The sequence below is a fragment of the Sphaerodactylus townsendi genome, linkage group LG06 (assembly GCF_021028975.2).
Source record: "Sphaerodactylus townsendi isolate TG3544 linkage group LG06, MPM_Stown_v2.3, whole genome shotgun sequence".
Classification (NCBI taxonomy): domain Eukaryota; kingdom Metazoa; phylum Chordata; class Lepidosauria; order Squamata; family Sphaerodactylidae; genus Sphaerodactylus; species Sphaerodactylus townsendi.
Genome location: NC_059430.1, coordinates 120,160,750 through 120,232,501, shown reverse-complemented (window position 1 = coordinate 120,232,501; position 71,752 = coordinate 120,160,750). Strand labels below are relative to the sequence as shown.

Sequence of the window (71,752 nt, the reverse complement as noted above, 5' to 3'; positions counted from 1 at the left end):
ACACTCCGGCCTTGCATCAAGAGAAGAGTTTCCCTTCTCACGGAAACAGCCGCAGAGCCCCCAAACATCTGGTGATCCATGAGATCTGCTACAGAGGAGATCTCATGGATCACCAGATGTGGGGGTGGGTTTCTGTGGCTGTTTCTACAGAGGAGATCTCTTGCGGTTTCGCCTGCTGATCAGCTCTGTTTACTCGCCCAGCTTGGCGGCTTTTTAATCACAACCAGATCCGACCTGCCCGATCGCACATCCTGCGTAGACCTGGTTCCGGTTTGCGTCGATGCCCACCCCCACCCCTCCACCTCTCTTGTGAACTAAACAACCCTGCAATCTGAGTGCAACTTTTTCTTAGCTTTGCCCAGACAAAAGCGCTTTCGCTGACTCCGTTTTCCGTCTCCCATCCGCTCTGTGTAATTTTCCAAGCAACGGCAGAAGTTCTGCTGTAACCAGAGCAACTGAGCTTGCCCTTGAGAATTTCAATTATAGAGATAGGGGTGGGGGTGGGAAGGTGGCAGCGGTGGGTGGTGGGGCTGCGTGGGAGAAGGTGGCATTGCCAGCCCCGAGGAGCACAGGATGTCGCCATGGAAAAGGACCTTGGTGCCCAGAATTTCCAAATCACGCCCGCTGCTGTCTTGACCAATATTTTGCTACATGTTGGCCTCACACCTCAACAGAGTGCTGAATCTCCATTATGGCTATAGTTCCTTCCACAGGAGGGAATGATGCTCTAAAAGGAAAGACTTTGGAGGGGGGGGGGTTGAAAAATGGAGTTGGGGGGCTACCCAGCCCCTGTGAGCTCCCAGAAGTCCCCCACAGCAAACAATAATATAAAGAAGAGTTTGGATTTCTACCCCACCTTTATCTCCCGAAAGGAGTCTCAAAGTGGCTAACAATCTCCTTTCCTTCCTCCCCCCTCAACAGAAGCCTTGTGAGGTAGGTGGGGCTGGGAGAGTTCAGCGAGAACTGTGACTAACTCAGAGTCACCCAGCTGGAATGTAGGAGTAGGGAAACAAATCAGATTCATCAGATGAGAGTCTGTCGCTCATGAGGAGTGGGGAATCAAACCTGGTTTTCTAGAATAGAGGTTGCTGCTCTTAACTACTATACCAAACTGGCTCTCTTTCTCTGCCTTAAGAAGTCTCAAAGCAGCTTACAAATTCCTTCCCTTCCTCTCCCCACAACAGACATCTTGTGAGGTAGATGAGGCTGAGAGAGTTCTGAGAGAACTGTGACTAGCCCCAAGTTACACAGCAGGCATTTATGTGTAGGAGTGGGGAAACAAATCCGGTTCACCGGATAAGAGTCTGCCGCTCATGTGTAGAAGTGGGGTACCTCAAACTCCAGATTAGAGTCCGCCTGCTTTTAACCACTTCACCACTTCAGTAGGGCTGCGACCCTGCTGAAGAAATGTTAGTCCTACAAATGAGGGTTAGTGTGCTGTTAAAGGCTTTCACAGCTAGAGTCTGTTGTGGGTTTTCTGGGCTGTGTGGTATGCCTCTGAAGATACCAGCCATCGATGCAGAGGAAACGTTACGAGCAAAAACCCACCAGCCTGGAAAAAACACAACAGCCAGAATGCGATTTACTCGTTTGATTAAATCTGCACAGGCTTGCCAAATGAAGTAGCTCTCTTCGCAGATCACGCGCAGCTGCACGGTAACGACATCACCTTGGAAGACATTTTTCAACCTTTTCTTTTGCCCACCGGAGAAATACCTCCTCCAAGGTCTGAAGTTAATTAAATCTGCACAATTACCTAATAAAGGACCTCTGCAGATCATGCAAAGATGTGCGCCAAACGGTATCTTTGAAGAGGCTTGCTACCTTTCCCTTTTGTATAAGGAGAGTGTGCTTTTCCTAAGATCTGAAACTGACAAGCATCAGCACTGATACATATGCTAAAGAAGGTGTAATGGTACGTGGTGGACTCTGATCTGAAGATCTGGGTTTGATTTCCCCACTCCTTCGCATGAAGCCTGCTGGGTGGTCATGGGCTAGCCACAGCTCTCTCTGAACTCTCTCGGCCTACATGGAGGCAAGAAATGGCAAACCACCTCCCACTGTCTCTTGCCTAGGGAGGTCGCTGTAAGTTACCTGTGACTTGACGGCCCTTTCCCACCATCACCACCCAAGTCCAGGTGACCAGTAGGTGGGAGGACATTTGGTGGAGGGGCCGAAAACGTTTTAAAACAAATGTAACCCGTTAAGAATGTAAGGCCGAAAACAAAAAGAGGATGAGAAAGTGGGTTGCCCCCACTGATCTGGTAATTCCGTGATTCCGTGATTCAAGGTTTTCCAGAAAGTTGTAAACATGTTGTTCATTGATTCTTTCAAATACGTAGTCTATATGAAAAGATAAACAGAGGGAAGGCCAAAAAAAAAGAAATACAGTAGTATTTGACTGTACAAGGTATGAGGTTAAAAAAAAGTACAATATTCTCATTAGAATCAACAATTACAGAACAAGAGAAAAAAACTTGCTAAGGATGCTTTGACATGTCACAGGGAGTACCACGTGGCTATGAGTCCCACCTACCAGTCACAGGTGTCAAACTCATGGCCCTCCAGATGTAATGGACTACAGCCCCCATCATCCCCTGCCAGCCTCATGCTGGCAGGGGTAGATTTTATTTATTTATTTATTATTAATTTTATATACTGCCCTCCCCCTGAGGGCTCAGGGCGGTTCACAACAAGGTTAAAACATACATTAAAATATAATTTAAATATTAATTACATAAAAACAGAACTCATTAAAAATGTGGATGGCGTCTGGCTACCCCCCTCCCCCCCTTGTGCCCACGGGAGGCCAGATGACATGGTAGATGTATTTTTAACCAGGCTGGCCAAATGCCTGGCGGAACAGGTCCGTCTTGCAGGCCCTGCGGAAATTCTGTAAGTCCTGCAGGGCCCTGATCTCCCTAGGGAGCCTGTTCCACCAGGTAGGGGCCAGGGCTGAAAAGGCCCTGCCCCTCGTCGAGGCCAGCCTGATCATTTTTGGGCCAGGGAGCACGAGTAGGTCCTCCTCCGAGGATGGGAGCTGTAGTCCATAACATCTGGAGGGCTGCGAGTTTGACGGTTATAACTCAAAGAAGCCACCAGACTAGACAAACTAGGGCCACTGTGGACCTACAGTGGCCCGAAAGATCAAAAAGGTAGCTGGACAAAGATCGGCTCTCTTTGGGTAGCCAGCTTGGTTTCACTGCTTCAATTTATCTGCTCGCCTGATCTAATGAGATTGCTGCATTTTTAAAAATTCTCTTTATCATCCCAATGACTGTTTTTTAAAAAAGGAAAACTAGCTCTCCATTCCTGAAAACCAGCATGAACTCGTTCCAAATGGAGAAAAAAAAACACCTTATTTAAATAATTTTAAGAAAAGAATGCAAGAGCTGGTCTGTTGTAATCCAGCTTTCTCTTTCACATGGTGGCCAACCAGTTTCTCTGGAAGGCCAATAGAGGCCAAGGCCCCATGTTGCCTCCTAGTACTGCTTTTTAGACAGTGGTGGGATCCAAAATTTTTAATAACAGGTTCCCATGGTGGTGGGATTCAAACAGTGGCGTAGCACCAATGGGGCTGGCCGAGGCACGACGGGGGCGTGGCCGGGCATTCTGGGGGCGGGGCATTAATAATTTCTCTGTTGCTGTAGAAAACTCTCCCTGTAAAAAAAAAGTTCCTAATTTCCAGCTGGTATCTTTCTGTCCATAATTTAAACTCATTATAGCAAGTCCTATCGTCTACTGCCAACAGAATCAACTACTTCTCCCCTAATTAACTGCCTGTCAAATACTTAATACTTTCAAAGACTTAATTTTGTTTTTAGAAATCAAAAGAAGGATACTTTCCTTAAACGAGGCCCTTTACCATATTTCTAAAACATGTTTTTAAAACAGCCCAACAGGGAGAATTATCCCGTTTTCTACCTTCGCTAACCAGCCACATAGGAAACAACAGGACTTTATGATTTTTGGGCCGAATGGAATTTCTAACGGAAAAGCAGACCCAATTAGTAACCCCCTCTCGGCACCCACAAATAATTAGTAACCCACTCTCGGGAACTGGTGAGAACCTGCTGGATCCCACCTCTGGTTTTAGAGATTTACTGCCTCTGAGTGAAGAGGTTTGGTTAGAGCCACCTCGGACCCCCTGCTCCATCAATCTGCCTACTGCCCTTTTAAAGCCATTCATTCTAGTCCATTACAGTTTCCACCTTAGTGAATCCTGCAATTTATCGTTGAGTGCGGTAGTCTTCCTTTCTGTCTGCCAGTCACTTAAAGGTTGAGTGGTTAGATAACGGTAGGATTTTCAGCTTTCATGGGGACTGAACCTCCAGCTGGGGTCCCGCAGTGCGTGACAGTAGTATGGCAGCAATTTATAACCTAGGCCTACTCAGAAAACTCCCTTGACGTCCCTCAGGCTGAGGAAGAGACAGGAGAGTAGGTCTGACTGGGCCTCAGCTAAAGTCTACGAAGCTTGTTCCTCCTGTCGGACATATTTGTTGTTATTCATACCAGTTGTGAAGTCCTGAAGCAGAAAGCGGTATTACCTCACACTTCAGGTCCTTTGATTCCCTGTTCCTCAACATGAAGCCTGCTGGGACTAGTCATAGCTCTTTGGTACTCTCTCAGCCTCACCTACCTCACAAGGGGTCTGTTATGGGGAGAGGAAGGGAAAATGAGTTTTTAAGTCACTTTGTTCTTAAGAAAAGCAAGGTAGAAATCCAAACTCTTTTTCTAACGCTGAGCCACAGCTCTGTCCCCTTCTGCTGTCCCAAGAATATTGGCCTACTTTGCAGGGCTGTTGTAAGGGTTTTTGCAGGGCAAGCCCGCGTCATGGTTCATAGATTGCAGATAGCTTGCTGACTGTCACTGAGTGAATTTGTAGCCAGCTAGATTTGAACTGAACCTTTCTCCACTTGCATTGTTAAGACACTGTACCACAAGGGGGTTCAAAAGCCAGAAATTCTAAATCAGGAGAGTGTAGGGTTGCCAAGCTCCAGCCAGTGGCTGGAGATCTCCTGCTCTTTTAACTGATCTCTGGGCAACATTTTCTCACCAGGAGAAAATGGCTACTGCTGAAGGTGAACTGTATGACATTATCTTCAACTGATGTCCCTCCCTTCTCTAAACCTTGCCTTTCTCAGGGTCCACCCCAAAAATCTTTAGGTATTTCCCAACCTGGAGCTGGCAACACTAGAAGAGTGTGACCCAAGATGCCATTCATTGTTCCCTTCTCAAAACCCAGTAACGAATTTGAGACAAGAGAGGAAAAAACATATATGGAGCTGGAAACAAAAATAGAACCACAATGATGGGTCGACATATGCGTTCCCATAAAAAAGTTTCCAAACATCTGAAAATAAGTCCAAATGTGTATGTCATCTATATGCCATGCATTCAAATACTGAAACATTTCTAAGGTCCTTGATCCATTGATTTGCAGGAGGTGGCCATTTATCTCTCCAATGCTGCAAGACCAATATTTTAGCTGTAGTAAGTAACGGCACGTCCATTTTTGTTGACTGTTGGTTAGACTCTAAAGCAAGGGTGGCCAACCTATGGCACTCCAGCTGTTCATGGACTACAATTCCCATCATCCCCTGCCAGCATGGCCAATTGGGCCATTCTGGCAGGGGCTGATGGGAATTGTAGTCCATGAATATCTGAAGCTCCATAGGTTGGCCATCCCTGCAAAAGGATGGGTAGTTAATTAAAAAGTACATAAGCATCCTCCAAAAACAGTGGACATGCATAATTTATTTATTTATTTATTTATTCTTTAGACTTTTATATCGCCCTATCCCCGAGGGGCTCCGGGCAGTGCACAACATATAAACATAATACAATCATAAGATAGCTAAAAACATTTAAAAGCAGCGATAGAAATAGTAAAAACTAAATATACTAGATGTAATAAATACAAGTATAAATATAAGTGGCATCCGACAGCATCCATTTTCAAAGTCCTCTCCCCAAGAGGGAGGGACGGCGAGTCCCATTAGGTGACAAACGGCCCAGATGTAAGGGGCCAAAGGGGGGGGGGGACACCATCAGCGGCCGGTTCCTCCAAAGGCCCGGCGGAACAGCTTCATCTTACAGGCCCTGCGGAACTCACCAAGGTCCCGCAGGGCCCGGACAGCTGGAGGGAGAGCGTTCTACCAGGCTGGGGCCAGAGCCGTAAAGGCCCTGGCCCGCGTGGAAGCCAGCCGCATCATCGAGGGGCCAGGGACCACCAGTAGATTGGCCTCAATTGATCGAAGAGGCCGTACAAGGACATACGGGGTGATGCGGTCTCGAAGATACAATGGTCTCAGGCCGCGTAAGGCCTTAAAGGTCAACACCAACACCTTGAAGATGATTCGGAACTCTACTGGGAGCCAGTTTGAAATGAGCAATACAGAATTGAAATGAGTAATACATTTCCTCCCAGAAAGAACAGAATGACTAGATATGCCCAAAGCATATGTTTAAGGAACATGCCCTGTAAGTTACTTGGTCAACAATTAAGGCACAGGGGAATCATTCCCTTCCAGAGGCGTACCAGGGGAAAATGGTCCCCGGGGCAGCACCTGCTTGACTTGGAGGTGTTTGGGAGGGTGTATGGACTCAGGAGGGAAGGAGGAGGGGGTGGGGTGATTTTGCGCCCCCATGTGACAAAATGGCCGGCGCCTGGGTCATTTGACCCTCTATGTTCCCATGGGTGTTACACCCGTGTTCCCTTCTCAACATATCTCTCTTTCTCTCAATTTCTTTTTAGCAGGGAGATGCCAACAATCCCAGCAGCCAACGATTCCTCTCCCCCAGTGCTCCTGGAGGATCCTGCAGTGCGCCACGCAGTAAAGGTCACCACTGGGGTAGCCTTTGGCTTCATCTTCCTGACAGGAGTGACCGGGAATGGGGTGGTGTTGTGGGTCACCGGCTGGAAACTCCGCTGGACGTCCAACACCGTCTGGTTTTTCAACCTTGCCTTGGCCGACCTGGCGTCCACCTCCCTGATCCTCATCACTGTGTTGAATTTGGCCCTCGACCTGGATTGGCCGTTTGGCTCTGTGGCCTGCAAGGTGGCCAATTGCCTCTTTGGACTCAGCCTTTGCAGTGGGGTGCTGCTGCTCAGCTCCATCAGCGTGGACCGCTGTGTGCTTGTGGTGGCCCCCGTCTGGTGCCAGAACTACCGTACCCCGCGGCTCACCTGGGCAGCTTGTGGGGCTCTCTGGCTGCTCTCCTTAGCTTTTTTTGTCCCCAGCTCTTACTTCTTCACCGAGACCTCGGTAGAAAAGAACCGAACCTCCTGCAGCAACCTGGATGTCTTCCAGGACTGGCAGGAAGCTGAAGTCCTCACCATCTGCATCTTTCTCTACCAGTTCCTCATGCCTTTGCTAGTCATCTCCATCTCCTACACCGTCCTGGTGGTGACCATGCGCAAGAAGAAGTTCAACAAGTCCAGCAAGCCCCTGGTGGTGGTCACCAGGGTCATCTTCTGCTTCTTTCTCTGCTGGCTGCCCTACCATGCTCTGGCGCTGGCCAGGATCTCCATGGCTGTCGTTCCAGACGTCGTGCGCATGGTGGCCATCCCTCTATCCAAGTGCCTAGCCATGTTCAACAGCTGCATCAACCCTTTGCTCTATGTCTTTGTGGGACAGGAGTTCCAGGATGCAGTGAGGAGGTCCCTGCTGCAGGTCTTCAAGACAGCTTTCGAGGAGGCACCGATAGCAGCCAATGTGTGAGAGCAGCAAGGAAAGTGTTGGGAGGATCACGTTCGGGGGGTAGCATTATGGTGCACCACGTTAGTCTCAATGGTTGCCCTCTCTTGCTAGGTGGAAGAAAAGAATAGATTAGGTTGGTCTGGTACCTTATGGACTTTCAGTGCAAATTCCGTGCCAAATTCTGCAATCCATTTCAATTCTGCAAGTTGGAAGTTCTGCCTCTTACACCCGTTGTTCTACTTCATCTCCCGCATCCCAAACCACTGAACACATGAAGCTGCCTTATACCAAGTGAGACCATGGGTCTGTGAAGCTTCGTATTGTCCAATCTGACAGGCGCTGATCTCTATAATCCCCAACAGAGGTTGCACACATTTCTAACTAACTTTTGGGGAATGACACTGGAATCTCCTGCAAACAAAGCAGATGTTTTGCCACTGAGTTATGGAACTCTACTCCACATAACAGAATCCATCCAAGTGCTTTCTGCCAAACCAGACCATTGGTCAGTGAAGATCTGTGTGGTCTTCTCTGTCTGGTAATGGCTATCCAAAGCCTTAGGTCTTTCTCATCACTTCAACAAACAATCTTTTCCGGGAGAGTTGGCAGAGACTCAAGAGGAAACCTTCTACAGACCAGGCGGGTGTTCTACCACTGAGCCACCTGATCCCTTGAAACTCTCATTTAGAGTCCTCTTGGATATCCTGTGATGCAGGATCTCCAAGTTATGCATCCTTAGTTATGCAGTTGGAAGGACTAAAACTTCAGAGCAGATTATGAGATGGCTGTAGAACTGAAGAAGAAGAGTTGGTTTTTTATATCCTGCTTTTTTCTACCGTTAAGGAGTCTCAAAGCTGCTTACAAACTCCTTCCCTTCCCCTCCGTACAACAGACAATTTGCAAGGTAGGTGGACTGAGAGATTTCTGAGATAACTGTGACTGGTCCAAGGTCATCCTGCAGGCTTCATCTGGAGGAGCAGGGAATCAAACCTAGTTCACCAGATGAGAATCCACTGCTCATGTGGAGGAACAGGGAATCAAACCTGGTTCTTCAGATCAGAGTTTGCCACTCATCTGGAGGAGCAGGGAATCAAACCCGGTTCTCCAGATCAGAGTGTGCTGCTTATTTGGAGGAGCAGGCAGTGGCATCGCGCCCACAGGGCAGAGGGTGTGTGCGACGCTTCGGGCAGAGCGACGTTGGCATTGTGGCTGGGCCGCCAAGAGGGCATGGCATGCCGGGGGTGTGGTGGGGTGGATAATGCTGCGGCAGGGGCGCAGAGCGCTCATGCCCTGGGCGCAGTTTCCCCTCGCTCCACCTCTGGGGAATCAAACCTGGTTCACCAGATCAGAACCAACTGCTCGTGTAGAGGAGCAGAGAATCAAACTTGGTTCTCCAGGTTAGCATCCACTACTCTTAACCACTACACCACAGCCACTACACACAACCCTTTGCAATGTTGGCCTCTCTGTTCCCACATCATTGACTTGTGGTGCATCGTGCAACCGGCCCAGGGCTAGCTAGGTGCATCAGTTGAACACAGTTGTTAATGACCAGCACAACTTGCTGTTAACAGCTGTCCCACTTTGGAAACTGTTGACAGGGGAAGCTCAAGTCATTTTTAGGCCTGTACCAAAAAATCTGAAAAGGCAGTCCCCCATTCCCTTGCATTAAAAAAGAATAACCAAATAGCTGGCTCACGGCCCGCCAGTAATGGAGCCTCTGGCGCTAAGACCCCGCTCAGCCAATGCAAGATGGAATATTGAGATAACCCCTTCCTTGACCCCTAATTAATCTGGAAAAATTCCTCTGGGAAGATTTCCACTCTTTCCCCTTGAACGATGGCCGGAAATGTGATGTTAACAACTAGGAGAAGGATATTAACTGGATGCTCTGAGACTGTAACAAGTGAGAGCATGCCACAGGACTCCTCAACATGGTGCCCATGGGCAGGGGCGGAGCGAGGGGGAGCTGCGCCCCTGCCACGCCCCATCTGCACCGCCCTGGAACACCACGCCATGCCCTCGCCATGCCCCCGACGCATCACACACCTCGCCCCCTGGGTGCTACAGTACTGCCCATGGGCATTACGGCACCTGCTAACACATTTTCTTGTTCCCAAGTGTTCTTTTAAATGGGTGGAGTCAGATGAGGCTTTTACCCAGCAGGGATTCTGATTGGCTACGCAGATTTTATATATATATATATATATTGCTTTGGAAGCACCTGCCACCACATCTTCATGGTGTGACTGAAGGTAAACAGCAGCAGCAGCCATTTTGTAACTGGGCCTGCCTCTTACAGCAACATTTTTGTGGCTGCAACCACTGTGCGGTGTCCCATTTCTAAAGGTGCCCATGGGCTCAAAAAGGTTAGGGACTTGTCTGCTCCTCACACCATCCTGTTTGCCCTCCAGATGTAGATTCCTCCTCCTCCGAGCCACCAATTTAGCCTCTGTGTGCGGTCCCTGTCAGCATCCTTCACCCTTTAAGCTCAGAGCTGGGTTCAGCGAAGCCGTCGCTGAATGACTTGGAACGTGCCCGGTCAGTTTTTCAGCCTGGGGCTTAAAATATAGAAGCTGGAGCCATGAAAAACTCTGTTGCTGGATAGAGGAGACAGCCCAGCAGCCCTTTTGCTTTGTATTGAAGCAAGCCATGTTGCCTCCTCACTGGCAAGACAGAAACAAGCGTTGGGGCCTCAGAGCTTGCCGATCGCCTGTCCAGTTACGGCTCTCGTTTCCGGCTGCTCCTGCACCTTCCTGCCTCCCTAGGACACCAGCATCACCCACCGAAGGCCTTGCCTGAAACAGTCTTTCCCTTTCTGAGTGCAGTTCTCAGCAGAAGCAAGTCAAGGCCAAGCACGGTGATTTTTAAAGACCAAAACATCTGCCTTGCCTCAGCTATCCTGCAGTGGTAAGGAGAACCAGATGTTCTTGAGACCAGGACATGGACGGAGGAAAGCTCACAGCCTTCAGTTGTACCGCGGTCCACTTTCTACACATCTCCCCGCATCAAAACACCAGCATTTTCCCCCTCAGCTGCTGCTGCTAAACTCAATCCATAGCCTCTGAAGAACTGATTGTGTACAATTTTCACGTCTGTATACCACTATGCTTTGGGACCTGACTGCTTGAATGACAGCAAAGAATTCTGTCTCGGACATTTTTATTCAAATCGACTCTCCTTGCTTTCTCCAAAAAGCTCAGGGTGGCGTATCTGGTTTTCTTTTCCCTATTTTATCCTCACAACCCCCCTGCGGGGTAGGTTAGCCTGAGGCACCACAGCTGGCTTAAGGTCGCCCACAAGTTTAGCGGGATTTGAAACCAAGGCTCTTAGTCCAGCCCTCTGTCCAGTACTCCACACTGGAGTCACAATTCCTTGCTTCAAATCTGACTTGTGGTTAGACAGTAATTAAAAATGGCAATGTCTTGATGGGGATGATAGCTTAATCCTTAGATATATGTTAAGGTTTGAAACAATCCCAGCCTGAGTGACTTTGGGGTAGGGTTCACAGCTCTGGAGATTTTGGGGGTGCAGTCTGAAGGAGAAGAGTTGGATTTATATCCCACTTTCTCTCCTGTAGGAGACTCATACAAACTCCTTTCCCTTCCTCCTTCACAACAAACACGCCATGAGGTAGGTGGGACTGAGAGAGCTCCATAGAGCTGTGACTAGCTCAAGTTCACCCAGCTGGCCTGTGCTGGAGTGTACAGGCTAACCTGAATTCCCCAGATAAACCTCCACAGCTCAGGTGGCAGAGCGGGGAGTCAAACTCGGTTCCTCCAGATTAGAGTATGCCTGCTGCAATGCCACTACTAGGTTTGGTGAGGGCGAGGTATGGTGAGGGGAGGAACTCAAATGGGGTATATTGCCCTAGACTCCACCTTCCATAGCAGCCATTTTCTCCAGAGAAACCTACCTCTGGTCCTTTCCTCACGGGCCAATAACAGCGCTCTAGGGACGGCAAAAACGCCGTCCCTAGGGAGCTGTTCGCATGGGGGGGCGCAGCTGCATCGCAGCCACGCCGCCCTCACTCCCCCCCCCCAGCGGCGCGAAGCCGCTGTTTCCAAACCTCACTCCCTGAGCGAGGTTTTTGGGAAACAGCGGCTTCCAACCGCTGCCGTGCGAACGGCATCAGCTGGAAGGCACCATTCCTCCCCCCTTTCCCAAATGCCTTACCATGTCCTCCGGCCTCCGGCGCGTCACACAGGCCAGGGGACACCCCCCCCTGCCCTGCGACTTCTGAACTGTCACGCAGGGCAGGGGGGACGTGTCCCCTGGCCTGTGCGACGCGCCGGAGGCCGGAGGACATGGTAAGGTGTTTGGTAAGGTGTTCCCACCACAACTGGGACCGTTCATGCAAACAATCCCGGGGGGTGGGGGTGGGTCAGCATCATGTACGCCGACCCAACCCCCAGCGTGGCCATGCGGAAACGGCCTCTGATGCCTGGAGACCAGCTGAAATTCCAGATCTCCAGGCACAGCCTGGAGGTTGCAACCCTACATAAGCCTATCACAAACCCCAGTGCACTTTGCAGGACTGTCATGAGAATAAGGTGGAGTGATCCCAGTGAGTGGATCCAACCATTCCCCAAGGAACCCTCTCCCTAGTGGCTTTTTCTCAGACAGAAGAACAAATTAAATTAAAGGAAGGTTCCTTAGGTTTGAAGAAGGCTATAAATTTTGTTCATTGGAGCAACAGAAGAATTTATTGGAGCAACAGAAGAGTTTATTGGAGCAACAAAATTGAATTTATACCCCATTTTATGTCCTATAAGGTGCTTCAAAGAATAGGGAGTCACAAACTCCTTTCTCTTTGCCTTCCCCACAACAGATACAACAGATACGTGAGGTCATTGGGGCTGATAGAGTTCTGAGAGAACTGTGACTGCCCCAAGGACACCCCGCAGGCTTTTATGTGTAGGAATGGGGAAACAAATCCAGCTCAGCAGATAAGAGTCTGCTGCTCATGTGAAGGAGGGGGGAATCAAACCCAGTTCTCCAGATTAGAGTCCACCAGTCTTAATCATTAAAGATTTAGCTTGAAATTACAATTACAACTGATCTCCAGACAACAGAAATCAGTTTCCTTAGAGAAAAGGGCTGCTTTGCAGGGCAGAATCTAGGGCTATACCCTACTGAGGTCCCTCACCTCAGGCCCCACCCCCAAACTTCCACAAATTTCCCAACCCAGGAACAATCAACCCTACAGATCCACCTCCATATCAACATTCCAAAATGGGAACTGCATATACCACTCTGAGCTCTTGGATAAGGAAGGGTGGAGGGAAAAAGAAAAGAATTTTATAAGTGTGGTCAGTGATATAGCAACTCAGGTTCCGACCCCCTGCGATGACCCAGCCATTGCGAGCTCTCTCGCTGATTACTGTGAATGGGTCAATCAGTATGGCCTTATTTAGAGCAAGGAATCGGACAGCAGGAACGGAAGGCTGTTCGCGAGTCCTAATGAATGGGCACTTCACTTGGGTGTGGGTGTGGGGACTGATACCTTGCAGGGCCTGTAGATAGCAGAAAGAGATACATTGATTTTGCACTTGGAATGCCACAGGCTAGCTGAAGGGGAAGCCCCTGCGGGCACCATCGCTCTCAGTGAAGATCTGATGCCTTGGCATTATGCACGCTTGTCTCTGTGCGCTCTGCTTACATGCTGGCAAATAAAGCAACTTCCCCAATAGCCTCTTGAGCTTCTTCACCGCTAGGGAACTCAGTTGCGCTGCACCGCTGGGAGGGGGAAGCAAAGAATCACAGACTGTCTTTTTTGGGGGGGAAGGGTTGGGGAGGAGAGAACAGGAACAGGAGGGCAGGGTCAAAAAATGCCAACGTATGCACCAAAGTTCGGCTTTAGTCGTCCAGCATTGAAAGCAAGAGGCTGAGGCAGTGGTGGGATCCAAAAAATTTAGTAACAGGTTCCCATGGTGGTGGGATTCAAACTGTGGCATAGCACCAGTGGGGCTGGGTGGGGCATGACGGGGCTGTGGCAAGGACGCAGCCGCTGTGCTGGTCCTTGGGCGGGAAACTAATGCACGCAGGCACAGGCTGCCACGCACGCCGGTGCACCTCCTGCTAGATTGCTTCAAGTTCTGCGCGCTACTGCTGAGGAGTGGAGGAGGGGCGTAACTAAGGCAAAAATCACGTGGCAAAATCACCAATTAGTAACCCCCTCTCGGCACGCACAAATAATTAGTAACCTACTCTCGGGAACCTGTGAGAACCTGCTGGATCCCACCTCTGAACAGATGGCATGCCGAGAGTACCCTGAAAGGCACCCTGATAGGTCTGTGCAGGGGCATACCTTTATCTTTTGATAAAGCTCTCTCCTTTTTTTTTTGCCCCGGGGGACATATGGGGTCAAATGTCTCCGAGCAGTGCCCATTTAGTCACACGGGGGGGAAGGGGAGAAAATCACCCCCACACCTCTCCTCCTTCCCCCCACACTCCAAGCCACCAGCCAGCCCCACTTGAAGCCGGGCGGGAGCAGCAGTCGGGCCGGCTGCCAGCTGCAGCAGGAGGGGAATGTGGCCGGGCCAGCTCCCTCAGTGAAGGGAGGTGCCTTCTGCTCCCTCCATCTGAAGCCCAGGACTTGGGTACCTTTGGGAGGGAGGAGGGCCTGGCAGGCAGGAAGGGCATGCCACCTGCCCACACACACAGAGCGCCTGGCCAGTGGGCAATTGGAAGGGAGCTGCTGAAGGGCCTGCTGGGAACTGGAAACATGCCCCCCCCCCCAACATTGCAAGTGGCCTCCCCATCACCCAGCCAGGAGAAGCCTGGCTGAGCCCCTCCCGCTTCTGTGAGAAGGTGGGGGAGGGCGGCCACCCATGGGAAAGGGGCGGAAAACTCAGTTTTGCTCCCGGGCTCCATTTTCTGGTGATCTGCCTCTGCATTGGAGGTGCCACAGCCCGTGAGCAAAACCTCTTTCCCACAATCCGAGCCAGATCAGAACCCGAAGACCTTCCACTTCTCAGGAGGAGAAGGAAGCTGTGGGGAAGGTCTCTTTCTAGCCAGAACGATGCACCCACATTAGAACAAGCTATGCAAATTAGCTAATTGGGGTTAATCCAGGAATAACTCAAGAATTCATGAGCATGCGGATGTGGCGATGGGCATTAATGTAAGGCATTAACTTAATGCCATTAAGGAAGAGAGCGTAGACTCGGGAGAGCTGGAGGTAGAACTTTTTTTCTTTAAAAGCAGTGTGTGTGGGGAGGGGGGGGGTTAACCCTCTTCCCACCCTCATTTTCCAGCAAAAAAAACCTCTCATCGTTTCATGCCATTGTAGCAGACAGACTTAAACATAACCAGGGGGTTAAATATTTTAAACTGTGTTTTCTGATCTGAAATTTCCCCTTATAACGTTTCAAAGGATCATGGGTATTTGGGACATTGACTTCCAAACCAAGACCGCCTGAGCTCCTGCCCCATGGCTTTATAAACCCCTGAATGCTCTTCTCTGCAGTGGATTAAATTCCCCCTATTATAGCATGCGGGTGCTGCTCTCCGTAGCAGCACTGAAGGAAACTGATCACAATGGCTTCCCTTCCAGAGGCAAAAAGCTGTTTGGTTTGATTGCAGAGTGGGTCTGGCACCTTGATTTGATTGCGGTGTAGATCTGGCTATATTAGAAGAGCTACAAATCAAAATATGGGGTCGCGAGCAGCTGAATGGAAACAGTTGTACATCCACAGGCATGTGCTGATGTGCTTCTTAACACCGTAGATCAAGTCTAAATTGATTCTCTATTCACTTACTTTAGAGATACGTCAAGCGAAGGGCTGAGACTCAAGGCATTTTATTGCATGGACCTCTTAAAAACAGGATCCCTCACTTAAGAACATCAGAAGAACCCTGGTGGATCAGGGCTGTGGTCCATCCAATACCGCGTCCCATCTCTTGCAGTGGCCAACCAATTTCTCTGGAGTGCCAACAACAGAGCATAGAGGTCTAGGCCTTCCCCTGATGTTGCCTCTGAGCTGGTGGTGCCCTCTCTCCTTCTCTGCAAGAGGCCAAACAAAGGGCCAGGCTTTGTCAGTGTGGGATAAGTGCTCCTGGTAGTTGGAGATTATCCCTATTCGTAGTTAGCAGAGCGGCACGGGTGGCTAGAACACAGCAGAAGCCTTACCTCGTGTGCGTGCGTGCGCGTGTGATGGATCCCAATGTGCAGCAAGCTTACACAAAAGAAAGTCGGAGTTAGTTGCAGTTTCTAATCTAATAAAAAGAGTATTTATTAGTGAACTCCATTCTGGATAGAAAGTTATGTAGATAGAGTCACTATGCTATCCTAATCTAGCTGGATGGAGATGGATGCGCGGAGCATCCATCCTCTCTCTAGGCATAGTAGGAATAAGAATGGAGAAGGGGTCGAGGAAGAAGCCAGAAGGAAGGAAGTCCCTGAGAGTATCAGTCTAACATCAAAGGGGTAGAACCAGCATGATAGAGTAAAGGTGTCAAATCCCTAGGTCCCTTTCTAGCCACTAGCTCTCTAGTAAAAACCCCTCTGTAGGTTGAGGCAGGAAACAGCGTAACAGTGTAAAGTTCTTCACTTCCAACAGTCAGAAGCTGATGGGAAGGTAACGCAATATTCGCACGAACCCCAGGAACCAGCATGTACAAGGGGACACGTGGAAAACTGGCTAGTGGATCCACCACATGATCCTTGCCAAATCTCTGCCCTCTCCTAACTCTGGTCATCAAACGAGACTCAATAAGGTTTCAAGAGCTTTACTGTCAGCCCATAGGCTCAGATAGCCGAAACTGGCATTTGGCTCTCTGGCCTCTGGTATATACCGGTAAGTTACAGTTTGGTTCAACCCATAACCCCCCCCCCCTCGCATTCCCATAATATCAGCATGTGAAAGGACAGTGGGAAAAGAGGCATTGTTTGGGACAGACAGTTCACTCCTTCAGGAAGGCAGATAAGGAAGAATGGCTAAGCTCTATTGAACTAGCTACATGCAAGGGGGGGGGAGACCCCATGGCCTTGGGCAATGATAATGGCCTGGGCCATCTGTAGCCAAGGTGTGGACATGCGAGCTGTCAGGCCCAGAATGGCATTACCTAGCTGTGTGGCTGTGCTAGATACAGGGTTTTCAAGTGTAAAAAAGTATTTGCCTTTCCTAAGATAGTGAGGAAGAGTTGCTTCAGATACAAACCAGCTCCTTCAGTTTGTGGAGGCTTTGGGCACTTTTGCACATGCAGAATAATGCACTTTCAATCCACTTTCACAATGGTTTGCAAGTGGATTTTGCTATTTTGCACAGTAAAATCCAGCTGCAAAGTGGATTGAAAATGGATTGAAAGTGCATTATTCTGCATGTGCAAAAGTGCCCTTAGATAATGGCCAGCATCCCCTTGGGTTTTGTGCATTAAAAATTCACTAAAATTAATTAAAAATAGGAGAGCCAATGTGGTGTACCGGTTAAAAGCACGTGGATTTTAATCTGGAGAACTTGGTTTGATTCTTCTCTCCTTTACATGAGCGATGAACAGCAGGGAGGTGCAGTGGCGTAGGAGGTTAAGAGCAGGTGCACTCTGATCTGGAGGAACTGGGTTTGATTCCCAGCTCTGCTGCTTGAGATGTGGAGGCTTATCTGGGGAATTCAGACTAGCCTGTGCACTCCCACACACGCCAGCTGGGTCACCTTGGGCTAGTCACACCTTTTCAGAGCTCTCTCAGCCCCACCCACCTCACAGGGTGTTTGTTGTGAGGGAGGAAGGGCAAGGAGATTGTAAGCCCCTTTGAGTTTCCTATAGGAGAGAAAGGGGGATATAAATCCAAACTCCTCCTCCTCCTCCATTATTATTATTATTATTATTATTATTATTATTATTATTATTATTATTATTATTATTATTATTATTATTATTATTATTATTATTATTATTATTATTATTATTATTATTATTATTATTATTACCTGGTGAACTAGATTGGTTTCCCCAATTCTACTTGGTGACCTTGGGCTAGTTAATACACAAGCCTCAATATAAAGTGCACAATGCCTTTATGTGCTAGTGTGATTTCTAAACATCCACTTATCACTATACCTAACAGACTACCACTATATACTATTGCCTACTTCTAACACATTATAAATACTTATTACCAAACATATAATTCTTACTCATAACATACAGTTTAGACATACAATTAAAGATACAAACATGCAAGAAACCATTAAGAATGAAGAGGTTGGGATTGGTAGCCTTTTACTCATCAGTTTATATAGTTCAATTATATTAGCTTCCCCCACTTCTTCGACCACGAAACCAAAACAACCCAATTGTCCATAACACAATTCCAATTAGGTACAAGTCTTGGAGGCCATCCAAATAGAAAGCTTTTCGTCTGAGCGTCTAAAACCGGTTCCCGCAGTATCATCCCACGTTTTCCAAAAAGCAATCTTCCCCAGTAGAAGCTCAGCATAAGGTAGTCAATCATTTGATAAGGGTATCATAAGGTGTTAAACTACCTGTCCCTCTTGACTTTAATCCGAGTTACTAGTAATTAGTGGGATGTATCTTTGTATTTTGGAACTTATCCACTATACCAGTGATGGTGAACCTATGGCACGGGTGCCAGAGGTAGCACTGGAAGCCCTCTCTGTGGGCACACGCACACAGAGTTCATCATGTGGGGGGTGGAAAATCACCCCCCCACACACACACACATCTAGGCTGGCCTGGGCCACTGAGCACGATGTGCGCGCACCGCAGTGAGCAGGGAGGACTCAGCTGGCAGGTCTGGTGCCTGTGCTCTGGGTGGCTGCTGGGGGGGGGGGATGCGTAGAGGAAGCAGAGATGCTAGAGAGGCACAGAGCAGTGTGCGCGGGACTTGCTGGAGGCTAGAGCAGGCTGGCCCCTGCTTGAGCGGGTGGGGTGGAGGAAGAGGGAGCTAACCGTTTTTTTCTAAACTAAAACCTCAGCATTCAGGTTAAATTGCCAGGTTGGCACTTTGCGATAAATAAGTGGGGTTTGGGTTGCAATTTGGGCACTCGGTCTCAAAAAGGTTCGCCATCACTGCACTATACACTGTTGGACATTGGTTGACCTTGGGCTAGTCACAGTTCTTCAGAACTCTCTCAGCCCCACCTGCCTTGTAAGGTGCCTATTGTGGGGAAAGGAAAAGAAAGGAATTTGTAAGCCACCTTGAATCTTCTTACAGGAGAGAAAGGTGGGGTATAAATCCAAATTCTTCCTCTTCTTTTGATAAAGTTCCATTGTTTCATTCTAAGTTCCTCCCCACAATGCAGGGCCCCATGTTAAAGATTTGCTCTCTAAATATCAGAGTTGGAGACTGTTGCAAAAACAGGGATGGAAAGGCACTCTGCACATGCCCAGATCCAGATTCAACAGTCACCAACACTTTTGACACCTGCGACAACCCAAGTAGTTCAGGATGACCCAAATGCACCCCTCTACATTTTCTCCTAACTGATCTGCAATTACAAATCTGCACGCTTTTCTCCCATGACCACTTTCAGCACCTCCTTCCCTTAGCCTGGTTATCTTAAAAAAACCTCTTTGTTATGTATACTTGAAGGCAGATGAGCGTAAATTAAATCCAGCAGTGCCGCGGCAAGATGCTCTGATTAGTACTAACAATGACATTGGCAGCACTTTGGGGTTTTTTATTTTTATTTGCCAAGCAACCTGCCAAAAGCATGCTCAGAATACCAAAAAACCCAGCTTGAGCAAGTGAATTTTTAATGCATGAAACCCTGGGGAACGCTAGCAGTTACCACAGCTTCTCCGCAAACTGGAGGAGCTGATTTGTATCCAAAGCAACTCTTCCTCACAATCTTGGGAAAGGCAAGATTTTTTTTAACTTAAAAAAACCCCTACAGCTAACACAACCACACGGCTAGATTCGTGACTGTACTGTGAGAATTCCTTTAAATCTCTCGGACTCCGAACGCCGCTCAGGCCACGATAGCCATTCCAATCCAGGCACTATCCGGAAGAAGGCCTGTGGGGATGAAGCAATTTAATTCTTCTATGAATTTTACAAGTCCTTCGCCAACTGTTGCGGGAAGAGCTATTTGTCGGGCTGAGCTGTTCTTAAATGCTAGGAACAATGTCTCGGAAGGCCAATTGGGGAGGTAAGAGGAGCTATTAGAGTGACGAAGATGTCTGGAGAAAGCAATCTGGCTGTGCGCTTTTCACTTGGCGAGTCTTCAAATACACAAAAGCTTGGGAGTTGAAGAGAGTGAGGCATCTCGTAGAAGGCTTTTGGGAATCATCTGATGGGAAGGTGTGAGGCACACACATTCCTGAAATGATCCATAGAACCTCACTGATCTTAAGAGGCAGCCGGGGGAGGCAAAGATGGTGGCACTGGGTGCGCTGAATGATTCCAGGAGGCATTGAGTTCCTTTTAAATTTCCTCCTGAGAAACGTTTCCAACTTCATTTTATCTGACTGAGCCTCTTCACAGACGGAAGATCTTTTGCAATTAACTGCCAACCCTGACCCGTTGGGAGTGCGCTGAGATTTTAAGACTGAACTTGCTTAACTTTTAGGAAATAGATCTCCACAATGACTCAAGAGAAGCGGCAGAGAAATGGAAGGCGCAAGCCCTCCACCAGTTAGTAAACAATCCCAAATAGAAGACTTTTTTCAACCTAAGGATAGCAACGGTGAGGCAGCTGAAATGTACAATGCCCATTTTTACCTGTTTTGCATCTGTGAATCCTGAGACGCAGTCTGCACAATGGATCTTCTCCTATGGAACTGACAGTGAAGAAAACTCTGCTAGAGTTAATTTAATTATTGACAATATTCTACATGTAGAGGGTACTATTGCCCCTAAACTGTGAGGGACCTCTCTTGTAGAGGAATCACTTGCTGATAATGGCAGTGGGATGCGCCCTGCAGACGATTGCTAACATCTACAAGGAAATTCATGCCCTAAATGAAAAGTTAAACGCCCTTTCTGACAAGATTGATTCCCTGGCGTTGAGACACAATCCAATTCAGATGCAAAAAACAGGATGATATTTCAGCGACTGTATCTCCATCAAAGGCAGTCCCAATGCACAACGTGCAAACTTCCTGTTACAACTCCAATTTAATTCTCCCAGCAGTTAGCTCATTCCCACAGCGGCTAACCCTTGACAGAGATAAAACCTGCCTTGGGAGGAGGGAGCAGCAGTGGCATAGTGATTAAGAGCAGGTGCATTCTAATCTGGAGGAACCGGGTTTGATTCCGCGCTCTGCCGCATGAGTTGTGGAGGCTTATCTGGGGAATTCAGATTAGCCTGTGCACTCCGACACAGGCCAGCTAGGTGACCTTGGGCTAGTCACAGCTTCTCGGAGCTCTCTCAGCCCCACCTACCTCACAGGGTGTTTGTTGTGAGGGGGGAAGGGCAAGGAGATTGTAAGCCCCTTTGAGTCTCCTGCAGGAGAGAAAGGGGGGATATAAATCCAAACTCTTCTTCTTGTTGTTTTACACAACTTCCGTGGCCTTTGCCCTTCTTGGAATACTTTAAATCTTGCTAAATGTCACATTAGTTTTTGGTTAAACAAACAGAGTGGCGGTATGGATCCAATGCTGATCACTAAATTGGAGGACAATAATTTCATCAAATGTTCAGAGACTCATTTTTGAATTTGATTCCCCGTTTATACCCAAGCCTCTTTTAAGAGCTGCAAAAAATCTTGCCCGGAAAGGTGTTTTCTCTAAATGAGTATTTAGGAATTGGATTATCACTCCACTGATTAGATGACCTCCTAGGTATGACATGAAGTTCATCAAGGAGTTGTTTTATCCAGAACCACCTCCAATTGTAGATGAGTCTACAATTTCCCCTGGGAGTAATTTACCTACTCTGATTCCTGGGATGCCGGCAGAATTTTAGAGAGCTATCTCAAACAGTCATTTAAAGGCCCGACTGCTCACAGATAGCTGAAAGACTTGATGCTCTCAAGGCTGTTATTGGTATACGATTCAAGCCAACCTGATACGGAGCATGATGACCCAAGTAAACCTAGACCTATTACTTTAACTATTCCTGTATTAAAGAATCTACTATACACCTTCCCAGTGTGTCACAGATCATGTAAGTTTCTCATACAGAATGGAAGAGTTGGATTTATATCCTCCCTTTTTCTCATGTAAAGAGACTCAAAGGGGCTTACAAACTCCTTTCCCTTCCCTCCCTCCCACAACAAACACCCTGTGAGGTAGGTGGGGCTGAGAGAGCTCAGAAGAACTGTGACTAGCCCAAGGTCACCCAGCTGGCATGTGAGTGTACAGGCTAATCTGAATTCCCCAGATAGGCCTCCACAGCTCAGGCAGCAGAGCGGGGAATCGAACCCGGTTCCTCCAGATTAGAGTACACTTCCTCTTAACCACTATGCCACTGCTGCTCCTCTGCCACTATACCTGCTCTTAACTACTTTGTCACTGCTGCTCTTAACCACTATGCCACTGCACTGATGGAAGAAATCCAGCAAGCACAAGTACATACTAACGAAGCTTGTTTTGACCTAGAGTCACCACTGACTCTTATAAAGCCTTTTAACATCTTCATGGAAGTGGATGAATCTCAGCTACATACCAAGGATCTGCTAGTTGATCTTGACTTAGACTTGTCCTCCACAAAGGTTTTATATTTGCCTACTAACATGACTGGTAAAACATGGAATCAGGAATTACTAGAACTGATGGAAACCGATCAATTGCAGAGAGTATCGGTATTAGATGACTCCTCCTTCAGTCAGCAACAGGGGAATCACGATACATACCATCGGCCCCACGTTGAAGAAAAGGCATCATTCTCCCCCCCTCCATTTCATCCTCAAAACAACTTTGTGAGGTAGGGAAAGGCTGAGAATGTGGGACTGGCCCAAAGCCACCTGGCAAGATTCCACATCAGAAGCGGGATTCGACTCTGGATCTCCCTTCTGATTGCTACACCACGCTTCGTAACAGGTAAACTTTAATGGCATAGTACAAAGACCCAAAACAAGATACAAAAACATTAAAAGACAACCTACGAAGCAAAATTAAGATCGTTTGTTTATGACTGTGCGTAACAACCTGGCCGTTTGCTTTAGAGAAGCGGTTCTCAACCTGTGGGTTGCGACCCCTTGGGGGGGGGGTCGAATGACCATTTCACAGGGGTCACCTAAGACCATCAGAAAACACACATTTCCGATGGTCTTTGGAACTGAGACACAAATAATTTTATGGTTGGGGGCCACCACAACATGAAGAACTGTATTAAAGGGTCGCGGCATTAGGAAGGTTGAGAACCACTGCTCTACAGCGTATGTGTCAAACTCGCGGCCCTCCAGATGTTATGGACTACAGTTCCCATCATCCCCTGCTAGCATCATGCTGGCAGGGGATGATGGGAACTGTAGTCCATAACATCTGGAAGGCCGCGAGTTTGACACCTGTGCTCTAGAGCATAGCTGGATTCATTGTTTAATACATAAACTTTTAATAGATATAATTTTCCAGCATGGGTCGCTGGTTATTAATAATGTGTTCAGCCAGTTTGAGCTGAGTGCTATATTTTAATGTTCTAAGCTTGTTGTAACCCGCCCAGAGCCCTTCGGGGATTGGGCAGGGTTTAAAACCAATAAATCAATAAAATAAATCAATAAACTGTCTTCTGCTGGTGTGTCCGGCACTCTAAGCCCATCAATAAGGCTGAGAGGAACTTTGCTCTGGACCCGTTATGAAGGGGTCAATAATATAGAACATGGTGTACAGTTTCTGCAGTTTTCAGCACGCAGATGCAAAAACGCTCACAATGGGGTGTTTTGGAGCCTCTTCCATCCCTCAAAGCGGAAGGAAGCATACTGCATCTGGTCAAAGTGATGGCACATCAGTGCTCCGGTTCAGAGAGAGCAAACAAATATCTGGCCACGCCTAGGCGGCTGTATGGGATGCCAAGGGAGAGGGGAGGGCAGAACTTTTTTTGCATGAGCCATCAATTCCTGATGTTCTAATTCAAAAAGTCTAGATTTTATAGTGGAGAACATCTCGTTGGGAGGCAGGATGGCTATAACATCGGGAGGCAGGCCCAAGGCACGGAGTTTTGCTTCTATGTGGGCCCACCATTCAGTGGCATGCAGAAAAGTTAAGGCCTGGGCAGTGAGGCTTATGTCCTCATGCCTGAAGCAAAGCTAGATCCAGTGCTTGAACGTTATACACTAAGCCCTGGTCTCCAGAAGATACACAACGCTTGCTCATTTCTCAAAGCGCCATTACTGCCGCCACACACAGAATGGGCAAGACACCAAACAGTGGTCGAGCATTTTATTAATTGTAGATAGAACAAAAACAAGTGGATATACACACACACACAAAAATCCAACAAATGTAAAATGACGTGCCACTAACAGGTCAGATGGGGCGGTGGGCGTTAGATGTGTTATAGCGCACCCTCTTGGCCAGTGTGAGAACCACAGAGGCAGCCGCCGCCAACTTAAAACGGAGGGAATGGGGAGAGAATCAGGGGGAGGTGAACAGGGGGAGGTGGGGAGGAGAAAACAGGTCAAATTAATTGTTTACAGTCACATGATAGAAACAGGGCATTCTCGCTGTGTCATTACGATTCACTGCCCGAGTCCCCCTCGTGTTCCCAAAATGACTGAAGATGCCATAGAGTCAACCCCACGGCCCCGTTCCGGGAAGGGTTAAGCTGTAGCCCTTGGCTAAACCAAATACACGTTTGTTTTAAACGCCTCCCCCCCACCCAAAATACCTGAGCCTGGGTTTATACCCTCTGCCCAAGTTCAGTGTTGAACTGGGTGTCGAATTCAAGACACCCCCCTCTTTCCTTCACAAAGGATTCGAACGCTTTAGGACTGATGCGGGGGCATAAGCGGCTTCACACTGCGAGATGGACGAATGCCAGGGAGAGCGTGATGTTAAGAGAGTTTAGTCAATAGGAGATCAAATTAACTAAGAACAGGGGGGGTAGCGTCTGCTGCGTTAGATTCCAAATGGCGTTTAGCTAATGAGCATACCAGGTCCTTTTTCATCTTCTCCCCGATCAACTGCTGCTCAAACACGGGATGGAGAAACAAGGGGCTGGGGGGTCTCGTCGAATTGGAGGGAGTCGCGCAAGACAGACGCTGGTGACTCCGGCACTGACCGTCAGGGGAAAGGCCTGGATCGAGATCCCATGCTATGCAGCGGACTGCAGTCGCGCCTCATGCAAACTACGGCCAAAAAGGCAGCTCTTGCTTCTGTTCCGTAAAGAGGGGGCTCATGATTGAACAAGGCAAGCGTGGCTTTCCAGGGCTGTCTTGCCTCTTATGAGAGCCTCATTAGGGAGCAGAAAGAATGTTATTTGCGGCTTCCCAAGTAAGGACACTGAAAAAAAAACCCCGAACCTGTCTAGATGGGGAACAGGGGAGAGATTATATCAGCTGCCCGGGAAGATCTGAGAAGAGGGAGCTAAGAGTAAAAGAGGAAGACGGGCCCAGACGAAGGGACTGCAGGACGATATCATCATGCAGATCTGGGGAAGGGGGGGTGGAGAGTTGGTTATACACATGCAGGGAAAACTTGGGGGGCGGGGGGAGATCGGTCCAACGGTGTCCAAGTTGAAGAGACAACAGCGCCAGGTCCCAGAGCTCAAGCCAGTGACAGAACTGCAGGGGGAGACAACACAGGGAGGAAGAGGTTAGATTTCATAAGCTGCTCATCCAATGACCCCCTGTCTCCTTGAACCATCTTTTCTGCAGACCGGGATTCTTCCCTTGTACACAAAGAATCCTGGCACAGAACACTCATCAGGCACAACCGAAACATCTGTAGAGCTGACAACGGAACCAGAGGTGGACTCCAGCCCACCAGAAAAGACAACGCCGTAAATTTGCCCACCAATAAAAAAACCAACAACCAATAACACTTTCTTTGGGATGTGACAAACTAACATGGCCACTCCACTGGAAATTGGAAAAACGGGCAGGTCTGGAGTTCAGACAGCCCCGCAGACGTGAGGAAGGTTTCGTCTTGATTGCTTGTCTGCGGGTGGTCGCGGAAGGTGGCTTGCACGCATGAGTGAATCACGGAAAGATCAAAAGGCACGAACTTCCCCACTGTCTCGAACAGAAGCTATTTCAGTGGAGCACATTTGCACTTTCTGCTACATCATGTTATGGACCGGCATCTATAAACTGAGCCTGGTGAGTCACCTCAAACATTGGAACAGGGGTGGGCAACCTTTCCTGAATGAAAGTACAAACGTCAAAACTCGAGAGCAAGAGATCAATAAAAAACGGGTCTAAAAAAGCCCACCCGCACAACTGAATAGATACCAGTTTAACATGATGGATTAATCCATTTGTCAATTATCAGTAATCTGTGCAGTTTCCACAGCCCAAACACCAATTGTTGTGAGTCTGTTATTAGGAAGTGACATGCTTGAGATTTCACAATAACACATAATCAACAAACCCAGAAAATGTTCTTTTAATGCCCTGGTGTCAGTCTGTGCCAATTGTACAAAGTTTGGGTACAAGCATGGGGTCATTACTGACCCATGCGGCAACATCACATCATATGCTGTGGGGGTGGGGGGGGGGGAGGAATTAGGACTAATAAAAGGTAACATTTATTCCCACAATGTGTGATCGGTGTTTAGAATATGCTGCCGCAGGAGGTGGTGATGGCCCCTAACCTGGATAGCTTTAAAAGGGGCTTGGACAGATTTATGGAGGGGAAGTCGATCTATGGCTCCCAATCTTGATCCTCCTTGATCTGAGACTGCAAATGCCTCAGCAGACCAGGTGCTCGGGAGCAGCAGCAGCAGCAGGCCATTGATTTCACATCCTGCACGTGAGCTCCCAAAGGCACCTGGTGAGCCACTGCGAGTGCTGGACTAGATGGACTCTGGTCTGATCCAGCAGGCTCTTTCTTATGTTCTTAACATTTACTAGGTGAGATATGTTTACAGGGTGGCTTGCCCTTGCCTTCCTCAGTTGTCTACACTTTACCCCCAGCGAGTTGAGTGCTCATTTTTTCAACCACAGCAGCATGGAAGGCGGATAACCGTGGGGAAGTCAAAAAGCCTCCCAGCCACAGAAAAAGCTCAATGGGCTGCACCGAACTTACGCCAGCCAAAAGGCTGGTTTAAGGGTGGACTGCGGCCTTCCAGCATTGATGCTGACAATGGTCAAAAGGGAGCTGACAAACACTTGCTCCGCCCCCAACCCCAATCTCATTACACCGGCGGGGGAGGAGATGCTGGGATGCAGGCGCAACATTCAGCACCATGTTCCAGCACTGAGGGGAGGGGGGGCACAGCAGCCACACACAGGTAAAGCCACCTCTCTGCCCAGGTAAGTGTCCCAGGGAGGGCTAATTCGCTGGTGAGGTGACACACCACTTCCTGGAGCAGACTTTGGGCAGGGCTCTGAGTCAACTTTGCGCTGGCTACCTGAAACCGACTTCTGTTGTGATCAGACTCGGGTCGTGAACAGAGCTTGAACTGCAAAACAGCTTACCACGCTGCGCCACGGGACTCTGGCTTTGATTACTGACGCCTGCCCCTCTCTGCCATTTTGTTTCCTGAAAAGCATTCCCAAGCAGTCTTTAACTCCCATGAAAATGTTTCCTGGCAATTCCATTCACATATCAGTTCTTCGAGCATCCTACCAACCCCTTCAATACACCTTAGAGATTACATTTTCTTCCTTCCTTCCTTTTTTAAAAAGAGCCACAGATTGCTGACAACCAGATTAGAGCAATGTGTACACCAGACTGTCATGATATGTAAAAAAAAAAAGGTTCACAAAAGGGTCATTTTCTAGTCAGCAGAAGTTTGTCCAACTCAAAGGCCGGAGACAGTCAATCTAGGGACAAGAAGTGGCTACAGTTGACCTTTAACATGATTGGTGAGTTCAACTGTGACTCGAGGCTGTTGCCGGGGTGGGGGAAAAGTATCCTTGTTGGATGTATAAGCAATGCATTGTATACGCTAAGTTCAGAGTCTGAGTCTGAGTTCAGAGTGTTAAGTTCTGTGTGTGTTCACTGTGTTCTTGCTGAAGAGTTCTGTATAGTCTTATAGTCTTGCATAGCATAACCTTGCAACTGCTAAAGTAAAACCTTCGTATGGAAAGAACATCTTGAGTGGAGAGTATTCTTTTCCAAGAGTGGTAGGAGGCTGCAATGAGTGCAAGAAGACTAACAGGCCTTCTCATCTTACCAGAGTAGCTCCGCTTTAAACTCTGCTGATACAGACTGACCAGGATAGGAATCTGCAACCCCCCTCAACCTCCCAGCTGGCTCTTGTAGGTCCAGAGACAACCCTATGCTCTGCTACTGTCGCAGCTTCTACCCCAAAGGTGATTTGTGCCAGCCAAAGCTAGGGACAGAGGGAAGGAGGGACCGCCTCTGCTTTGGAGGCCCTTCCCCCAGCACACAAACAAGGGCTTCCCAGGCAGAATGACAAAGGGGAAAGCTATTTCCAACTCACCAGACAGTGCCTCCTGGGCAAAATATTTAACGTCCACATCGGGGTCCTGCGTTAGTTTTTCCAGCACTGGCTTCACCTCATTCTGAAGGGTGCTGCCAGGGGTAAGAGAAGCCGGGGATGAGCAGAAGGCAAGGCCAGATTTTCCAACAATATATCCAAAGGCTTCAGTGCTGCCTCCCACCCCCATCCCCAAGTTCCCTCCCAGATTAAAAAAAATGTTCAAGATGGCTGTGTGGAAACAACCCAGCTCGATGGTACCCAGCTGATCCCCGGTACCTGTTGTCCAAGATTGGTCCTATTTTCTGCAGGGACTTGGCCACGTTGAAGCGGACGTTGGCCACGGCGTCGCCCGCCATCCGCAACACGGTGGGCAGCATGTGCTTGGTGGTGATCTCCTGCCCGCAAACCTCCGACAGCACCTGGCAGGGAAAAGGATTGTGGGACTTGGATACCAAATCTGCCCAGACCGGGGACACGGGGGAATGTGTAAGGCTGAACACACTCAAACAAAGCAGCTTAAAAAGGAAGACCTTTATTGACTTATGTTGCCCTAGGTACAGGGTGCTGGAACTGAGGATCTGTGTCCTCAGTTCCAGTATTTAAACTATTTACAAAAACAGACAGCAACTAACCAGCTTTTCCCCTCCTCCCAGCTCCTGGTCTCCCATTGGTTCTGAAGCTCTGGTGGAATGTAGCTTCTCAGTTAGTTTTTCCGCACTTTTTCGAAAAAGGCGGGAACTGGTGCATGTTGGGAGTTGTAGTCCTGACAGAATGGGCCTTCTGACTTTTGAAAGCTTCCCTCTAAGCGGTTTCCCCCCACTGCTCTCGTCTCACAAGACCCGGGCCAGAGTTGCCCGTGAGCTATTCCAACAGTCACCGGGGCACGTTAACCAGGATGCCTTCGAGATCCCTGGAGAAGTTAACATGGAGGGCAGAGGCAGGCCTTCCAAGAAGATTTGTGAAAGAACCATTCAGGAAAGGGAGCCAGAGAAGCAATCCATGGATTCTCTATTCAGATGCCTGCAAAACATCCCCCGACAGGCCTTTCAAGAAGAAATCCCAATGCAGAATGGCTTTGGTGTTTTCTCTTTTTTTAAAAGAAATAATTAAATTGTCACTGGTTGAACACTATAACTATTTAATTTTTTGTTGGTTATAAGCAACTACTGTAACTTTTGAAAAACCTTGACCTGCCTTTGTAAGTATTTTCATGTTTTGGAATTTAGTTTCACATGTAAATTGTAATTCTTTGTAACAAGTCTTTATTTTGTTTCCTTTCAGAACAGCCTTGAAGTATTACGAGGCCAGTTACCTATCTAGAATCTGGCTAGCAGTTATCTTTGTGTTACGATTATACTGCTGTGCCATTCTAAACTGTATACAAATTGCTTTTTTCATTACTCCAGTGGGAGAGATGTAATAATTTTTTCCAAAACATCTGGTTATTGTGTTGTAAAATTATTTTGGTTACTTATAAGTAAATTGAAGTATAGTTATTGTAGCCTGGTTGGTACAAGTTTTCTTCTTTTCACCATCACAAATGGCTCAATCTAGCACCAAAAAGAGGAAAAGAAGAACGCAACCAAATCATTACAGAAAACCCCAATGGCTGAGCTGAAAGCTGATAAAATCTATACCAAAAATAAACATATTTATTATATAAGAAGAAGAGTTTGGATTTATATCCCCCCTTTCTCTCCTGTAGGAGACTCAAAGGGGCTTACAATCTCCTTTCCCTTATCCCCTCACAACAAACACCCTCACAACAACACACTCCGAAGAGTTGTGACTACTAGCCCAAGGTCATCCAGCTGACATGTGTTGGAGTACACAAGGAAATCTGATTCACCAGAGAAGCCTCCACAACTCAAGTGGCAGAGTGGGGAATCAAACCCGGTTCCCCAGATTAGAGTGCACCTGCTCTTAACCACTACAGCACAAGGCCTAAGTTTCAGGCTACACTTTTAAAAGTCAGGGGAAATTTCCAGCGACCAACAAAGGGCCACATGCATTTCAACTTGTTCAGCCTTCCTCGGTGGCCATACATCCGGAAATAGACCTTAAAGATAATATTATATATTAATGAAAAACTTTTCTGTTCCTTGTGGCCAGGTGTATTCTTGTAACCAAAATCATGGATGTGGCACCATTATGACTGGCTCACACTTCACTCGACAATTACCCATGTTTCCGGATGTGTGACATCAGAGACGCGGTAAAACATAATATGGCACGCATATGCTCCTTTGTGGGTCACTGAGATAACGGAGATAAGTACAACATTTGTTTCTAGCAGACTACATAACTCAGTACTATTGAGGAAAGATGAAATATGCCACCTGGACAGGGTTTATTAGTGGTAGGGGGTTTGGAACAGGGGACTTCTCACTGGGGGATGCTCTCCCTGTACTCAGCTGTGTGGGTCCCCAAAGATGTCCTCCAGATCTAACGAGGCAAGTTTCCTTTCCAACAACTAGGAGACATTTTTTTAAAAAAAGAAAGATCCAAAACTTGGGATGTAACACTCCCCTCTGGGTTGCCGTCAGAAGAAAAGTAATTTGATTCAAATTAGTTTAATTCATTTCAACAGTATGAGATTGTCCTTCTGGGACGCAGATCGGACAATTCCCTGGGGGATAGGAGCCCCCTCAACCTTCTCCCCAGCCCGACTCACATTGATGCAGAAGAGGGTGGTCATGCGATGCAGATAGTTGGGGTCGTTCGACATGGCCAGCACTTTAGGGATGATAGTGGCGTGGGCCCAATCCTTGCCAAACTTCTCCACCAGCTTCTTGAGGTTGCTGGTCGCTGCCTCTCGGATGGCATAGACTGGGGGCAAAAGACAAGCAGAGTTGAGGCACGAGTTGGCTGGGTAGGTTAATGCCAACCATATTCTGTGGGAGGGTTGTGCCCGATGGGGACTCCAAAGGAATATCTGCCTTTGTTGCCCTTTAAAGATTTCTTGAATGAAATGTATATAAGGCAGGCACCTATTGAACAGAACAATCAGCTTTCCTTGTAGAATGAGAATGTTACAGTGAGCCTGCTATTTTAGTCTTAATAACTACTTAAGCTCCCAGTTCCCAAAGGCATCTGGTGGGCCCCTGCGAGTAGCAGAGTGCTGGACTAGATGGACTCTGGTCTGATCCAGCAGGCTTGTTCTTATGTTCTTACTTTGAGGAATTTTTAAAAATAAAAATCATGTATTAATTCTAAAAACATTTTTTGTTTGATCCACAGAAGCGGTTCCTTGGAATAAATCTACATGAATGTATGCAGCACAGTCCAAAATCGAACAACAAGAAAGGCATTATTGACTTCAATAGAAGCAATTAGTGGAAAGTCTTCATTGATGGCATCAGAAACGGAAAAAAACAACAACCTGTGATTGGTAAACAACAGCTGCAAGCAGTAGTCAATCAACTAGATCATTTTTAAAATTAAATGAAAATTTCATACAGATTTCTAACAATATCATTCAACAACGATTGCATTTTAATTCCCCTTAAAGTAAATGTTTCTTTCATCTGTTTAGTCTCCAGGTTGGGTCCAGAGAAAGATACTTCAAACAACTTAAATAACAACAGTTCCAATATAGTATAGTATCATGTAGCAAATTTTATCCTCCTCCTTATAGAGGTCTTTTGCAGTAGTCTTGGTAGTCTTAGTAAGAACACAGGTTGGGTTTTTTTCCCCGTTTCTGATGCCATCAATGAAGACTTTCCACTAATTGCTTCTATTGAAGTCAATAATGCCTTTCTTGTTATTAGATTTTGAACTGTGCTGCATACATTCATGTAGATTTGGATGCTCACAACTGCCCTACAAATACTGTTTACAAGTAATTTATAGATTGGTCCGGTATTATTTTTGTTGACTTAAGTAAATCTGGTGAAAGGCAACTACTGTTTTATATATGCTCCTAAATCATGCTTTGGGACCGCGGCATCTTGATTCTCTACGATTTCCTGCCGCATGAGAATTCCAAGCGGGAGGAAGAGAAGAAGAAAAGTTTGGATTTATACCCCACCTTCCTCTCCTGTAAGAAGACTCGGCTTACAACAGACACCTTGTGAGGCAGGTGGGGCTGAGAGAGTGCCAAAGAACTGTGACTGGCCCAAGGTCACCCAGCAGAAATGCAGGAGTGTGGAAACCCATCGGGTTCACCAGATAAGCCTCTGCCACTCAGGTGGAGGAGTGGGGAATCAAACCCGGTTCTCCGGATTAGAATCCACTTGCTCTTAACCACTACCCCACGTTGGCTCTCAATGCAGGGAGGAATATGAGGACAGCAGATTCTGAGAGCTTCACCGGCAGGTTTCAGTCGTGTCAGATTCAGAATGGCTTTTGCTGTTGTGTAGCGGGCCCAAAAGAGAAATATTTGGAACTGACAAAGGTGCACAGTATGCCATGAGAGAAAGTTGATTTACTGATTAAATTGAAGGAAACTGACACAACTTGCTAGACCGGAAATAAGACCCAGATTTTGTTTACCAACAAGCTTCAGATTCTCCTTCTTTCAATAGGCAACTGATGATTTCAGTCAGCCAGGTGCTTGGCTCATTCCCAGTGATTCATTTCTAATAAGATTTGCCCTTTATACCAGCAGCATGGAGGATCATTCTATCGCATTTCTGCTGCTCTTGGACCACTGGTTTCGAGCTGCGTTGCACTGTATGCTATATTTATAGCCAATGGCAGCTTTTACTGATTCGGTTTTTATTTTTACGGTGTGTTTCCATGTGTTGCGAGCTGCCTCAAGCGGACATCTGGAAAGGAAGTCACTTATTTTGGGAGAATTTATGAAGTATTTTGGCAGCGTTAAAGCTGAACACACAATCGGCCAGATGACTCAAAACAAATGAACACGAACGCCTTTAATCAGTGGACATCCTTTGCTGAAAACGCACTCTGATTTAATGTTCTCAACTGCCATGGAAACAAACTGGATTCCTCGTTACGCCATTACAGAAGGCGGCCATTAACCCGTGCTTAATTGCTTCGGTGGCTGGAGAACGATATCCTCTTTTAGAACATGAAAACAGTCTCGGTGTCTTTTACTCCTGTGTTAAAAAGCCTAAATGAGTCAATGCCCTCTGCTGGGAAAAGAAACGTTCACAAAGAAACCACCTGACAAAAGAAGCTTTGAAATATCCTTTCAAGCTGTGGCTTTGCTAATCAGACATAAAAACACTGGTAGTCTTAAGGACTCAGGCCTTGAGCCAAAGAACCACTTTAATGCACAAGCCACTGCTGAGCGATGCCCACTCCTACAGTTAATTATGCCAGACTTTGTAAAGCCAAGGTATTAGTTCTCTTGTGCCATCTGTGCCCAGATTTCGGTACTCTACCCTCCTCTGTTCCAGAGGACTGCAAATGCATTACCTATTTGGTAAGCAGAATGTCGCAAGACCCAAAACTATTAATTTTGGAGGGGGTGGGAAATCAGCAAGGAAGGAAATGACATGGACTAAAATTACATTTTAATGAGACCCTTACCGTGATCCACCAGCCAGGCCATGCAAAGGGAGTTCAGCTTTTCATCAAAGAATTCTACACCCTATGGAGGGAAATGGCGATAAGCTCAATGCGAACTTCCAGCAGTATCAAATACAGGCATTCCCACCTGCAGAGATATACACTTTGGCTCAAATGGGCAGCTTAAGGAAAACAAGTACAGCTGACACCCCCAGAAAATTGGCTGAATATCCAGAACAGGTGATGCTGCCTTACACCAAACAAGACCCTTTCTGTCCAGCTGTGCCTGTTCAGACCAGAAGCGTCTCTCTGGTGTCTCAGGAAAAGTTCCGTCTCAGGATATACTACCCGATCTTTTTGTTTTCAATAACTGGAGATGCCAGAGATTGAACCCAGGACCTTCTGAATGTAAAAAGCAGACACATTGTCACTTGGCCACAATCCCTCCTATGCAGCAGGGTCGCCAGATTCCCGCCGTGCGTCAGAAGCAGAACAAGATGGATACTTTCACTAGTTCTGAGAAACGATCACAGGTCGCTTTGTCCCAGGAACTTGCCGGCCGCTCCGTACTCCAGCCTGCCTCTGCTCACAGCCAAAAGAGCACTTACCAGCTGCCCAGCCAACAGGGGCATGTACTCAATGATGGCCAGCCGCACCCGCCACTTGGCATCTTCTGCCAACTCCACGATGGCGGGAAGCAGGGACTGGGAAAGCTGCCGGATGCCGATCACTTCATTCACGCAGTCCAGGTTGGAGATAATGTTGAGTCGGACTTCAGGGCACTGCGGAAAGAGGGGAAACAGCTGAGACGAGTTTGCCCCGCTGCATAGCGTAGCGGTTAAGAGTGGTGGACTCTTATTTATCTGGAGAACTGGGGTTTATCTGGAGAACTGGGGTTGAATCTACACTCCTTGAGATGAGTGGTGGTCTCTAATCTGGTGGATCAAGTTTGATTCCTGACACCCCCAAATGAAAACTGCTGGGTGATCATGAGCCAGGCACAGTGTTCTCAGAACTCTCTCAGCCCCACCTACCTCACAAGGTGCTTGTTGTGGGGAGAGGAAGGGAAAATGACTGTAAACTACTTTGAGACTCTTTAAAGATAGAAAAAAGCAGGGTACATAGACCAACCCTTGACAGACAGCGTGGTATAGTGGTTAAGAGCAAGTGGACTCTAATCTGGAGAACCAGGTTTGATTCCCCTCTCCTCCACATGAGCAGCGGACTCTTATCTGGTGAACCAGATCTGCTTCCCTGCTCCTCCACATGAAGCCTGCTGGGTGACCTTGGGCTAGTCATAGTTTGTTCAGGAAAAGTGCAACATCCCTGGAAGGCAGGTATTCAAACTGGTGAAAAAGAATTGTGGCTCCCTAGAAAGGAGCGAAGGAAAAGGAGGACTCACCTCGTCTTTCAGCTGAGCCAGGAAGAGAGGCAGGAGGTGCTCGATTGTGTTGTCCTTGCCCAAGATGGGCGACAGGCCCATGATCACAGATGCCAGAGCGGACTTGACGTGCTGATTGGCATCCGACACCAGTTCCTGGATGACACGAGAAACAGTTTTCAAATAAGATGCAGTAGCCGGATGAAAGCGCCTCCCTAGCACTGTTCAGCATACCTATCAGGTTTCTTGGTCTTCCGCATAGTAAGTCAGACAGGAGGAATGCCACCCGATGGATTGTGGGTAGCCACAGAAGGTTGCAACAAACAACTCGCTTTCCCTCCCCCATTCACAGACACACTAAGGAAATTCATATCCTGCAAACACCCACGTGCCTTTCGAGAATGCCTCTCAGTCACCAAACTTGGATATTTTAAAGCACTTCTACAGTGGAACAGAAACGCTTGTCAAGCTAAAGAGCGCAGGAGCATGCGTGCATGCAAACGATGACTGACTGGCACCCCCAGAAGTCAGCTAAGTTTCCTAAACGCTCCTGCAGCTCTTGGCTCAACCAAGGTCTTGGCCAGAAGCCATTAGAAAGCCCCTTCCTTCTTCCTCCACCGTTCGGCTCTGCTTGTTTTTTAAAAAGTGCCTGAATTCAGCAATGTCACAAGTCATTAACACCTTTGCAGGACTGATTCAGAGGACCAGCCAATGTTGATCGGAACAAGGGAAAAAGTGCACCAGGGAAGTTGTTGGAGCAACACGCACCTTGATGCAGGGCAAGATCTGGGTCATGATGACGTTCTCGCGGCAGTCCGGAGACAAGTTCTCGCAGAACTCTAAAATGAGAGCAGGAGAAATGGTCATCGTGCCAGCAAAGCATGGCGAACGGGAAAAAGCAAAGGTGGCTGACTGGGATCAACCTGCACCATTAGGTCTCTGAGCCATGGCCAGGACAGACCTTTGACTTTATGGGATGCAGCAGCGCGCACTTCAGCTTCACAGTCTTTCATGAGGTTCTGGAAGGCTGGGACTAAATCAGTCTTGGTGATTTCTGGTCCAACTGCTTTCTGAAGCTGTGGGCGAGAGAAGAAAAGCTGATAGGAACTGTCAAAAGGAATCTAGAGCTGGCCGACATATCTCTGGTAGAAGATGAAGCATGCAGCCAAGTATCAATGCAAATATTGGAAAAACCCAGTTCCAAGTGTTGCCAGGTTTCCAAACGCATCCACACTTACCTACAACAACAACAACCTTTATTTGGCATTAAAAAATAGGTTCTAGAGAGTTGCCAGACATTTTTGAAATACAAATCAAGAGTACATTCAAAGTGCAGACAGGAAGACTGTATATAGCAGTATACTTACCTCTGTGAACTTGTCAGCCACCATGTAACGGACCCTCCAAGATTTGTCTTCTGCAGCTTGCCGTAACGTGGGCATCACCAAGGACTCCAGATCCTCCTGGGGCAGGAGCTGAGCAATGTTAACACAGGCCTCCACAGCCAACAAGCGCACTGAGTCCTATGTAAGAGACGCAACAGAAGATCATAGAAGCTTTTATTTGTGCACAGCAGGAAATTAGTCCCCAGACCCTCCATTTTATCTTTATCCCCCCACTCAGCCTCCTAAATGCCATTGCATCCCACTAGATCGAGCTGTGCTACACAGACCTGCTCATCAGAGGCCAAGTTAGAAAACATGGGGATGATTTCGCTCTTGACATGTTCCAGCTCCAAGACCTTAGCAAATTCCCCCAGTTTGGAGGCTGCGGCTCGCCTCACCATGGGAGTGTCATCTGAGCACAAATTCCGGAAATACCTGCGGGAAGAGCGACAGAGCTACAAGCATCTGGGAAACATGACCCCATTCAAGAACCATGCCTTGCCCATAGTCGTACGAGACTAGACCAACAGACCCCCCCACCCCAGCCTTTATCGCAAGACACCACCACACTTACTGTCGGAGCTCAGCTTTGACTGAACTGGACACTCGGGGGTAACAGACACTGAAGAGGCCACATGCTGAGGTGCGGGAGGTGAACCAGTCACCACCGGCTAGGCGCTTTACCAAGGGTACAAAGTGGGCCTCGAGGTCAGACGGAGAGTGTTCGTGGGAGGTGGCTCGCAGGGACTCCACTGCCTTGTCCCGTACCACCGTCTCCTCAACTGTGGCAAGGCTCTCCAGGGGCGGCTGTGGGAGAGAGCACTGACTGAGTACGCAAAGAAAGGGAGGACAGCGATTCTACCGCTTGTTGTACCAAACGCTTACATCCAATAGTCCCTCTAATTGTGGCAGGGAACTGAATAAAAGTTCCCCACCACTGAGTGGCAAAGAGTCGTCAGCAAGAGCTCCCCCTGTTGGTGGGCTGCCCAATCTGCAGAGGACCAATATGGTTCTGTGCGGCTGCGTGATTACACTGAATGTTGCTTATATCCAATGAGTGGCAAAAAACCCTTCTCGTGACTCAATATGATTTGCATACAAAACCAACCCCAGGCTGAGACATCCTGGGCTAATTTGGTCATCAGTGTGGGCCCGGTGGGAACCAGTGGTTCTGCATGCAGAAAAGCCCAAGTTCAACCATCAGCATTTACGACTAAAGATCTCAGCTCTGAGCACGTGCAAGACGACACTGGCTGTGCAAGTTTTTGACGTATCTCAGGCGGCAGGTGTTGGGAATGACCAATCATTGCTTCCGACACTGGGCAGTTTCTGCCATTCACAGCAGACCACGCACACCAAGCTCCGCGGATCATGGCCTGAGCTGTTGCTAGACAAATTTGTATGTTGCCACACTAGAGCTTGTAAAAAAGTGTTTCTTATTAAAAAGGGTCCATGAATTACCAGCAAGCAGTGGACATATTCAGGGCCCCCAACGAGAGCAGTGAAGGTTCCCAGCTGTTCAGCCAAAGCAAGAAGCACTTCATCTTCATCATAGATGGTGTCTGCAAGAGAAAGATGGCAACAAGAGGTTTAGGGAGCGCCCCATCAAAGCAAAAGAGAAGGGCAACAGAACTCATAAACAAACCACCTTGTAGCTGTCAATTAACAGTAACTGGTATTGAATCTTGAAAAAAAACCCGCTGTTGGACACTTTTAAGTGCTTCAATATATTTAGGGGGCTACCTGGGGGAATATTTAGTACGTATCAGAGCAGTGATGTTGTTATATGTATAATTTACTATGGAACTCCACAGACTTTTGAAGAGATCTGGTCAAAAACTGAGAACAGATCAGCTGTTGGGTTTTTTGCTTGGTACTTTTACACTGAGATAAGAGTTTCTATGATATTGTCAAGATGCAAGTTGCATCTAGGCTTAATTAGACTGTTAAGTTGTGAGTGTCGTCTAAGGATTGTGTGTTTCACGACTGTTCTACATGTTATGTTTATGAAGAACAGACGAGAGTTTGGTAGATACCTTGAGTGTCCAGCAAAGCCGGTTAGCCGACAGGTGCGAGGTGATTTACGTTTATGACTAGAGAGGAGGGCATCCCATAGTTCCTATGAATGTGGGAATCTCAGCACCATTTTTTGTCACGTCCTGGCTTTGCTTTTTCGGAATGGAGCAAATGTTGTGAGACAGCAGAATTCTTATTGGGGTAAGAAATAGAAATAGAACAGAATGGGTCTTTCAGGAAAAAAGCATCCATCTGTTATATTGTTAACAGTATTTAAAATGTGTCAAACCACATATTGCCAGTGGGCTGCCCAATCTGATTTTCAGGCTGAAATGAACCAATTATTGAAATGTTATTTCCAGGTGCTTGAAATGCTTATGGTCTGGTTTATTAGATTTATATACCACCCTCCCCCAAAAGGGCTCAGGGCAATGAACAACAGCTACGAAGGGACAATATCAACAGCATAACATTAAATAGCAACCAGCAAAAACGTAACCCCAATGAACATAGAATAAATAACATAGCATGATAACATATCATTCTAAAGACAATAAATGTAACATTTTAAACCTAGAATTATAACAAACGAGCATCAGCATTATAGCATCATAACATCACATAACAGTATCAGTCGTTATAATTATCTAACGCGTCTTTTTAGTATTCAGCACACGTTTTCGCAAGTCTTAGAGTATACCCATCATTAAACCAAATCGACAAGCGTGGTACTGAAGTCTTCGATTCGATAGCCTTTATTGGCATACAAAACAGACTAATTTAAAATACAGTTAAAATGGTAACGATAACTTCACATTGGTCAAGAATTTAGTTTACAGACCTCGGCCAGAAACTTTGCCACTGCGAGACAACCATTAAAATCATTACAGTTTAAAAGAATAGTTACTTTGTCTGGCTCTGGGTGGGCCTTGATAGGATCAATAACCTGAGTTAATAAACTGGATCTTGGTTCCTGATATGGGCAGTGGAGAAGGATATGCAGAATAGAATCCAGTTGCCCCGGGTTGCAGGAACATAGCCTCTTATCGCTCGGTAAGCCCTTGAATCTTCCTCTATGGAGCGGGGATAGCATAATGTTGAATCTAGCCAGCATGTAGGCTCGTCTATGAATGGGATTGGTAAGCGCTGCCAAATAATAAGCTGGGTTTCCCTGTACAAATGGGATTTCCACATTCACTGGCAAGCAGGATTTGTTTGCCAGTCTCTGTAATTTTTGGTAGTCCATTGCTAATAGTCGCTCCTTGGTACTGAAGTCTTCAGGCTTATGGTCTGTGATCGTAATCAAGATCAACTGTTGCCCTCAGGCCTCTAAACAGGGTTCCAGCAAAGGTCCTAGGGGTGTGACATAACAGGCATGACACTGGTGTGAATTTGTACAGCCCCAAAGGAGAGGAGGAGGTTCTCTCTTGATCTGATGGCAACATCAAAGAGCCAGCGTTGTGTAGTGGTAAATGTCAGGCTGGAGTCTGGGAGACCCCCATTTGAATCCCCACTCTACCGTGGAAGCTTGTCGGGTAACTATGCAGAGAATGTTTTCAGCCACTTTGGGTCCCCTTGGGGCATAAATAAAACAAACAAGTGAGGGAATTTGTCACTGCTTTTGTGAAAGGCCTGTTTCGTATTCTGCTATTGCACAGTTGCAGGGAAACTAGGACAACCTAGCCACACACAGTCGTGCGCCACAACACACACACAGATTTGCCATATATTCAATGCAGGATCAGCCCAGGGCATCCTAAAAGGAGAAGAGTTTGGATTTATACCCCACCTTTCTCTCCTGTAAGGAGACTCAAGGTGGCTTACAAATTCCTTTCCCTTCCTCTCCCCACAACAGACACCTTGTGAATCAGGTGGGGCTGAGAGAGTTCCGAAGAACTGTGACTAGGCCAAGGACACTTAGCAGGAATGTAGGTGTGCAGAAACACATCTGGTTTACCAGATAAGCCTCTGCCATTCAGGTGAAGGAGTGGGGAATCAAACCCGGTTCTCCAGATTAGAATCCACCTGCTCTTAACCACTACACCACACTGGCTCTCCAAGACAAGCGTTTGTCCAGCCACTGCTTAAACACCACCAGGTAGGGGGAACATATACACCCAGCAGTAGCGACTGCCTCTAAAAAATGCTCTAGATTAGTCACTTTAAAAGATGGCAAAGTTTCAAATTCACAGCTACAGGTATAGTTTCTGCTACATGAGTAAGTCTGGGGTGGGGGAGGGAGATACACTGACAGCTCACAGATATTTAGTATGCTTGTGACATGCCCTGGTTATTTCCGTTCCATGTTATGGATCAGTTAGCCACCCCAAATCATTTATGCCAGCTGTGCCAATTAACAGCATAAGCATCATTTACAGAGTTTAGGTTCCAGCTGAGGAATCTGGCATTTCAATAATCCATCAATTGGCTCAGGCCAGCGGGATGGACTGCACTCAGTACTGGGCAATTTGCACTGCGTCAAACTAACTTGCCCTCGCCTGACAGCTGAGAAATGGTTTGTAAATCATCTGACTTGGAAAACCCTGAAAAGGCAGTGTCAAATAAACAGCCTAAGCAACCTAGTAAGGGGTTAAATTCACACATGTGACCCAGAGACCATCTGTGGCCTGGGCCAGGGGAATAGGACACAGTGTGCCCTCAGTTGCACGCAGGGGAAAGCAACATGAAAAACTTTGCTCGGAGCAACCAGAGTTTGTCAGATATTGGCTGCTCCTCAACAAGTTGCCAAGGTACTTCAAAATTAGGTTAGGGCATTGTGGTAAATGGTTTGATGAAGCCAAATTTTTGGGACAATTTTGATCAACTGGGAACTACTCCAGATCTTGTCATAGATCCTTTTTTAAAAAAAGCAGGACTCTCTTTGAAATGGCCCAACAGTAAGAATTCTTTACATGTCACAGATATCAAACAAAAGGTCACAGGTATATCTGAAGACTGACTGAATTCACACGTCCTGTCAAATCATAGTCTGAGCTACCTGAGCATCATTTGAGCATATAACCATAAAGAAGAAGAGAAGAAGAGTTTGGATTTATATCCCCCCTTTCTTTCCTATAGGAGACTCTAAGGGGCTTACAATTTCCTTCCCCTTCCCCCCTCACAACAAACACCCTGTGAGGTGGGTGGGGCTGAGAGAACTCCGAAGAACTGTGACTAGCTGAAGGTCACCCAGCTGGCGCGTGTTGGAGTGCACAAGCTAATCTGGTTCACCAGATAAGCCTCCACAGCTCAAGTGGCAGAGCGGGGAATCAAACTCGGTTCTCCAGATTACAGTACACTTGTTCTTAACCACTACACCACGCTGGCTGTTTGATGTGGTCAAGGGGCATGTCAGTCTGCCTTTCATTTTTGTCTTCTTGTCCTTCATAAAAGTTAAGATTCACGGCCCATTTCTGCACCATAGCAATGCTGCAGTTGTGGTCTGCCAATACCTGCACCACACTGAGCCACTGTTAGTATAAACTATGGTCCACAAAATTAAGCATGGCTTTGGAGGTCCAAACAAGGAGTGTGATGTGGACGAGCTGAGAACAGATTTGCTGCATTTTAAAGTGCTGCATTTCAAAGTGTAAACACCACTTGCGAAGAGAACACTTTAGATCCAGGCAAGAGACAGGTAAGGTAATAACCCTTTCCTACGCGTTATTTCCTAACCCCAATTTCTTGCACCCATCACTACAGATGCTACATGACATTGGTACCCATATGGTGCCTGTATGTTCTCCCCGCCCCCGCCCCCCATGGAGCAAACAGGAGCATGGTGGGTTGGTGAGAAGGCATCTGAGACCAGGAAACCGATGACTGAAGGCAGGGTTAACCACTCCCTTGACTCACACCTCAGTCTGGACTGACCCTCTACCCCACCCCAACGCTTACACTAAAAAAATGAACAATCAGTTCACATATACTCCAACATCACATCTAGCTTAGCCCAAAGTTCTCTTACAGTCAGTTACACAACTTTTTCATCTAGACATGACACCTGAATGTTTTACTATGGCTTCAGGAGCCCCATGGCACAGAATGGAAAGCAGCAGGAGTGAAGTCCCAGTTCGATCCCAATGAAAGTCATTTTCAACTAGCTGGCTCCAGGTTGACTCAGCCTGCCAGTAAAATGTGTACCCGTCTCCCTGAGGTTAAAGTGTAGACGACTGGGGAAGGCAGTGGCAAACCACCGTGTAAACATAATCTGCCTAGTAAACATCGTGATATGGCATCATCCCAGCGGTCAGTAATGACCCAGGGCTTTCACAAGGAACTATCTCTACATTTACCTTTAACGTGATGTCTCATATGAGTCTTTGGCACAAAGATTCGGGTTGAAGTATTTCAAACAGAGGTGCAGGATAAGACATTAATGTCAAAACTAATTGGGACTGAAGAGTCTCAGATCCTAAATCCTACTCCCATCTTCCTACATGTGATGCAGTTCTAGGTGTTTTAATTACCTGTGAGGAAAGGTAAAAGCTCACTGCGCGTCCTCTCGACCCCCAGAGCCAGTGCAATAGTGGATAGTTTCTTGATGCTGTTCAGACGAAGCTGAGTAAAGGAAATAAAATTTAAAAGATTCAGTTTTTAAAAAGTAAACTTGCTCACCTTGATTCTAAGAAAAGATGAAACGTAACATCCTAAATAGCAAATTCCAGAGATGTGGCCACCATTCTTCATTTTCATGTTTGTATTTACAAGCCACGTTAAACATGGCAGTCATGTGGACAGCAAAACTACCTGCGAAGGGAACCACGGCTAGTTCACCATGCCAAATTTATCTACCCAGCAGAATATGCACATGAATGATTGTGTGCAAAAAGATCGAGGGACAACGTTGCGTTTGTGAAGTGCTGACAATCACATCTGTCACCGGCGGTACTAAAAAGTGAAGAATCACCCATGGACGCTATCGGCACTCACAACAGTGCCAAGAAGTTTGGCAGTGTGAGCCAGCTTTTGTGGACTCCCTCTGGATAAGATGTGTCGGGAATGATGTGCACATCTTCCTAAACCGCAGCCTGTCGCCAATGCTCCAACAACCTAACCCATTATTGCACGGAGAGAGCACATGCAAGAATTGCAGAACCTCAGATTAACTCTGGAAGAGGGGTGGTATTATCTACTGCCATCCGTTTTATCATCTGGTCTGGCATTGAAATGCCATTGCTTTTAATATTATACCGTTATTTATGTTTTTAAATGTTTAAAGGATTGTACAATGTTTTTATGGTGCAACCCGCCTTGAGCCTTGCAGGGACAGGGCAAAAAATAAATTGAATGAATGGATGGATGGATGGATGGATGGATGGATGGATGGATGGATGGATGGATGGATGGATGGATGGATGGATGGATGGATGGATGGATGGATGGATGACACACAACTGGTTCAGCAACAACCATGAAAATCCTGGCTAGGCAATACAAACCAGAAGCCAAACCAAGCAACAGGTTATGTAAGGGTCTGTTACTCCGGTCATCAAACAAGACTCAAGACGGTTTCAAGAGCTTTATTGGAACCATGTCAGCCCAAGGCTCAGATAGCCGAAACTAAAGTTTGGCTCTTGGGCCGTGGTATATACCTGTAAGTTACAGAAAGGTTCAACCCATAATCCCCCCACCCTCACATTCCCATACTATCAGCATTTGAAAGGACGGTGGGAACAGAGGCATTGTTTGGGACAGACCGCTCACTCCATCAGAAAGGCAGATAAAAATGAAGTTTTCTTCAATAGTTAGGCGCAAGCAGGGGGAGGCCTCCTTAGCCTCAGGCGATGATAATGGCTGAGCCATCTGCGACCTTGGGGTGGACGTGCGCAGGCCTGAGAGGTTACAGAGGTGACAACACCTGCTGTCTCCAGAGTATTTGCTTAGTACTCCCCAATGATTACCAGGATGTGTTCGAAGAGTCTAGCTCCATCATAGGACCATGACCCAGCATGTGGCCTACCACTTCTACCAATGTAGAATACATTATTTCGCCAATCAACACCAGAGCAATCCCTGTTTACCCAGGCACCTTTTGATGCAATCCAAGGGAATTAATTCCTTGGGAATTAGTCCAATGGAACACAGTGAAACACTTGTGGGCTTGTGTTCCTGACAATGTTGTACATAGATACTGGTGCTGCCCTATAAACTTCTGATGCTCAACTCCAAGACTTTTCCCTGGAATGACTTCCACTAAGAACTCTCCACAATATACTTCAAAGCAAAATCCATCATTTTCATTCAGCTGTACACGCAGTTTCGTAGTTCACGCAGAAGAAATTTATACATCTCACTGTAACTACAATTATCTCATGAGAGCCATTCCACAATCAATCCATCCCAGGACTTCCACTGTTTGTAGATTTCTATCACCCGGGGCATACAGTTATAAAACAGTGCCCCTCCCCGCTCCCTACACACACAGTGGGAGAGCCAGTTCAGGCAGGGAAGAGAGGCCAGGACCTTGGCACAAATCCGCCAGCTCCGGGAGACAGCAGTGCATCCGGGGGAGGCTGTAGAGGTTGCCCTGCCCCACTGCGGCACCAGAGAGTTCCTAGGCAGGAGGGAGGCAAGAGGTGCGAGTGGGGCGGGCAATCGAGAGGCGCCGGGTGGCCAAATGCGCTCCGCCATGTGAGCCAGGAGAGTGGTGTCTGGGTCCTGAGCTCCTCATGCAATTGCCAATCTCACATTCTTTTAACTTGGCTGGCTAGTGCTTATTCTATGGTGCAAGGCAGCAGGACAAGGTAAATGGAAAAAGTCCAGACCCAGAGGGTCAGGACGGGCCCTTGTAGAATCATATCTAAGCTTGAGAAAACTTTGAAAAGCAGGTTTCAGAAGTATGTAACCAGGAAACATGCACATATATGCCCACACGTTGCTAAAAACAATCAATAGAGAACAGGAAATGCTCTCTACTTTACAAGCACTCCTTAGCAGCTATCTGAAGAAGATTTCAATTCACTGTAGGTGTGCAAGAACACAACTATTTCTAAAGCTGAATTTGATTTATTTATTTGTTCAATTTATATACTTCCCTCCTCCAAGGGGCTCAGGGCGGTTCACATCAATAAACTACATTAAAACATTAACCAACTACCAAAACTACTAAAACGTTCCCCCCTCACAAAAGTTAAAAACAGATTATCTCGATCTTGTTCGCTGGTGACAGATCCTAACACTTAACCATCTGTTCCAGCTCCTTCATGGCTGCCATTCCCAAACTCAGCTTCCTTCTGACTTCTTGGTTGTACTCAGCCTTCTGGTCAGTGATGGAGGCAAGGAACAGAAAATATCGAACAATTCGTTCATGTGGCTGCCATGTCAGAATTTGAAACCTATGAAGCCACTACCTTTTTTCCCCTTTCCCTCTTTCAAGGGGCCAAACGGCTTTGAAATCCTTCGAGTCATGAATATAACACATCATGGCCAGGCAGCCTGAGAAAGAGCGGCCCCCAGCCAGCCCTGACAACCACTACATACCTGCAACTTGGTTCAGACATGCCAAGTCCCACCCTGTCCCACTCCCCTTGGCGGTGTCATTGGGCTGACCTGCCAAGCAAGTTCCAGTTCTACCTTGAAATGTCCTCCAAGAGGCAGGCTTCTGAATAAAACCCTAGCCAGGGCTAGCGAGGCAGAGAGCTAACAAAACAGGCCTGGCATACTAATGCCTGCTCCGGGTCACAAGTCACTTAAAGCAGCCGCTGCCACCACCCATGAAGTGAGGGGTTGAACAGCACCCAGATCTGCTGCGAAACATTCTGTCAATCATCTGTTATTGTTATTCACACAGCATCCGCGAAGGGCACGTGTGCCGCTTTCCAGGGCTTTTATATGGCAAAAGACCCTTAGGTGCAAACAATTGAAACTCAAGAGCAGGGGAAAGGGAGGACTGACAGGCAAGGGATCGACGGGGCCAAATGCTCCAATACTTCGTTGCAGTCCAAAGCCAAAAAATGATCACATTCTCATAATTCTCTCAAGCACCTCATCAGAAGAATATCTACACAACTTCCCTTGCGATTCCTCCCTGTTTGCTGTTCTTCCCTTCTCCTTAACTAAAAATCGGAATATAAGAATCTCAAGAGTCAGGATCTGGATTTTTCTTTACATCATTCCAAAAACAGCCACTTTGAATTCTGAACTGCTGTTTTATACATAAACAGAGTATGATGATTACGGGATGGACCTCAACTGCTGCCTTTGTCAACATAAGAACATAAGAACTAGCCTGCTGGATCAGACCAGAGTCCATCTAGTCCAGCATTCTGCTACTCGCAGTGGCCCACCAGGTGCCTTTGGGAGCTCATATGCAGGATGTGAAAGCAATGGCCGCCTGCTGCTGCTGCTCCTGAGCACCTGGTCTGCTAAGGCATTTGCAATCTGAGATCAAGGAGGATCAAGATTGGTAGCCATAGATCGACTTCTCCTCCATAAATCTGTCCAAACCCTTTTTAAAGCTATCCAGGTTAGTGGCCATCACCACCTCCTGTGGCAGCATATTCCAAACACCAATCACACGTTGCGTGAAGAAGTGTTTCCTTTTATTAGTCCTAATTCTTCCCCCCAGCATTCCCCTTCAACAGAGAATATTCAGGAATACCGTCATCACCAAAAGCTCAGGTTGTGGCAATGAGATGAAATCACTTTGGAGTGGCCACTCCCAATACGTCCCCCAACACCATTTCAGGGACAGACAGGACCCAGCATCATGCATAAGCCATTTCTAACAGCCTAATTTGCCAAATTTCATCAGGAACACCACTCTCACAGAACAGACGTTCACCACAGCAACAAAGATTGGCCTGACACCAACTATATACATGTTTTGGAGATTAATAACTCAATCACCAGTCAAATTCTTTGTATGAATTGCTATGCTCCTGGTAGGGGCGTAGGGGAGAGTAGCTGGTATCAAATTTGATCGTTATTATTTAATACTCCAAAAAGAGTGTTGGATGAATAACCAGATGCGGGAAAACTAATGCTGGGGGACTTTTAACGCTAGGATGTATCCAAACATTGTCACATTTCTACAAAAGTTGTCTTTGTGGATAGACAAGTTGCTACTCCCCTGGCATTCCCAAGATATGTCTACAAAAGAGGGAAGAAAACTGTGATTAACACTGGCAACTGAGGTTGAAATTGCACTCCTTAATGGGACACAGTTTGATGAATCGCTAGGTGCTTTTACATTTGTCTGTCCAGTGGGTGCTAGTATAATAGACTACATACTTGGCTCACAGCTGCTTCAAGGAAGGGTTCAAGGATTTATCATACATAATAGGGTTGAAAGTGACCTTATGCCCCTCTCTGCTTCTTTTTATCAGCTTAAGAAAAAACAGCACACCAAGGGAGTACATGTGCCCCACTATAGAAAGGCGTCTCTTATGAAACCTAACGATAGAGAGGAAGATCAAGATTCTTCTCTCCATTCAAACTGCACGGAGAAAAGAGCATAACCCAGATCTCCTTCGGAAACTGGTTTGAGAAAGGTCAGATTAATGATAACATAATGATATCATATAACGATAATATAAACTAATGATCAAGAGAAAAAATTGGCCTGTAGTAAGTTGATGTGGGAAGGATCTCCTTAACGCCATGGTGCTGAAACAAGAGAAAAGGTTCTGGGGCTATAATAACAGGAGGGCTTGAAAAAACTATGTTTGTTGACAATGCAAGGATGACTACCCAAGCATGGTTTGGAATATGCTGCCACAGGAGGTGGTGATGGCCCCTAACCTGGATTGTTTTAAAAGGGGCTTGGACAGATTTATGGAGAAGTCAATCTATGGCTGCCAATCTTGATCCTCCTTGATCTGAGATTGCAAATGCCTTAGCAGACCAGGTGCTCAGGAGCAGGAGAAGGCAGGAGCAGGAGCAGGAGCAGCAGCAGCAGGCCATTGCTTTCACAGCATGCATGTGAGCTCCCAAAGGCACCTGGTGGGCCCCTGTGAGTAGCAGAGTGCTGGACTAGATGGACTCTGGTCCGATCCAGCAGGCTTGTTCATATGTTTCTTATGTCATTTCGCGAACCTATATCATGTAAGTGACAACGCCACCACAGGTGTCACTGATATTTATTTATTTATTAAATTTCTAGACCGCCCTCCCCCGAATGGCTCAGGGTGGTGAACAATAATAGTAAGCAATAAAAACAATTTAAAAGCAATAACAATCTGTTAAAACAACCCAGTCCAGATGGCAACAATTCTCACCCACCCTGTGCCCACAGGAGTCCTAGATGTTACAGGATCTACTAATCAACCTGGCTGGTCAAATGCCTGGTGGAACAGGTTCGTTCTGCAGGCCCTGCGGAAACTTTGTAAGCCCCGCAGGGCTCTGGTCTCTTTCGGAAGCCTGTTCCACCACGCAGGGGCCAGGGCTGTAAAGACCCTGGCCCTCGTCAAGGCCAGACAGATATCTTCTGGGCCATGGACCTCTAGCAGGTTCTCCTCCAAGGAGCGGAGGGACCTAACGGGGCAGTACGGGGAGATGCGGTCCCTCAGGTATGTGGGTCCTAGGCCGCTAATGGCCTTGAAGGTCAGAACCAACACTTTGCAGTGGGGTGTGCCAAGAGTTTCACTACCAGATTGGGAACCAGTATCCGCAACCAAATGCAAGCAACTAATTGGTACTCTCCCCTATGGCAAAGCCCCAAGTAAAGATTTTATTGCACCAGAGGTATTTAAATTAAACAGCAACTGGTGGACCCAAACTTTGGCCAGCTTTTTCACGGTGCTAAATGAGACTTGAAAGGTTCCCAATAACTGGAAACAAAGCATTGTAAGTCCCAACTTTTAAAAAAGGCAACAAGCTACAGCCTGGAAATTATAGACCCATTAGCCTCCTGGATATCTCAAACAAATTATATACTCGCCTCCTTTTAGAGAAGTTAAATGAGTACAATGAGGCAAATAAGATAATTAACATGGAACAAAACGACCTCAGGAAATATCACAGTACAATTGACCACTGTCCTGTCCTGGTTGATTTAGTACACAAAGATAAAGTCCTCAACAAAGGCACCCTCTTTGTTGCTTTTGTGAATTTCTCCTCTGCTTTTGACCCCATGGACAGGTCAATACTTTGGAGGAAGCTGGGATGAATAAACATCAACAGAAAACTGTTCCCATTTTGAAAGAATTACACACAAATATCATGGCTAGAGTGAGAGTAGGTAACAAAGGCAGATTGACAGACCCAATACATCTGAAGAGGGGAGTAATACAGGGTTGCCTACTAGCTCCCTTCTTGTTTAATGTGTATATAAATGACTGTATCCAGGGCAGGGGTCTGCAACCTGCAGTTCTCCAGATGTTCATGGACTACAATTCCCATCAGCCCCTGTCAGCATGGCCAATTGGATTACCAAGAGACACAGGAACAAAGCCACTGCCATTATTTCTTGATGCCCCCATAACATTTCTAGGTGGCATGGTGACCCAAGATTTGTCAAGTCCTGCCTTGAGATGTTAGTAGGCTCCTAATTTATTTTGCTGCTGCAAACTAACAAGGAATGGAAAACTGAACAAGATCTTAACACAGAACTTTGGGAAGATAAAATTAGAGAATACGCTGTAATGGCTAAACTAACAAATCTTGTAAACCGAGGGACAAAATAAGAATTTGATGAGGAATGGGAACTATATAGAAGAAGAAGAGTTTGGATTTATATCCCCCCTTTCTCTCCTGTAGGAGCAGAAGTGACGTAGCGGTTAAGAGCAGATGCATTCTAATCTGAAGGAACCGGTTTGATTCCCCGCTCTGCCGCTTGAGCTGTGGAGGTTTATCTGGGGAATTCAGGTTGGCCTGTGCACTCCAACATGCGCCAGCTGGGTGACCTCGGGCTAGTCACAGTTCTTCTGAGCTCTCTCAGCCCCACCTGCCTCACAGGGTGTTTGTTGTGGGGGGGGGGGGGAAGGGCAAGGAGCTTGTAAGCCCCTTTGAGTCTCCTATAGGACAGAAAGGGGGAACATAAATCCACTCTTCTTATATTTCTTATCTGAGACTGGATCAATCATGTAAGAATACGAATAATAGTAAGAACGCTAATTTGTTAATGAGTAAGATACAATACATTGTTTATTATTGATGTTTTAGAACCAATAGATAGAAGGTAGTGAACTTTAAAACTATGTGATGTTCTCCCTAATGATATCAGTTTTGTAACCCTGAGATGAAATATGCTAAAGTCAATACTCATGCAGTTCTTGGGTAGCTGTATTATTTTTTTCTTTTTCCTCTTCTTTTCCTTTTTCTGTTCTATATTTTCATTTTTTTGCTTGTCAATTATAATGAAAAACAATAAAAAATATTATTAAAAAGCAAACTAACATGGGGTTGTATGGTTGAAGACTTTCACAACTGGAATCAAGTGGCGGTTGTGGGTTTTCTGGGCTGTGGTCAGGTAGTTTTTGCTCCAAACATTTCATCTGCTTCTAAGGCTGGTATCTTCACGGACAGCAGCACATTGCATTGTGACACCGCTCATTGATACTGGAGAAACATCAGGAGCAAAAACTACCAGACCACAGCCACACAGCCTGGAAAACCCACAACAGCCAGTTGATTTGGGTTGTGAGCCCCTTCAGCACTACCATCCCATGTTAGTTTGCAGCTGCAAAATAAAACAGGAGTCCACTGACATCTCAAGGCAGGGCTTGACAAATCTTGAGTCACCATGGCACCTCGGAATTTCATGGGGGCACCAGGAAATTACAGCAATGACTTTGTTCCTGTGTCTCTTAGTGCACTGTAGTTAAAACAAAGCTTCTTTACCATTTCCCAAAACTATCAGGCCACAGTCACAAAGCCCAGAAAACCCACAACAGCTTTTCACAGTTGTGAAAGCCTTCAGCGATACAATCCCATGTTAGTTTGCAGCAGCAAAATAAAACAGGAGTCCACAACCCACAATGGCCAGTAATGTGCGACTATGGGAGATAGATCACTCGTGTTTCCTTGAATTATGCTGCTGGCACAGGAGATCCAGTCCAGCTTTACACACACCCCATAAGGGATTCCACAATGGAGTTCAAGTCAAATTAAGAGCTATGCACTCCCTAAAACCAAAAAGCCTGGAAGTAGGCAGCAGTGGCATACCACTCTAGGCATCGGGAGGGTTAATCCAATAGGTCACCCCTCCCATTCCCCCATGGCAGGGATCCTGATTGGTTCTACTGCATGACAATCAACCCTTCCCAGATATGAACCCAACAGAACTGGAGTTGGGCCAGAAGAATCTCAGCCAAGGAAGAGGGGACATTGAGCCCCCTCCCCCTACATAACACTCTCTCCTGATTGGCCAGCAAGGTTCCCTGGAACGAATGGGCAAGGCCCCACCCAATCAGACGCCTCCTCTAACAAATAAGAGGAAAAAGAACTGGGCGACCACTCTAGGCTGTGGCCACCCAAAAGAAATATGCCACTCAGTCAATCACGTGGTGGCCTTCTTCGCTGTGAATGAAGTGAAAAAATACAGATCCTTCCATTAGCCAACACCCTCGCCCTCGTTTCCCCAAATGAAACCCACTGCAGCCAATCAGGGACGGCCTCTGATAGCTCATGTACGGGTTTCTCACATGAAAGACGGCCGCTGATTAGCCACAATGCCGGGGACCACTCTATCAAGCTTCTGCGACTCAAACAGTTCACAATCGCCCGTCCTTCCGTTCCCAGGTGAGAGTGCGCGGTCAGAGACAGTACCTGAACGTCCTCGTTCCGCAGCTCGTCGATTAGTACAGCGATAGGGTAAAGAGAGTCATCTCCGTCGGCAGCCGCCATCTTAGCGCCCGGCTCCGGTTCTCAAGGGTGCGCGGGGTTCACACTGACGCCTTGCAGGGGCGGTTAGGATGCAATTGGATGCCTGGGATATCACTTTCAGCCGATGGCAAAGTTCATTGGTTCATTTTTTTAGCAACCCGCCTCTATCGTATGCCTATTTGACAAGTCTGTCCATCAATTATCCAGCTATTCGCCGAATCACTGGAGGAGATTTCAAGTCTCCGCCCTGCCTCAAAAAATAATTGGAGAATGAATGGCCGAACTCCCACCCCCTCTCTGTACCGCTATTGGCTGAATTGATTCTATCCACCGTTTCCATGACTGCACATTTAAGCCTATCAAATCCACGGGACGATCGCAAAACTCCGCCTAAACATCTGTCCCTCCCAGTTGAAGCGCTGTTGGGTACATCTTAGACCAGCCGTCCTCAAATTGAAAACGAATTAGAAGTGTTAATTTTGACAGACATGCTTGCTGTCCAATCGCAGGATGCTAAGGGTTACGTTATAGCTGGAGAAGCGGGGGAGAAAGAAGAAGGGCAGGGCAAGGTTGCCTAAGCAACAGAACTTTACTTTTGCAACCAGGGTAACGGCCCATTCATGACGTCCCCAGGTGTCTGACGTCATTGGTGTTTGTACGAACGTGTGTGTAAGAGGTTGCCTTTCGGAGACTTAATTTAACTGTAGATTATAAATTTAATATAACTCTTACTTTTTAATATGTCTTTTACTTTTTACGCACATACATACAAATATATACACACTCACACACATATATTTTATGTACACACGTATTACAGATGTGCATAGATTACACGCATATTTATTATACACATATACACATATTCTATGCACCTACATATACACGCACACATATTAGAATAGAATAGAATAGAATAGAATCTTTATTGGCCAAGTGTGATTGGACACACAAGGAATTTGTCTCCGGTGCATATGCTCTCAGTGTACATAAAAGAAAAATACATTTGTCAAGAATCATAAGGTACAACACTTAATGATTGTATAGGTCTAGTAAGCAATCAAAAAACAATCAGTAGTACTAAAAACATAAAATGTAAAGTCATAAAATAAATGAAATGAAATGTCAGCAATAAATCATAATTGGGAGTAGATGGGTAACAGGACTGATGAAAAAAGTACTCCAGTAATTATACAATAAATATATAATAAATAGCTTTACATTACCGAGGGAACTATTTGTTTAGCAGAGGATGGCACATTCCCTGAAAACTGTTCTTATGTCTAGTTGTCTTGGTGTGCAGTGCTCTGTAGCTTAATCGCTTTAGAGGGTAAGAGTTGAAACAGTTTATGTCCAGGATGCGAGGGGTCAGTAACTATTAATTCACCGCACTTTTTTTGACCGCAAGTGCAGTATACAGGTGTCCTCAATGGAAGGGCAGGTTAGCAGCAATTGTTTTTTTTCTGCAGTTCTGATTATTCTCTGAAGTCTGTGTCGATCTTGTGGGGTTGCAGAACCTAAACCAATAACAGTTATAGAGGGTACAGATGACAGACTCAATGATTCCTCTGTAGAACTGTATCAGCAGCTCCTTGGGCAATTTGAGCTTCCTGAGTTGGCGCAGAAAGAACATTCTTTGTTGTGCTTTTTTGATGACATTTTTGATGTTAGGTGACCATTTTAGGTCATGAGATATGATGGAGCCTAGAAATTTAAAGGTCTCTACTGTTGATACTGTGTTGTCTAGTATTGTGAGAGGAGGTAGGATGGGAGGATTTCTCCTGAAATCTACCACCATTTCTACGGTTTTAAGTGTGTTCAGTTCTAGATTGTTCCAGTGGCACCACGAGGCTAGTTGTTCAACCTCCCGTCTGTATGCGGTTTTATCGTTGTCTCGAATGAGACCAATCACTGTTGTATCATCTGCAAATTTCAGTATTTTAACAGATGTACATATGTACATAGATTACACACACATTATATATACACACACATGTACATGCACACACATATGTATATTTTTGTGTGTATGACTTTTTAAAAACTTTATTTCTATTTATTTAACTTTCCTGTTATTCATACCATATTAACCTCTCCCAGTTGCCTGGAAAATAAGCAGACTTCTATGCACATTCAATAAACATGAATTGAGAAGTTTTTTTTAATATTAACCAGATCGTATTTCAGCAACTTGATTCCATGAACTCAGCACTCAGCCCCACTTACTCCCAAGGAAATGTGTATAGGTTTACTAGCCATGCTTAGGTAAACTCAGAGAAAGGTCCCACTTGGTCCAATATGACATTTACACCCAGGTAAGTCTGAGGCTGCAACACCAAGAATACTTCTGAGGGAACAACCCTTCAGCTAAATAGTACTATGTATCGTTCATACGGTGTGGTCAGTGCATTTGAATCAGTGCACCTAGTATATCTAGTTTCCCCAGTGCAATAAGTAGGGTTGCCAACTCCAGTTTGGGAAATTCTAGGAGATTTGGGAAGGGAACCTGGGAAAAGCAGGCTTTGGGGAGGGGAGGATATAAGGGGAGGTTATAATGCCATACAGTCCACTTTCTGAAACCGCCATTTCCTCCAGGGGAATGGACCTCTGTAATCTGAAGAGCTGTTGGAATTCTTGGAGATCACCAGGTCCAATCTGGTGGTTGGTAACTTTAGTAGCAAATGGTAGTCATTTCAGCTCACAAAACCGGCGGGAAAGGAAAAGCCTTAAACTTCCTCTCTTTTTATGCCATTGGCAAAATTTGAATTGGGCCCCTGCATACCTGGGAATTGAGTATCAACCAACAGACATGTATCACATCTCTGATTGCTGGACCCCATGAGGAAGAGACGTACTATAAATGCAGCCTCCCTAAGGGACAAATAATACCCAGCCAGAGCTTTTGGGGATTTGGAAAATGGTGCCAGTGGAAAGAAGACTGAAGACTCTTCTTCCTCTGTTTGCCAGACCCTCCCTGGTCATTGGCAGGGGGTGGAGGGGCAAAGGTTGCCAGACCAAGGCTGGGAAACACCAGGAGATTTGGGGATGGAGCCTGGGGAGGTCAGGGACCTCAGTGGGGTACGATGTCACAGCACCCTAACCCCAAGCACCCCTTTTCTCTAGGGGAACTGATCTCTGTAGTCTGGAGATGAGTTCTAATTCCACGGAATCCCCGGTCCCACCTGGAGACATGCAGCCCTGTGTCTACCTCTGCACCATGGCCCTAATTCAGATGGATTGTGGGACAGGAGATTAGATCTGAATATTGTATTTGATATTAAAGAATATAAAGGGCCTATGCAACAAATATGATCAAAAAACAAGATGGTTCTCTTTCTATGCCGAGCACCAAGAAACAGCCATGCAGGCAAGAAAACCAAAACACAAAATAATGTGTGGTGTAGCTTGGTTTGGGGTCAGAGGTGATAAATATTTCTTAAAAGTAAGAAGAGAAAAGGGATTAAGAAATGGATTTTGTATCTTCTAAAAATTATAGCTTTTAGTTAAAGATGCATTATTAATCAACTAAATGTTTATCTTATAGACTTTTAAAGGCATACCTAGTTAGATAAGATGGGCTCCGTGGTGGCAAACCTTTGGCACTCCAGATGTTATGGACTACAATTCCCATCAGCCCCTGCCAGCATGGCCAATTGACTGATGGGAATTGTAATCCATAAATCTGGAGTGCCAAAGGTTCACCACCACTGGATGTGAATAAACACAGAAATGGAGAGGTCAGAGATTAAAGGAGATGTGGAGTTTATAAGATCATTGTAATCATGTTTTATTATATTTTAATGAATACTGAAATGATAGTGAGATGTATGAAAGGTACGCATGAGATGTAGTTAAGTATAACCACAAACCATAATAATTGTTATAATCATTTTAACCTTTTAAGTGAATAAGTTGTATGTGCATGAAACCTTTTTTTACACTGGAGATGTCCCTCTCTTGGTACACCCCTCCCTCAGGAATTCAGGGAGCTGTCCAGCTTGACATAGATCAGACCTGCAGTGAGCAGAGCTCACTTCAGTGGGAGGGGTAGCATGCAGTTTGGGCAGAGAAACAGCAGCACCATGCTGTGATGATTCAGAGAGGGTCAGAGATAGCTATGTGATTTTAAAGTAAGATCCTAATGGAATGAAGGTGGATCTTGGAGAAATATGACCATAATAAAAGAAGGGATCATTATGACGATGAGCTTACACCACTTAGAAGAAGCCTGTGGATTGGAGGGACTGTAATGTATGCATTTTCTATTTTTTTTCTAAATCTGTATCTATAAAAGATGTAGGTCCTTGTCTGACTTGGTGTGACTCTCCTAGAAAGACCACCTTGTATGAGATATTTATTCTACACAGTAAACAGACTTCTTTTCTTTTAAGCCTGAGTCTTTGGTATGTTTCTTCACCGGTCTTTCCAAACATCCACTGGGTTGGGCTATATAGCATTTATAGCCCCACTGAAAGCCCTGCTTGCTTGGGGAACGAGTTTCCTTGCTTGTGGAAAACTGAATCGCAGTCTGGTCAGGGGAACCCAGACACTGCACATTAGCAGTTGTAATGTGCAATTGGACTCCAGACACTCTAGTCACTAGCCATTTGCTTTGTAATAGCAGTAAGCGGTTCTGAGCATTTTTGCAAGAACTAGAGAAATCTTATGTCTCAGGGCTATCCCGAAAGACAGGTGGGTGATATCATTTCAGAAAGCGATTTTGCTGTCGAGTTCCTCTTAGGTTACATTGTTCAAGAAATGTCACCTCCCTTTCTTCTTGAAGGCTGTCAGGTTTCGAGTGTGGGACAGGAGATTAGGCCTGAATATTGTATTTGATATTAATGACTATAAGGGGCCTATGCAATCAATATGATCAAAAATCAAGATGTGATAGCAACTTCCTTATCCCTAAGGCTGTCAAACGACAGGTGGTGGCTGGAGATCTCCCACGATTACAAGTGATCTCCGGGTGACAGAGATCAGTTCCCCTGGAGGAAATGGTTGTTGTAGAAGGTGAACGCATAAGAACATAAGAACATAAGAACTAGCCTGCTGGATCAGACCAGAGTCCATCTAGTCCAGCATTCTGCTACTCGCAGTGGCCCACCAGTGGCCCACCAACGCAATGGGATTACACCCTTTTGAAGTCCCTCCCCTTCCCAAACCTCACTCTCAGGCTCCACCCCCATAACCTTCAGGTATTTCCTGACCCAAAGCTGACAAACCCATTTATCCCTGATGTTCTACTTCAATCTTTCTGTTTTCCTCTGCTAGAAACAAAATCTCAGCCTCCTTGCTGTGTGTAACTTGCGGTGGTTCCAAGTAAACATGGTGCTTTTCAGGACATCTGCTGCAGAATTTGAAGACGACTGCAGGTCGAGTCTCTCTTATCACATTTCTAGCTTGGATAGTTTTGGAGTACAAGCATTAGACTGCAGGGGCTTAGGGCCAGATTCTCAGTGCCTTTCAAACTGCCTTTATAATCCAGTAGAGCAGTGGGTTGCTACTGGATTTTTGTGTGTGTGTCAATTCAGATGCATCTGATTTGGCTCCCAGCTGCTAATGGATTTTTTTTTAACCTCTTCAGACAAAACTGCTCACATCTTGTCAGCATCATGGGCCTCTGCTGTTTCTTATGAAAACAGTTTTCCTCCATTGTCAGTTATTCCTGGTGCTTCTGCATTGCTCCAGTGTCCTGCTTAAACTGTCTGGAGTGCTTCCGAAAGGACTACTATTAATTGTCCGCTTTTTTGGGGAGCACATTTTTTTCCTGGGTTTTTAAAAATATTCTAAAATGGGTGCTATAGCTCTATAACACCACAGCAATCCAGTGCAGCTCAATGCTGGCGGTATAGTCACCAGCGTTTGGTTGTATTGGATTGGTATGACGCTCTATTTACTTTACTTATTTATATATTACATTTTTACCCCACCAATCTCCCCAAGAGACTCATCTTCGAAAGTTTTTTTTTAAAAAAAAGCCGGAAAAGCACGCCCCACCAAAAAGGTGGGACAATAGCGATGGTGTTTGAACTGGCTGGAGCACTTTAGTTATACAGATATTGAAGAGCTGTATAACTGCATGCCCCTGGATCACTTTCCTCAGAAACTGACCAACAACAGATAATATCCAGTTTAGAATGGTAATCTGAAAAGGGTCTCAGACAGCGGTGGGATTCATCTGGTTCGCACCACTTCGGCAGAACCGGTTGTTAAAATGGTGCTTGTAAACAACCAGTTGTTAGATTATTTGAATCCCACCACTGGTCTCAGAGTACTTGCTTTGTTTACTACTAGATAGCAGGGTTACCATCTGCCCGGCAACTGCAGACAATTCTCTACTGCTTCACCCAGGAGAAAGAGGGAGAAAAATTGTGCTCCTCGTGTTGTGAATCTGATTTTGGGGGGAAACCCAGAAATGGCATCATGTGCCCTGAAACACTCTTTGAGTTTCACCAATATGTATGGTCTTTATTGTAAAGATGTAGGGGATTTCTAGAGCGTTACAGGGTGAGTGTCGTCTTTATGGTATTATTGGTATTGCGGTATACTCTGTTGAGATCCACAAACCTCACCTGCCTCAAGGTTCCACCCCTAAATCTCAAGGAATTTCCCTGCTCAAAGTTAGGAACCTTAGCTGAATGTGACATCACTTTTAAGGTTTTGTCCAGCAATGATATCATGATGCAAGCAATGCTGTTTTCCCAGACTGTACTCCAGAGAGGTTCCCTGCCGTTACCAGCAACCCCAGTTCTAAAGAACCACCTTCAGTGGTCCTGTCCAATTTTCCTATAGCCAAAATAATTAAGTTGATGTATTGGAAGCAATTGTGGTTGGAACTACAAAATAACCACACAGGAAAAATCTCCGGTGTCTTCCACGTGAGGTCAAGTTTGCATGGTGTATTGGCCGCTTCAGCGGCTTCTGCATGGCAGATTGCCCCACATTTTCCCTGTTCCAGTCCCTGACCCAGTAGCCATTTTCTTTCAAAACCTCTGGGGGCAGTTTTGGTTTTTTCTACATTGGCAATTGACATCAATATAATAGCCAGCATAGCCTCATCTGCGGATACATAAATCCGGTGATCAGGGCCATGTTGAGAGAAGGGGGATTTCTTTTTAACCTTAGGGGACTCTCCCATGGGGTATTCAAATCCTCCTTAACAGAGAAGTAAGATAGAACATAAGAACATAAGAACAAGCCAGCTGGATCAGACCAAAGTCCATCTAGTCCAGCTCTCTGCTACTCGCAGTGGCCCACCAGGTGCCTTTGGGAGCTCACATGTAGGATGTGAACGCAATGGCCTTCTGCGGCTATTGCTCCCGATCACCTGGTCTGTTAAGGCATTTGCAATCTCAGATCAAGGAGGATCAAGATTGGCAGCCATAAATCGACTTCTCCTCCATAAATCTGTCCAAGCCCCTTTTAAAGCTATCCAGGTTAGTGGCCATCACCACCTCCTGTGTCAGCATATTCCAAACAGCAATCACACGTTGCGTGAAGAAGTGTTTCCTTTTATTAGTTCTAATTCTTCCCCCCAGCATTTTCAATGTATGCTCCCTGGTTCTAGTATTGTGAGAAAGAGAGAAAAATTTCTCTGTCAACATTTTCTACCCCATGCATAATTTTGTAGACTTCAATCATATCCCCCCTCAGCCGCCTCCTCTCCAAACTAAAGAGTCCCAAACGCTGCAGCCTCTCCTCATAGGGAAGGTGCTCCAGTCCCTCAATCATCCTTGTCGCCCTTCTCTGCACTTTTTCTATCTCCTCAATATCCTTTTTGAGATGCGGCGACCAGAACTGGACACAGTACTCCAAGTGCAGTCGCACCACTGCTTTATATAAGGGCATGACAATCTTAAGATAGAGTGGCAGTGGGGGAAAAGGTAGAGAAAGGTGGCTGGGGACAGGTGTTAGAAGCCAGAATGCAAAGCAGGGACTAGTGGGGAAATTTCCTCATGAGTTTCTCACAGGTCTCCTTGCTTTGGCAAAGGAATAGGGACCGTGGACTATTATGTTCTGTTAGTATAAGTATGCTCTTATTGTGTAATTTCCTCTTCACTTACCATGTCATGTTTAAATTCTTATGCTTTGTTTCAAGTTTGTTTCAGCTCAGTTTCACATGTTGGCTTGTTTTCAGATTTTTGCAACTCAAACCCTATTGCTAGTTTGCTCGATTTCAGATAATCTGATGAACCTAGGGAAGGAGAGGTAGAATTCACGCTTTAAAGCAGCTATTTTTCTCCAGGGAAATTGATCTCTGGGGTCTGGAAATCAGTTCACATACTAGGAGATCTCCAGGTCTCACCTGGAGGTTGGCAATCTTATCTTCATGGCAGCCATCAAGCTTTACCACAGTCTTTCCCAAATCTTTGCAACAAAGCAGAATTGAGAAACATTAGGAATAACTGGCATTTGTTAGTTAGTAGTTTTGTTATTCTGTTGTCAGGATCATACTCACAGATAACAGTTTAGCCAGGCCCTGTTTAAAGGCTGAGAAAAGCCCCCTCAGCTTATACTCGAGTCACCATTTTCTATTAATCACGAGGAGGCTGGGAGCAGGGCCAGGACAACCTCCCTGCACTCTCGAAAGCTTCACTTGTTGCTGCCTCATCTAGGTGTGGTTGAGTTGGCTGGGTTTGCCACTGGATAGGTAGGAGTTTGGGCAGTGACATCAGGGGAGCCACTGCCCAAATAAGGAGCTCCTCTGCCTGTCGGCTGGCTTGGACAGCTTCAGCTAGTGCCGGGTGGTAGAAAGCCCTTATTTGGGCAGTGACTCCCCCTGATGTCACTGCCCAAATAAGGAGCTCCCTCTGCCTCCCGGCTTCCCACCCTCGGCTTATACCCGAGTCAATAAGTTTTCCCAGGTTTGGGCAGTAAAATTGGGTGCCTCGGCTTATACACGGGTCGGTTTATACACGAATATATATGGTATTAAGTATAAGTATTATTGTAATAATTAGTTTTAGTATACTAATGTTATGATTAATTTATTGAATTTCACAGTTAAAATTGTAAAACAAAGTGTATAAGATTGTAATTATTGCTCTTTATATTGATTGTAAACTTTCTTGTTATCATAATTTTAAAGTTTGAAAATTAATTTAAAAAAGGGAAAAAAAGGAATAACCTTTAGTTGTGGGTTTTCTGGGTTGCCTGGCCATGGTCTGGTAGTTTTTGTTCGTAACATTTTGCCTGCATCTATGGCTGCCATCCTCAGAGGTAGCATCATAGGTTTCTGTTCATGGCATTAAGAGAAACACATCTTAGTGCTGCAGAGAGAAACTCATATTGTTATGACATGCCTCTGATAGTGGGTGAAATGCTAGGAGCAAAAACTACCAGACCATCCTTAAAAGCTTTGGACAATCAGGAAAAAGCCTCTGTAACCCCAATAGATGCATGAACGCACCACGATGCAACGTGGCAGCCGGAAAAAGACCCGCTTCCCAACAGCATTGAATCCCGAGCAGATAGCGTGGAAATGGCATACGTCTGTTGGCCTTTTTGGAATGCGTGATGGGTTTAGAAGGGCTTCTTATCTAGGATGGCAGAGTGTGGCGCTAAAGTAAACATGGTGACTTTTTCTTGGACGGCTCAAGGACAGCGGCACCGTTCTAAAGACATTTTTAAATGCCACGTTCCTCATTGGGCCCATTGGCGATCTTGTTTGCTTCATCTTTTCGAGCCTAATCAGGTCTCCTAGCAGCTGAGAAAAATGAGCAGTTTCTCCTGAAGAACATGAAGTCGATCGAAAGCATCAAACCCCACCTCAGGTTTAATTTAACTGTTCACTTGCAGATTGAAATATGAATTCCCCGTATCGTATTTAGATGTTCCTCCAAGGCAAGAGATGGTGCCCTCCTAAATCTAACCAGTCTGTTGCCAACAATATTTCAGATGATCTATTAAGAGTTTCAACATCCAATGCTGAACTCCGAGACTGGGTGTACAGAGAAGATGCCAGAATAAACAGACAATTAATAGTTCAGACAAAAACTGCTCCATGGTATAAACTATTTAAAAGAGATCATATCTCTTTTCAATCAATGCCTTCAGCAGTGCTTAGTGGCAGATACACACGAGTACCATTTTCTCAGCGCTTTTGTATCTGTAGAAAACAAGAGCCTGAGGATCTCTTCCACTACATACTCTCCTGTCCTTTATATTCTGAAATACGGAAAAGGTTTTTGGAGCCAATACTACCTAGGACAGCTTTTTTGTCCAATGATGAGAAACTGATTTTCTTATTATCTGATATTGATTCCTATATGTTTCTCTATAGAGATGGCTTTCTCTTTGCCCCATGGCTAGGAAACCACGAAAGCAAAGCATGTTAAAGCCGCGGTTTGAACCTAATGTTGTAAGAGTACTTGGAGATTAACTTAGACTAGCTGAAGAAGCTGCAAAAACATCTGACGTATTTGATGGGGCATTTTAATTTAGAGATTGCGAACACTAATAATTTATATTTTAATGTAAAACTAAATTATTGTTTTAATTTAAATTATTGTTTTAACTAAGTTACTGTTTTAACTGCATGTATTTTTGTATTGTTATAGCCAATGGCTCAAACAATAAATACTTGACTGACTGACTTTCATGTTTTTAATGTATTTAATTGTTGTGAACCGCCCTGAGCCCCTTGGGGGAGGGCAGTATATAAATTGAATGAATGAATGAATGAATGAATGAATGAATGAATGAATGAATGAATGAATGAATGAATGAATGAATGTTGCCAACAGAACTGAGGACTTCCTCATTTTTTTTTCTGATTTGAAGTTTGCTTATTTTGCTAGATGCTCCAAGTATCAGTTCTTTCTTTATCCGCTCTCTGTCTCCCTTTCCTTTTCCCCCCCTCTGCTATAGAGTTTCTGCCCTGTAAATACATTTGCAATGGTTCCAAGTGAGTATTGAGAACGGTAGGAGCTGTTCATGGATCCCCCTTGGAAAGTGCGGAATGTGGCCTCTTCCTCGGTAGCCCTATCCATTCTGACCTTTGCCTCCCTGTTCCAAGGTAGGTGTGACACGTGAAGCTGAGACCAAACGTTTATGTAAAATTCACAGGGGAGGTGTGTGGTGGAGGTTTCTAAAATTATGTGTGGGGTATAGAAAACAGATAAAGAGAACTTTAGGGTAGGACTGAAGAGGGACCTGATGAAGTAGATGGGTGGTATATTAAGGATAGCCAAACAGAAGCATTTTGTTCAGTGAGTGATTAAGCTGTGGAATTGACTGTCAATGGATGTAGCAGTGGGCACAGGTACAAATGGCTTTAAAAGGAAAGTCCGCTATAAAGGCTGCTAGGTTCTGGAACATAGTGCTAGAGAGCAACATCAGGGAAGGCTTTGGCCTCTGTGCCTTGTTTGTTGGCCTTCCTGGGCAACCAGTTATTACTTTGTTAAACAGGACGCTGGATAAAATGGATTACTTGTCTGAGTCAAGGAAGTTCTTCTGGTTCTTCTCTAATCTAATCCAAATTCCAAAAACCTTTAATGTCATAAAATCTCTCTCTAATATGGTGGAACAGGCTCCCAGGTGAGATCAGGGCCCTGCGGGACATACAGAGTTTCCGCAGGGCCTGCAAAACGGACCTGTTCCGCCAGGCGTTTGGCCAGCCTGGGTAACATCGAATTTCGCTATAAATTAACATCTGGCCTCCCGTGGGCGCAAGGAAGAGAAGGAGGGGGGGGGGGATTGATTTCTTTCTGACGCCATCAACAAATTATGGTTCTTTTAACTTTGTGAGGGTGGAATGTTTTAGTTGTTCATGTTTTTAATGTATTTAATTGCTGTGAACCGCCCTGAGCCCCTTGGGGGAGGGCGGTATATAAATTGAATGAATGAATGAATGAATGAATGAATGAATGAATGAATGAATGAATGAATGAATGAATGAATGAATGAATGAATAATGAGGTCTCCCATACTGGCAACTTGGTACCTTGAAGTAAAAGAGTCAAATAACTGGACTGCATGGCGCTCAGCATTTTCTTGCCCTTCCATGCTGCACCCAGTAAATTTGAGTAGATGTTGGGACAATTCTTAGCCCAGGAAGATCATGGCAATGCTGCAGCCGTTTTCTCCAGGAGAAATTATCTCTGCAGTCTGGAGATCAGTTTTAATTCTGAGAGATCTCCAGGGTGCCCTTGTTGACAGGGAACTCTGCAGGCTCCCTAGGCCTCAGCTACAAAGCACATTTTCCTGCCCGCAGGCAGGGAGAAATGACAGAGGTTGTTGCTGAAAGGAGCTATGTCATTTATCCCAGCACCCCCATTTTTGCTTCTGCCCCCAGAGGTGGAGCTACCAGGGGGAAAGAGGGGATGCACATTGCACCGGGCGGGTGCCTAGGGGGGGCAGAAAATCACCCCTGCCCCCCCCCACACACTTACCTTAGCTCAACCTGAAAGTAGAGGCTGGAAAAGCAGCCTGTTTACTTGAGGCTGAAAACGGCCTGGTGGGAACTACACTTCCCAGGATACCTTGCAAGCCCCAAAGTCTCCTGGGAAGTGTAGTTCCCACCAGCCCGTTTTCAGCCTCAAGTGAACAGGTTGCTTTTTCCAGCCTCTACTTTCAGGCTGAGCTAAGGTAAGCGCGGGGGGAGGGGGCGCTGCAAAGGGGCGGGGAGTCAGAAAACGCAGATTCACACTGGGTGCACTATGGGCCAGCTGCGCCTCTGTCTGCCCCCCTCCAAATGCTTCTGCTAGACTGGGGGTCTTGGGTCTGCCTCATTGAACATTGGACATCTTTGGGTGTTTTCCAAGGTCCTGAAAGGCCTGGGTAGAACTATAGAAAAGGAAAGGCAAAATGGAACTTAACAATCCCTCTATGCCAGCTAACTCTTGTCTTCTTTGAAAGGTATGCTGAGCCAGAATTCGAAATATACACTGATGGTTCCTGACCCTGTCTCTGTGCAGAACGGCCTGTGCGTTCACATTCCCTGCAGTTTCACTTCAGAGCATCCTGGCTCCGAGCAACTCGAAGGTTATTGGTTTCAAAAATTAGATGGATTTTGGTATTATTATGTCACCCGCTATGCATACTTCACCGTCCGAGGTGTCCTTGTAGCCGTTAATCACAAGTTTGGAGAGTACAAGGAGTTTGTGAAGGGCCGTTTCCAGATAACAGGCGACGTGATGAAAGGCAATTGTTCCCTCAGCATCCTTGATGTCAGATTGCGGGATGCAGGGGAGTATTACTTTCGAGTTCAGAACAGCAAGATAAAACATAACTACAAGACCAGTATCCTGCGAGTGGTCGTAACAGGCAAGATTTTCCTCCTTATTTACTTCCTGACTATTTGGTTATCTTTTATGCTGAAGCGATGGGAAGGTTAGGTTGTTGGCTGCAGACATCACAACAAACTTGCAGGAGAGAGCCAGGAGGCATGAATACCACTGTGCTTCCCCTTCCTGACTTGCATGTGGAGGAACATATGTCCTCCTCATCTGCATGCTCCCACTAGCCCTCCACGTTCAAGCAGAGGCTTAATTACTGGTGGTCCCAGCCCCTCTTGAAATCACACGGCTGACCTCCCACATGAAGACCCAGAGCATTATAAGGCCCTAGCCCCAGCCTGATAAGGAACACTCTCCCTCCAACTGTCAGACCCCTCTGGGTCCTCGGTGAGACAGGACCTGTAAGACTCTTCAATTTCAAGTTATTCAAGACCTTTAGAGCACTTAACCACTGAAATTATGGCGCCCCTGTTCGATACCATCAAGATTATCCTCCTATGGAGGAGTCCTATTGCTCCCCAGGGGAGGGTTTTAAAGGAAAGGATTCTCCGGGTGCCTTTATTATGAAATTACCGCGGTTTTAATGAAATTCAGTATGTTTTTGTGTCGGAGTTTTATGGGCTGCTGTTGTTTTATTTGTATGGTTTGCCCCTAATTTATTTGTATTAATTGTTGTACACCGCCCGGAGCCCCTCGGGGATAGGGCAGTATAAAAATCGAAATAATCAATCAATCAATCAATCAATCAATCAATCAATCAATCAATCAATCAATCAATCAATCTTTGAAATACACCTTCCATATTCCAAGCGTAAATTATCTTGTGTGGTTGAAATGATAAAATAATTAGATAGCCAAGTGCGGCAGTTAGCTATTGTTAGAAGATGATTTTAAAAAAACCCTATAAATATGGGAAATTGAATTGATGTAAAGCTCCTTGCTGGGCAGCCCCATCCCAAACCATCAGTGGTGGAACGTGGTACTGCTGTACCACAGCCCTGCGAGAAAGAAAAAACCCAAACACCACCCGCCACCATAAAGCCCTCCATAGAGGACTATAAGGGAGCCACACTTCTAGCATTAAACCTCAGGCGGGAGTCAACTGATGTTGGTTCCATCAGCAAGAATACATCTCACCCACCCGCCCCAGCATTTGATCGCGATGCCAGCACAGTCCCGCTGCAGTCCACACTTCCAGGTTTTGCCGAGGCGGAATTGAGGGGCAAGCAGCCAATGGTGTATCTACCCCCTCTGCTGGAGTAAGTGCCCCAGGGAGGGCAAATGTACCAGCACAAGGCCACGCTGCTCCCCCAAACCCTTTTGCCTTCCCCCAGATGGGGCTGTGTGACTTGCTTATCCTTAGGTAAGATATTTCTATGGACTAATCTATGTTTCTCACCTTTAATGGTTTGTGTAGCAGTAATGGATAGTGTAGTTTTCGATTAAGAAGAAGAGGAGTTTGGATTTACATCCCCCCTTTCTCTCCTGTAGGAGACTCAAAGGGGTTTACAATCTCCTTGCCCTTCCCCCCTCACAACAAACACCCTGTGAGGTGGGTGGGGCTGAGAGAGCTCCAAGAAGCTGTGACTAGCCCAAGGTCACCCAGCTGGCGTGTGTGGGAGTGCACAGGCTAATCTGAATTCCCCAGATAAGCCTCCACAGCTCAGGCGGCAGAGCAGGGAATCAAACCCAGTTCCTCCAGATTAGAATGCACCTGCTCTTAGCCACTACACCACTGCTTAGCCACTATGCCACCTGCCAGGTAGCAGCCTAGCTGGAAAGCTGGGGCAGAAAGACGCTAATTGCTCCCCCTTTTCTGATATCATGCTGCCCCAGGTAAAAATCAACCCTTTCTCTCCTGTGGCACCACTTGAGGTCAATGCCACAGGGGCATATTTCTTTAGCATTCTGTCTGGCCTGTGCCTGGCAGCTGTAAAAAAGGCAAACTCAGCTGTAAAAAAGGCAAACTCCATGCTGGGGATCATTAGAAAAGGAATTGATAATAAAACGGCAAAGATTGTCATGCCCTTATATAAAGCCGTGGTGCGACTGCACTTGGAGTACTGTGTTCAGTTCTGGTCGCCACATCTCAAAAAGGATATTGAGGAGACAGAAAAAGTGCAGAGAAGGGCAACAAGGATGATTGAGGGACTGGAGCACCTTCCCTATGAGGAGAGGCTGCAGCGTTTGGGACTCTTTAGTTTGGAGAGGAGGCGGCTGAGGGGGGACATGATTGATGTCTGAACTATGGTGTAGGCCGATAGAAAGGCATTTCTTCCTCAATACTAGAACCAGGGGGCATTCATTGAAAATGCTGGAGGGGAAGAATTAGGACTAATAAAAGGAAACACTTCTCCACGCAACGCGTGATCGGTGTTTGGAATATGCTGCCACAGGAGGTGGTGATGGCCGCTAACCTGGATAGCTTTAAAAGGGGCTTGGACAGATTTATGGAGGAGAAGTCGATTTATGGCTACCAATCTTGATCCTCCTTGATCTGAGATTGCAAATGCCTCAACAGACCAGGTGATCGGGAGCAACAGCCGCAGAAGGCCATTGCTTTCACCTCCTGCAGGTGAGCTCCCAAAGGCACCTGGTGGGCCACTGCGAGTAGCAGAGAGCTGGACTAGATGGACTCTGGTCTGATCCAGCAGGCTTGTTCTTATGTTCTTATGTTCTTATGAGGGGTGGTGGACATTTGTAAGGGGAACTGTTTTTCTTTAACCTCTGCAGGTGTCCAGCACTCACCCTCTCCTTTGCCGGCAGCCTTGGTAGCCCGGAAAGGCCGATCTTATCATGTGGGAAGTGTGAACTGTTCCCAAGCTTGTACTGCTTTGTAGTGGAAATCGAGACAGCTGTTTGGCTGGGTGAGGGGGGGACCTCGGTGGAATATAGGCAGTAGTTTGGAGCAGGAATCTTCAGATTTGTCTTTGCTGATGTTTACCCTTCGAATCGAAATGAAGACTTTAGAGCACATCTATAGTTTCTATTATGTTTCCGGACCCGAGGCCTGACACATGCTGAGCGGCAAGGTGGATGGGTAAGAACATATGCAGACTCCTTAGTGAAACAATTTCATTGCTGCAAGGTACGCACACAGGATAGCTGAAAGACAGGCCGAGGTACACTAAGTTAAACTAGGTACTTAGAATCCATGGTACATTTGATAAGTACATCTGGTACACCTGATCTTTAGTTGCATGGAGCCCACCCCCGGCCCACCCCTCGGCACACCTGCAAGAACCCTCTACTGCTGTTCCCCTCTGTCACCTCTCACTGCAAACGCACGCATGAACAAGCAACCCCAAAAAATGCTAGCTCAAGACTGCCCCAAACAAAACTCCCCTTTTCAGACCCCTCCCCATGTGGACTTGTAGGGCCGTAGCCAATCTGGGTGCCAGGTCTTGCTACACAAGGCCACCAGAATGTGGACCCTCCAGTCAGGAGGTGTTTATACATCAAAGAGCTAGAAATTTGACTTTATTTTAGTCTTTTGTATTTACCAGTTATAATATATTTTATTTATCTATGTTGTTAGCTGCCCTAAGCCCTTCGGGGATAGAGCAGGGTACAAATTACATTGATGATGATGATGTTCTCCCTTTAGGTTATAAATGATGTTCTCTATCTGGAGATGGACATCCTTATCCAATTCTCCTAATCCCACTCTGCCATTCCATCTTCATAACTTCCACAGAGTATCTCGCCCATCTGTCCCTCATCCCTGAACAGCTACATTTAAAAAGAAGACTAAAAGGGAAACAGATTCTCTAAAAGTGATAGTTATATATTAGCCCCATTGGCGTATCTGCCTAGGGACAACAAAGAGCACTTGCCCTCGGGTACGATTTTCAGTCACGTGGGGGTGCCAATATGTCTAAGCTCCACCCACTCTGGAGGGTGGCTGCCCATGGAGGGGCACAAAACTCAGGTTTTGCCCACAGGCTCCAGTTTGCCTAGATATGCCTCTGATTAGCCGCACAACTCGCTTAAATGTTGTTGAGTTGTGCTTGTTGCCAGGAGTTTCATGATCTGATATAGCAGTGATGGCGAACCTTTTTGAGACCGAGTGCCCAAACTGCAACCCAAAACCCACTTATTTATCGCAAAGCGCCAACACGGCAATTTAACCTGAATACTGAGGTTTTCGTTTGGAAAAAACGGTTGGCTCCGAGGCACATGTTACTCGGGTGTAAGTTTGGTGAAGCAACTGTGCAACGCTTCGAATGGGTGAATCACGACCCTAGGAGGGTTTACTCAGAAGCAAGCCCTATTGCCAGCCACCGAGCTTACTCCCAGGTAAAGGATCGTGCCCAGGCTAGCCTAGATGTGTGTGTGTGTGGGGGGGGGGTGATTTTCCGCTCCCCCCCACGATGAACTCTGTGCACGTGTACCCACAGAAAGGGCTCTGAGTGCCACCTCTGGCACCCGTGCCACAGGTTCGCCACCACTGTGATATAGGAACTCTAACTAGACAGAGTTTCTGCCGTGCATGCCTGAATCTGAACCAGGCCAGACCAGAGTCATCCAGAACAAGCTCTGACCTTGCCCACAGAAAATTTTCTCTCCTCCTGCTGCTTTGCTCCCCACTGACTGCATAGTTAAACTGTGGAACTCCCTGCCACAGGATGTGGCAATGGCTGCCAACTTGTGTGTGTCATCAAGTCACAACTGGTTTACGACAACGCTGTAAGGTTTTCAAGACAAGAGGGACTTTGATGTGGTTTGCTGTTGCTTGGAAGGCATTAAAAGGGGAGTGGACAAATTAGCAGAGGACAGGACAATCTAATTAAAAAATAATTTTTAACCATAACCCAGCAGTACCTGGTGAATTTTTCCAGCAGCAGCAGCAGCGCAAAACTTTGCAGTATGTGCCATGACCTTTGGGTTTCTATCTACAAGAAGCATCTTAAAATATACCGAACCGACCCAAATGGCCAGGATAACTGTTTAGCAAAGGAGTAATAAACTTAAAATGGACCTCTTGATAAAAAGCAGAGTAAAACAGGTTCCACACTTTCGATTTCCCCTGATTAGCAGGGACAGGCCCTATTCTCTGTTGAAATCTTTTTATAACATTCATCCAGGACAGCAGACAGGAGCACTTGGCATCTTGCAGGCGTGGATGCCTTCCTGTGACTACAGGTTTCCAGTTGAGAAAGAGACAAGGCTATCAATGGCTACTTGTCACAAAGGCTACTAACCAGTGGTGGGATCCAAAAATTTTAGTAACAGGTTCCCATGGTGGTGGGATTCAAACTGTGGCGTAGCACCAATGGGGCTGGTCAGGGCACAACGGGGGTGTGGCCGGGCATTCCGGGGGTGGGGCATTCCTGGGCGGGGCTGTTGCAAGGACGCAGCCGCTGCGCCGGTCCTTGGGTGGGAAACGAATGCACGCAGGCTGCCACGCATGCCGGTGCACCTCCTTCCACCACCCCCCCCCCCCACCCCCCCCACCCCCCCCCCCCCCCCCCCCCCCACCCCCCCCCCCCCCCCCCCCCCCCCCCCCCCCCCCCCCCCCCCCCCCTCCCCCCCCCCCGCCCCGGCCCCCCCCCCCCCCACCCCCCCCCCCCCCCGCCCCCCCCCCCCCCCACCCCCCCGCCCCACCCACCCCCCCCCCCCCCCCCCCCCCCCCCCCCCCACCCCCCCCCCCCCCCACCCCCCCCCCCCCCCACCCCCCCCCCCCCCCACCCCCCCCCCCCCCCACCCCCCCCCCCCCCCACCCCCCCCCCCCCCCACCCCCCCCCCCCCCCACCCCCCCCCCCCCCCACCCCCCCCCCCCCCCACCCCCCCCCCCCCCCACCCCCCCCCCCCCCCACCCCCCCCCCCCCCCACCCCCCCCCCCCCCCACCCCCCCCCCCCCCCACCCCCCCCCCCCCCCACCCCCCCCCCCCCCCACCCCCCCCCCCCCCCACCCCCCCCCCCCCCCACCCCCCCCCCCCCCCACCCCCCCCCCCCCCCACCCCCCCCCCCCCCCACCCCCCCCCCCCCCCACCCCCCCCCCCCCCCACCCCCCCCCCCCCCCACCCCCCCCCCCCCCCACCCCCCCCCCCCCCCACCCCCCCCCCCCCCCACCCCCCCCCCCCCCCACCCCCCCCCCCCCCCACCCCCCCCCCCCCCCACCCCCCCCCCCCCCCACCCCCCCCCCCCCCCACCCCCCCCCCCCCCCACCCCCCCCCCCCCCCACCCCCCCCCCCCCCCACCCCCCCCCCCCCCCACCCCCCCCCCCCCCCACCCCCCCCCCCCCCCACCCCCCCCCCCCCCCACCCCCCCCCCCCCCCACCCCCCCCCCCCCCCACCCCCCCCCCCCCCCACCCCCCCCCCC

General features: G+C 47.0%; 2 protein-coding genes across 2 annotated transcripts in view; one reads left to right on the top strand and one right to left on the bottom strand.

The window, feature by feature from the left end:
- LOC125435470 (chemerin-like receptor 1) overlaps window positions 1-7,724 on the top strand; it is a 7,734-nt gene extending 10 nt beyond the window's left edge. The window contains exons 1-2 of the mRNA XM_048501670.1: window positions 1-118; window positions 6,758-7,724. The exon at window positions 1-118 is cut by the window's left edge and continues 10 nt beyond it. Coding sequence (XP_048357627.1) covers window positions 1-118; window positions 6,758-7,724 — 1,085 coding nt within the window. The remainder of the gene's footprint in view (window positions 119-6,757) is intronic.
- Window positions 7,725-23,974: 16,250 nt separating this feature from the next.
- On the bottom strand, window positions 23,975-52,283 carry PPP2R1A (protein phosphatase 2 scaffold subunit Aalpha). The gene is made up of 15 exons (XM_048500164.1): window positions 52,130-52,283; window positions 42,889-42,979; window positions 37,865-37,965; window positions 36,978-37,210; window positions 36,691-36,838; window positions 36,386-36,541; window positions 35,980-36,094; window positions 35,787-35,857; window positions 35,040-35,174; window positions 34,246-34,419; window positions 33,659-33,719; window positions 30,834-30,988; window positions 28,436-28,578; window positions 28,160-28,251; window positions 23,975-25,331 (listed from the first exon to the last, which is right to left on the bottom strand). The coding sequence occupies exons 1-15, from the start codon at window positions 52,205-52,207 to the stop codon at window positions 25,315-25,317; spliced, it is 1,770 nt and encodes a 589-aa protein (XP_048356121.1). The 5' UTR covers window positions 52,208-52,283; the 3' UTR covers window positions 23,975-25,314.
- Between the last annotated feature and the right edge of the window lie 19,469 nt (window positions 52,284-71,752).

Coding starts and splice junctions, on each gene's coding strand:
- PPP2R1A (XM_048500164.1), bottom strand. CDS start 52,207: ATGGCGGCTGCCGACGGAGATGACTCTCTTTACCCTATCGCTGTACTA. Junction 36,542..36,690: donor ACTTGGCCTCTGATGAGCAG/GTCTGTGTAGCA, acceptor TCTCTTACATAG/GACTCAGTGCGCTTGTTGGC. Junction 30,989..33,658: donor GGCCTGGCTGGTGGATCACG/GTAAGGGTCTCA, acceptor TTTTGCCCCCAG/TCTATGCCATCCGAGAGGCA.